The sequence below is a fragment of the Silene latifolia genome, chromosome 6 (assembly GCF_048544455.1).
Source record: "Silene latifolia isolate original U9 population chromosome 6, ASM4854445v1, whole genome shotgun sequence".
In the NCBI taxonomy this organism is placed as follows: Eukaryota; Viridiplantae; Streptophyta; class Magnoliopsida; order Caryophyllales; family Caryophyllaceae; genus Silene; species Silene latifolia.
In genome coordinates, this window is record NC_133531.1 from 29260123 (window position 1) to 29321070 (window position 60948).

Here is a 60948-nt window from a genome sequence, read left to right on the forward strand (position 1 = left end):
GATCGAGTGAGGCCGACTCGATCGGGTAGGTTTATGACGATTTTGAGTCCAGAATCGCGTTTTGGGGCACTCGATCGAGTAACAAGGGGTACTCGATCGAGTAGAAATCACTCGATCGAGTAGCCTAGATACTCGATCGAGTGGGTTAGAGATCGAAGGTCCGTTTGGTTCTGAGTTTGGGTACTCGACCGAGTACATGGGGGCACTCGATCGAGTAGCCCGTTACTCGATCGAGTGGGTTTGGGTACTCGATCGAGTAGGTTCTGGGCAGCGTGTTTTCGTGTTTTGAAGTTTAGTGCGTGTGTTCATGTCTACCCTTTTCTTATATATGTATAGTTTTAAGATGCCGCCAAAGAGAAATGCTTTGTACGCGAGAGCAGAGCTTATGACCACGGACGACATCGTCAAGATGTTAGAGCACCCGGGATGCTCTTACCGAGACCCCAAGAGAGTGAATGAGGACAAGGATAAGAGTAAGGAGAAGGAGGTTGACCATGCTAAAGTCAGCCTCTATATTGCGAGGTTTAACCCGAAGGAGTACAAGGGAGTTGAGGAGCCTAACCATCTTGATAGTTGGCTGAGGGAGATGGAGAACGTACTAGATTTAGTTCGCTATCCTGATGAGATGAGAGTGGATCAGGCTGCATTCTATCTGAAGGAGGCAGCTGGCAAATGGTGGGATTCAGTGAAACTGAGTGCCAAGGAGATATATACCAACCAGGGGTTACCTACTATACCTTGGGAGGAGTTTCGTAGGGCTGTGAGGAAGGAGTTCGTACCAGAACATGTGAGAAGTAAGTTGAGAGAGGAGTTCGATAAGTTTAAGATGACTGCAGAGATGTCTGTGGCTGAGTACTATAGACAGTTCAATGAGAAATCCAGATATGCTGAGGATATGGGTTTGAGTGAGGAGAATCTGGCTTTGAGGTTTGAGAGAGGGCTAACCACGAAAATTATGGATAAGTTACCCGTGGGAGTCCTTGCGATGTAAAGGAAGCGTATGAGAGGGTCGGGAGAGCCGAGAGACTAGTGGAGATGGCTCGGAGAGGTCGGGTGGAGAGAAGAGGAAGTCGAAGAGCGAGGGTGGTGGCCAATCTAATTTCAAGAAAGGCAACCACAATCAATCTAAGGGATTTTCTTAAGGGTCCGGGTTTAGTCTTTGGAACTTCCTTTGGGCGAGGCCGTGGGAGTGTGAGCAATAGCCGGGGAGTGACTCGCTTTGGTTGTGGTGGCGTAGGCCACAAGAGACATGAGTGCACAAGTGCACCGGATCCTTTCGAGACTCGCACAGCTTTGCGAGCAATGCACACCGGATCATGGCCAAACCGGGAGGTCGAGCTACCAGAGTGGAGGCAACCGCAACGGCGGTAATTCTTATCAGAAGACACCGATGAACAACAACAACAATCAAGGGTCGGTGCTAAGCCGCATCGCCTAGTATCTTGTCCGGGAGGTGGGCGGAAGACCGATGGCAAGTTGTTCATGATGGACAAGAAGGCAAAATGAGGAGGATGCGCGTTATCACCGTACATTCCTTGTTAATGGTATTCCTACGTTTGTTTTGTTTGATTCGGGGCTTCTCGATCGTTTGTGTCTTGAGTCATGTAAAGCGATTGGGTTTGAGAGTATATGAGTCTATTAGGGAGCAAGTTTTCATACCTTCGGGTGAGTCCGTATCGTGTGGGAGGTTGTTTAGAGATGTATCTTTGATAGTTGGGCAAGTCGATTTACCGGTAGACTTGCTAGAGTTTCCTTTTAATGGTTTTGAGATGATAGTTGGGATGGATTGGTTAGGAAAGTATAAGGCTAAGATAGACTGTCATCAAAAGAGAGTGTACCTTAGAGGTCCTAAGGGTGTAAGTGTGTCTTATCGTGGGTTTCTAGTCAAACCCAAAGTTAAGTTGATTGCATTTCACTTTGAAGTCGTATCTGAGGAAGGGATGTCCTCGGATTTTGTGCCATGTGAGAGATGACCGGATAGAGAGCCCTAGTGAGCTTGATGAGATACCAATGGTGGGGGAGTTTGCGATGTTTTTCCGGAGAGGAGATTCCGGGGTTGCCACCGAAGAGGGAGATAGATTTCACCGTTGAGTTGAAGCCGGGGACGGGGCCAATCTCTAAGGCACCGCACCGTATGGGTCCTAAGGAGATGGAGGAACTTAGGAAGCGGTTGGATGATTTGATAGAGAAGGGATACATTAGACCAAGTGTATCGCCTTGGGGAGCACCAGTTCTTTTCGTGAAGAAGAAGGATGGAACTTTAAGGTTATGCATAGATTACCGGGAGCTGAACCGTGTGACGATAAAGAACAAGTATCCTTTGCCAAGGATAGATGACCTGTTTGATCAGTTGAGTGGTGCAACAGTCTTTTCTAAGATCGATTTGAGGTCGGGGTACCATCAAGTGAAGATTAGAGATGTGGACATACCAAAGACAGCTTTCACGTCGAGGTATGGCCATTATGAGTATGTGGTGATGCCATTTGGGTTGTCTAATGCGCCAAGAGTGTTTATGGATTTGATGAATAGGATCTTGAGGCGCTTGGATCGGTTTGTAGTGGTGTTTATCGATGACATATTAGTCTACTCTAAGACTAAGGAGGAGCATGAGGAGCATCTGAGGATCGTGTTGCAGACTTTGAGAGATCATGAGTTGTATGCTAAGCTGTCCAAGTGTGAATTCTGGTTGGAGAAAGTTGCCTTTCTGGGGCATGTAATCTCTAAAGATGGGGTAGTCAGGATCCTGGCGAAGATTGAGGCAAAGGACAAAGTGGGAAGCACCAAAGAATGTTCTTTGAGGTGAGGAGTTTCTTGGGTTTAGCCGATACTACAAAGGCGTTCGTGAAAGACTTCTCCAAGATAGCTAGACCGATGACAGCGTTGATGAGGAAAGAGAACAAGTTTCGTTGGGATGAGAGTTGTGAGACGGCGTTCCAAACATTAAAGGAGCGTTTGACCACGCTCTCCCGTCCTCGCATTGCTCGAAGGGAGCGAGAATTTTGAGGTTTATACAGATGCCTCGAAGAATGGGTTGGGATGTGTGTTGATGCAGAATGGTAAAGTGATCGCCTATGCTTCTAGGCAGTTGAAGCCTTATGAGGAGAATTACCCTACTCATGACCTGGAGTTGGGTGCAGTGGTGTTTGCTCTCAAGATTTGGAGACACTACCTTTATGGAGCAATCTTTAAGGTATTTTCTGATCATAAGAGTCTCAAGTACATCTTCACGCAGAAGGAGTTGAACATGAGACAGAGGAGGTGGATGGAGTTGATTGGCGGTTATGACATGGAAATCATCTACCATGAAGGGAAAGCCAATGTTGTAGCTGATGCTTTGAGTAGGAAGAGTGTACATTCCTTGTGTATAGCTCTATCTTTGATGAGGCTGAGAGATGAGGTAGCGAGGTTCGGGATACATATGATGCAGAAAGGAGATGCCATGGGTGATATGACAAAGACACATGGAGTTTTATGATGATATTCGGGATAAGCGTGCTTTGGATCCTAAGATAGTGGAGTGGAGAGTCGGAGTAGAGAAAGGGACAAAGTGTCCCGGTTTTCCATTCATACAGATGGTAGCTTGAGGTTTGATGGTAGGTGGTGTGTTCCTAATGACGAGGAGTTGAAAAAGACGATCATGACAAGCGCATTGCACGCCATATTCATTCATCCGGTGGAGATAAGCTATACAAAGATTTGAAGAAAACGTTTTGGTGGCCTGGGATGAAGAAAGAGATAGCTGAGTTTGTGTCCCGTTGTTTGACATGCCAGAGAGTTAAAGGGGAACAGAGAAGACCACAAGGTAAGGTTCAGTCTTTGGAGGTGCCTGAGTGGAAGTGGGAATCCATTTCTATGGATTTCATTGTGGGTTTGCCTAAGAGTCAACAAGGTAACAATATGATTTGGGTGATAGTGGATCGTCTGACCAAGTCAGCTCACTTTGTTCCATTGAAAGATACATGGACTAAGGCACAACTGGCTATGGCCTATCGAAAGAACGTGCTTAAGTTACATGGAGTCCCTAAGGACATAGTGTCTGACAGAGATGCGAGGTTTATATCAAGGTTTTGGAAGGAGTTGCAGAATCGTTGGGAACACTTTGAAGATGAGTACAAAGATTTCATCCTGCGACAGACGGGCAGACGAGAGAACAATCAAGACTCTTGAGGATATGTTGCGAGCTTGTGTGATGGATTTTGGTGGTAGGCGGGAGGAGCGAGGTTGGACTTGATAGAGTTTTCTTACAACAACAAACATCGGTCCTATCACACCAGATATTGGTATGGCACCGTTTGAGGCTTTGTATGGGAGGAGATGTAGGAGTCCGATCTGTTGGGACGATAGTCTTTGAGGCAAAGTGGTTTTAGGACCAGAGATGGTACATGAGATGGTGGAACAGTTAAGATGATCGAAACGGATGAGAGCAAATCAGATCGATGAAGAGTTATGCGAGATCTACACCGTCGGGACATAGAGTTTCAAGTTGGGGACAAGGTTCTTCTGAAAGTGTCTCCTATGCGTGGGGTTATGAGGTTTGGGAAGAAAGGCAAGCTAAGTCAGAAGTTTATAGGGCCTTATGAGATCTTAGAGCGATTTGGGGAAGTGGCTTATCGTTTGGCTTTACCTCTACTGCGTTGGAGAGAGTGCATAATGTGTTTCATGTATCGCAATTGCGGAAGTATGTGAGTGACCCGTCACATGTGTTGGAGGCAGAGAGCTTAGAGCGGATGAGTCTTTATCGTACCTTAAGGTGCCTAAGCGGATCCTAGACCGAAAAGTTAGAAAGACCAGGAGTGGTGAGACATTCGCTTAAGATCCTTTGGTCTAACCATAAGTCCGAGGAAGCTACATGGGAGGCGGAGGATATCATGAAAGAGCGTTACCCTTTCCTTTTTGATCAGGTATGTATGGTTACGGGGACGTAACCTTGTTTCTTTTAGGGGGGTAGGAGATGATCGCGAGAGTTTTTAAGAGTTTTTACACCCCTTTTATATGTTGTGTCGGTATGTTTGTCGGGATAAGTTGGGTTAGTATCATGTTTTACGTTGTGTTTATTTTGACCTTCGAGTCGGGAAGCTTATGGGAGTACCTTTATTTAGTAGTGGTTTGAACTTCGGGGACGAAGTTCCTTTTAAGGAGGGAAGACTGTAATACTCGTATTTATAAGTCTTGGGGTACTCTATCGAGTAGCCCTTACTCTGTCAGTAAGGGTATGTTGCGAGAATAAAATAGTTTCGACTGTTGGGCACTCGATCGAGTAGTCAGGGGCACTCGATCGAGTAGGGGGTACTCGATCGAGTACCTTGGGTACTCGATCGAGTGTCCCGGTTTACTGGGAGTTTTTCGCGGGTTTTGTTAATTATGCGATTAGGGTATTTAAACTTAATCGTCGTTGTTTTAATTCACTTTTACCAAAACCTAAAACCCGTTTAAGAGAGAAAGCGATCGATCATCCTCCTAATCGCATCCTTAACAATTCTCGGAGTTCAGACGGTCAGTTCGTATCGTAGTTCGTGTAGTTGGATTCCTTGCGTCGAGGGTAAGCTTTTAATATAATTTATATAATGTTTTGCTAGGTTTGGTCAAACCCTAATTTAGGATTTGGGGGTTTTATGAATAGTAAGTAATTGGTAGCCTTTATGTGTTATATGTTAGGAGGAGAATTCGTAGAAGAGGCGTTTTGAGACAAATTTGTAGATACCGTCTCACGTGTTGTGCTTTCCGGTAGGATTTCCTACTCGCATTAGTCCCATAATGGGATATTGGTGATGTCTTTGTAGTTAGTTGTTTGATATGATGATTGTGATTGTGATTGTGATTGTGATTGGTTTCTATGGCTCTCGAGATGCGTTCTCGAGTGGGGGGTCACTTGCGGGAGTGATCTCACGCCCTAGTTTCGCCCTTCGTGGAACCCGCCACGAAAGGGGATGTGCACATTAATGGACAGGGTTATCGCTCTACGATGAGCGGGGCTTAGGTGGGAACGGCCGCGTCCCCCATCGCGGTAGTCCAAAGGGGCGGTCGATATTAAGATGATGGGAGTTGGTGGTGTGTGTGTGTGTGTGATTCAAATTGTCTGTTTGTCTTATTGTTGTTATTTATATTGATTGTGTGATTAGTACCCTTCCGGTGTTGTTTTTTGTAAAACTGCGGTGATCCATTCGGGGATGGTGAGCAGATATTGAACAGTATAGAGATGATCTTTGGGATAGCTGGGATGGCCACGACATGACGATAGAGTCTTCCGTAGTTTAGCATTTATTTACATTTCGATTGAGAACGTTAGTTTGGAATAATGTATTGTACTTTCAGTTTGGTTTCGAGGATTGTACTTATTCATTAAATTACTTATAATAAATGTTGTTTCTGTTTTGTCTATTTGATTATCATACCTCGGGCAACCGAGATGGTGATGTCTTCATACCTGAGTGGTCCTGGTAAGGCACTCGGAGTATGAGGGTGTTACATAAATAGTATATATGAAAAAGATAATGTATCAAATCCATAATCAAGTACTACAACTCAGGAACGCGTTTAATTCCCATGGAATTAACGTGCCCTACATGCTTATCATAATTCAACGGTTTAGTGAGAGGATCCGCGATGTTATCATCCGTCGCAATCTTGTCTATCACTATCTCCTCTTGCTCCACATAATCACGGATCAGGTGAGCTTTCCGATGTACATGTCTTGATTTGTTGCTAGACTTTGGCTCCTTAGCCTAGAAGATGGCACCTCTATTGTCACAATAGATGGTGATCGGGTCATTCGAACTAGGAACTACCGTAAGTCCTTGTAAGAATTGACGCATTCATATCGCTTCCTTTGCTGCCTCCGAAGCGGCATAGTACTCGGATTCAGTAGTAGAATCTGCTACAACACTGCTTGGAACTCTTCCACTGACCGCAAAGACCATTAAGAGTGAAGACGAACCCGGACCGAGATTTTGAATCATCTCGATCCGTTTGGAAGCTAGCATCTGCACAGAATCGATTGCGCATAGCTTAGAATCGCTTCCATAAGTCAATACCCAATCCTTAGTCCTCCGTAGGTACTTGAAGATGTTTTTAACAGCTATCCAGTGTGTTTCACCTGGAGTCTTTTGGTACCGACTCGTCATACTCAATGCATATGCCACGTCTGGATGTGTGCATATCATGGCATACATGATCGATCCTATTGCAGATGCATAAGGAACACGACTCATGCGCTCAATCCCTTCAGGCGTCGTGGGTGACTGAGACTTGCTCAACTGCATCCCAGTCGTCATTGGAAGGTTCCCCTTCTTGGAGTTGGTCATGCTGAACTTCTCAAGAATCTTATCCAAATAAGACTCCTGACTAAGTGATAACGTCCGTCGTGATCTATCTCGGTAGATACGGATTCCCAAAATGCGTTGTGCCTCACCCAGATCTTTCATCTGGAAATGGTTCTTCAACCATTCTTTAACCGAAGATAGGAGAGGAATGTCATTCCCAATCAAGAGTATGTCATCGACATACAATATCAAGAATACAATCTTGCTCCCACTCGACTTGATATATAAGCATGGTTCTTCGACCGATCGAGTGAAACCATACTCTTTTATCACCTGGTCAAAACGATGATTCCAACTCCGAGAAGCTTGCTTAAGTCCATAAATGGAACGCTTAAGCTTGCATACTTTCTTAGGATGTTCAGGATCTATGAAACCTTCGGGTTGCACCATGTACAACTCTTCCTCCAAATAACCGTTTAAGAAGGCGGTTTTCACATCCATTTGCCAAATCTCATAATCATGAAATGCGCCAATCGCTAAGATTATCCGAATGGAACGTAGCATGACTACAGGTGCAAAAATCTCATCATAATGTAATCCGTGCACTTGAGTGAAACCTTTTGCCACAAGTCGTGCCTTATAGGTATCTGGTTGCGTGTCTACAGAACGCTTTATTTTGTAAAGCCATTTGCACTGTAGAGGTTTTACCTTATTAGGTAAATCAACAAGATCCCATATGTCATTCTCATACATGGAGTCCATCTCGGATTGCATGGCTTCGAGCCATAGCTTTGAGTCGGAACAAGTCATAGCACCTTTATAGGTAACGGGTTCATTACTCTCTAGGAGTAAAACGTCATTCTCCTCGACCATACCAATGTATCTGTCCGGAGGATGAGAGACTCTACCCGACCTTCTAGGTTCCTCAGGAATGTTGACCGTATCATCGATTGGAGGAACAACTTCCTCCATCCTTCCTCGGTTGTTGGTTCTGGAATCTCCGACAGCTCGAAGGTTCTATTACTCGTCTTGTTCTCGAGAAATTCTTTCTCTAAGAACGTCGCACTAGCCGCAACAAAAACTCGATGTTCGGTAGGCAAATAGAAGTAATGACCAAATGTTCCTTTTGGATAACCTATAAAGTATGTCTTGACCGATTGCGGGCCGAGATTATCCTCGTGTCTCCACTTGACATAAGCCTCGCAGCCCCAAACCTGAATAAAGGACAAGTTAGGGACCGTTCCCTTCCACATTTCATATGGAGTCTTGTCGACAGCTTTAGACGGACTTCGGTTAAGTATAAGAGCAAACACAAAGAGCAAAACCCCATAATGAATCGGGCACTACCGTGTGACTCATCATGGATCGAACCATATCAAGTAAGGTTCAATTTCTCCGTCGGACACACCATTTAATTGAGGTGTTCCAGGGAGTTAATCGCGAACGATTCCACGCTCTTTCGGTGTTGATCAAACTCATTTGAAAGATATTCGCCACCCGATCTGAACGGAGTGCTTTAATCTTTCTACCCAGTTGGTTCTGTACCCTGTTCTGGTATTCCTTGAATTTCTCAAAGGACTCACTTTTGTGCTTCATTAAGTAGACATATCCGTATCTACTCAAATCGTCCGTGAAAGTGATGAAATATCTATAGCCATCTCTAGCGGTAATTGACATAGGTCCACAAACATCAGTATGTATGAGTCCTAATAGGTCACTAGCGCGCATTCCAACACCTTTGAAGGAAATTCGAGTCATCTTGCCAATGAGACATGATTCACACGTGCCATATGTAGAAAAATCGAATGCGGGAATGGTCCCATTATCGACGAGTTTCTTCACGCGTTTCTCATTTATGTGTCCCATTCGACAATGCCATAGATAGGTTTGATCTTTGTCACCAACCTTTATTTTCTTATTATTCACGTGTAATATTTCCGTGGTTTGGTCTAAGATATAAATTCCATTCATGGAAATTGCTTTGCCATAAATCATTTCATTGAAAGAGAAAATACAAATATTATCCTTTATTGAAAATGCAAAACCGTCTTTAGCAAGTACGGAAACAAAATAATGTTCTTAGACAAATGGGTACATAGTAACAGATTATTTAGAAATAACTCAAAACCACTAGGAGTTGGATTACATATGTTCGCTTTGAGACAAAGAAAGAACTCGTGCTCTATTCTCCGACTTCGCAGTCCACATCACCCTTTTCGAGAGGTATGATGTTCTTTAGGCCCCGCAAATGATTACACATGAGAGAACCACAACCAGTATCAAGTACCCAAGTTCTGAAACTTGCATGGTTAATCTCAATTATATGAATATAAGAAGACATACCAACAGGAACGACGCGGCCTACTTTGATGTCCTCATGGTAGACGGGACAATTCCTCCTCCAATGTCCAGTCTTGTGACAATGGTGGCACTCTATGTCACCGCCCTTGCTCTTTGCCTTGCCCTGTGAGCCACTAGTCTCACCAGGCGCACTCTTACCGTTTCCTGGCTTCTTGAACTTTGGCTTACCTACAGCTAGGTCGCCATGAGCCTTGCCCTTACCTTTACCCTTGTTGTGAATCGTGAGAACATCCTGCTCCATGCTCCCACTCATTTTCATATCCTTCTCGGTCTGTACGAGAAGGGAGTGTAGCTCATGAGGACTCTTTTTCAAGTCATTCATGTAGTAGTTCGCCCGAAAAGGGCAAAACCATCGTGAAGAGAATGAAGCATTCGGTCAATGACAATGCTCTCACTGATTTTACAATTCAGTGCCTCCAGCTTCTCGACATTCTCAATCATGTGAAGAATGTGTGGGCTAACCGGTTGGCTCTTCCGGAGTTTCGCATCAAAAAGCGACGGTATGCTCATATGTAACGATTCTCGGTGCTTTTGAGAACTCGTTAGTGAGCGTAGTGAAAATCTTGTTTGCACTTTGGGCAATGAAGCGTCTCTGCAAATTGGTTTCCATTGCAAAGATGAGTACGTTCTTTATCGCACTCGCTTCCATAACGAAATCACTATAAGCGAGTGTCTCGTTGACTCCTGCATTGGGGCCTGGTTGGCCGGTATTGGCTCGATTAAGTACTTGAGCTTACCGTCAAGCAATGGCGGATTCCGTAGTGTCGCCTCCCGATCCGCAGTTGGACCCATTATTTTTCGACGTGTGAACTGATTCATCTGGTCCATGAATACTTTCAGCCAGGATGCGCGATCAAGTGTGGCACTAGGCATTGGGATTGCGTTATTTCCAGCCATTTGGTTGTAACAGTATTATGAAAAAATAATCGTGTTCTACACTGCGAGAAGAAGAATAAAATAATAAGCATGTGCATCGTTTATATTTTTAAGTCTAATGAACTATTGTCATAACACGAAGACTCAAAACATTTATATAATTGACCTCCCTCAAGAATTATATAAATGATCCCAAGACTCAATTCTCTGTAAATTGATAAGCTAACCTTTTAGCTAATTCTACCGTTAGAATTCTTGGTCGATAAATTTCTGTAAATTCTATCTTTAGTCCATCATAATCACGAGAAACTCTTCGGTGATGTTGAGGTAAACTAAGTCAACACAACTACTTACCCAACGTAGAAGGGGTCATATTATGCCTACCAACGAAGAAGAGATTCATAGTTGTTTGCCCTTATAAAGACTAATCTCAATTTCCGTTTTAGAGGAACATCCCATCAAATTTATTTTAATTCATTTTAAGTGAACTAATATCTAGCATGCGAGAATGAATAAACTAAGGTGATGGCTTAAAGACTGTGACATCTGTATGTCCATGAAAACTAACATACAACCTATATGAGTCAATTTTCATGCATTTTATTAGTAGGTGGTTTGGTTTTAGGCGGAATATGATACATAAACTAACATGTGAATGAAAAGCAATAAGAATGAAAAACGTAAAAACAGTAAAAGTCCTAGTGTGGCCTATCCTATCAAAATGAACAATAAATACAAGTTTGGAATCCTCCTTGGACCCGAGAAGCTTGTCTTAATGTTCCATCTTGATCCATGTAGCGGGAGTGAGCTCCAATCTCCATCTTTAGTCTTCTTTTGAAAATTACAATAAATAAAATTTACATAATAAACCTATTTATTACATTCTAATTTCAAAACCCAAAAACTAAAGAAAAATAAAGGAGATTCGAGATCTCATAATTACATTAAAAATTATGGTTCCTTCATTACGAAAACATAATTTGACTAAGGCCACACTAAGTATTACAACTGATTGCAAAAATACGTAAATTAAATTCATTCAATCGATTCATTCAACAAAAATAAAATATAATGCATCAACTAAAAAAAATTAAACATACATGACACAATTCCTTAATTATGTTGATTAATTTATCCAAATCACCTATTTAAATCAAATTAAGTGACAATTCCTCAATTAATCACATTAATTTCAATCTTAATCCATATTAAACTTGTAATATGAATTCAATCCGTCAAAATTTTAAACTGCTTTAAAATAATTCGGTATCTTTTGATCGTGAACCGTTTCACAATAACTAATTGGCCAAAATCAAAACAAAAACAAAATCTTTTTTTTTATTTGGTCTCGGCATAAACAAAGAAAAACAAAACAAGCATGTTTCTTATTTTATACACGGTTTTATCTGTAAAAACCGAAACAAAAAATTTTTTTTTTTAAAATTTTGTCCCCTGTGAACAGTAGCACGTGAACAGTAACAACAAAAAAATTTTTTTTTTTTTCGGATGCTTTTCCAAAACGGCATAAACAAAACAACCGCAAAAAAAAACTTTAATCGGAAAAGAAAAACCGAGAGCAAAAAAAAACAGCAAATTTTTTTTTTTAATACTGTTCATCCGTGAACAGTACAGAAACAGCAAAAAAAAAATTCACGGTTTTTAAACTAGGACCCTAATGCCTTTTTAATTTCAACTTAATCTGCATTAAATCAAACATGACGATTCCATTTATGTTTTAACTTAATCTGCATCAAATCAAACATCTACCAATTCTTCATATGATAATTTTAACTGATTAAAACAACATTATGAAAAATAAAAATGGAAATCTCGCATCAAAAAGAACAAACACCGGCTGCAAATATTTTTTTTTTTTCAATCGGCATTAACAAAAAAAAAACAGCCGTGCCCTAATTTTTTTCGGAAAACCTAAAAGTTTAAATACAATTTTTATGAAAATCATCAAAATTAAAATTCGTGGCCTTTGCTCTGATACCACTTGTGGGAAATCATCTGTATACTTCCCTTAAAATTGAAGGATTATAACGAATTTAATTAAGACGATCACAAGTCATAAATAAAATACATAAACAAAATAAAGGATTCAGAAATAACCTTCTGTCCTAGCAAATATGGCCTAAGAACAATATCAAAGTAGATATTCGCCTATCAGTTGGACCCAAGATGATATGAGATATGCCCTTCTGATTATGCTAGAAATCGATCCAAATTTTTTTGTAAAATTTAGGTTTTTGTGTTTTTCTGATGAGAAGAGGCAAAAGCAATGAGTAGAAAAATTAGGTTAAAAAAATTTTATCCCTCATCACCCTATACAACCGAGTATATAGATGATTAGGGTAGATTTTCTTATTTTATTTTTCCGGCCCATATGCTAACCGAAATAAGAGAAGTCCATTTCTTTTTTTCGGTTTTACAAAAATGTATAAAATGTGTAAATTGTCATCTAGTGAGGCTCGAACCCATGACCTCTTGGGTTGTGTACCCTCACTATTACCACTATGACACATTCAACTTGTTGATATTAAATATAACTGATTACATTTAATTACGTATTAACAGATTAATTCGTCCAAGCTAACATTACATACATTTAATTAAATATAACTTATTATATTTAATTTACGAATTCACAGTTAATTCGTCTCAACTAATATTATTTAATCTTCATTAAATAATTGTCTCATCAACACATTGACTAACTGTTTAGTCATATTAGGCATCAATGTGATCATATTTCTATAACCACATCTCTCAAACACATCCTATAGGTGTGACCTTTAGGGACCAGTTGATCACCGCCATCTGTATGATAATAACGTCAAACTTTCTAGCAAGTCAACCGTTATTAGGTAAACGTTAATCAACTGATTAAATATACGAAGTATACCCTTGTGAACCTGTAAGAGATTTACAAATGTTATCACACTAATTTGTGGAGGACACAAGCTCCAACAATTTATTCCTCACAATTCAAAGCCACATTCACTATTATTGAACCCCGTCTAAACCTATCACTATCAATACCACAATTTCTCCTAATCTCTGTACCACTACGACCCCAACTCAAAATCAGAATCGCACAAAATCCTTCAGATTTGGGCCATGCTTAAATTTATAGCCTGTATTATTGATATTAGAATTTAGTACTCATCATAATCAAATCGTACAACATCATTTGCAACAACTTTTATTGATATTAGAACTGTGACACCTCCATACTCCAAGTGCCTTGCCAGGATCACTTAGGTATAGAAATGTCACCATCTCGGTTTCCCGAGGCAATGATAATCAAATGACAATAACGAAACATAATTTAAATAGTAATAAAGTTTAACGTGATTACAATTCCAAATCCAAAGTGATAAAAATACGGTACATTTTCTCAAAAACCAAATGTATCAAACTACTAAAATACGACAGCGGAAGACTGTAATCAGATCGTGAAGACACATCCCAGCTAGCCCAAATGTCTCTAATCAAACCTGTTCAACAACTGCTCACCATCCCCGAATGGATCACCACGCTTTACAAAACAAAGACGGGTCAAGATTAATTACACAATACAAATCACGATACAATAAGAATCAAACAGCTCAATCGTCACATCAAACCCAGTCTCCATAAACAATCTCCACATAACTAACTACACACTGAAGTGTGTAGCCCTGCCAGAGTACCCATCGCAACAAGTACTCCACACCGCTAGTGGGGGACCGCAGCCGTACCCACCAAATCCCCGCTCTTCTCCATCGAGCGATAAACTCAAGTCCATTAATGTGCACATCCCTTCTGTGGCGGGTTCCACAGAAGGCGAATCATGGTCGTAAAGCCACTCCCGCAAGTGACTCCACTCAGCCAGGGACGCACCCCGAAGATCACAGATAGATACAATCAACAACAATCAATAATGATAAAATCCAACAACCGTCACAATACCGACATTATACTTTTAACCACAATCATCACAAAATCACCAACCACATCATGTAATTAATACTGAGTAGGGAAACCCTACCTGGAATGCAAACACACACAGCAGACGATCTTAGCAGCTGTCTCAAAACCTCTCCTCTACGAATCCTCCTCATACCCACATAATCATACAATCACTACTAACACAACTAATCATAAAAACCCCCAATCCCAAAATAAGGGTTTAAACAAAGTCAACCAAAAGCTATAAAATTGGTATTTAGGACTTACCCTTGACGCAAGGATCACAAAGACACAAAGAACAACAAAATCCGACCTCTCTAGCTCCGGGATTTGCCAATAATGCGGATGAAGAGAACAACGTAGTTTGAATCTTCTTTTTTAGTGTATTAGGTTTATAAAAGTGTTTAGGAAAGATAACGACATATTATATATACTAATCCGCATTATTAACAAAACCCGTCAAAATGTAACCCGCTAACCGACTTACTCGATCGAGTAAGTAATGTACTCGATCAAGTGCCCCTTAGTCGATCGAGTGCCAAGGCTACTCGATCGAGTACCCTACAGGCATAATACTGTTTCGTAAATCAAAACACCCTTACTCGACAGAGTAAGCCCCACTCGATAGAGTACCCAGAGACTCATAAAACCGTAGTATTACAGTCTTCCCTCCTTAAAAAGAACTTCATCCCCGAAGTTCAAACCACAACAAAACAAAAATACACTAACCCTCTCCCGACACAACAACAAAACAAAACTCAACATAAAACTCCCAAAACATACGTACCAACCAAACTCAACCCGACTCAAACAACTACTAACTATATCAAAAGCAACACAAAAAGATGCAAAAACTCTTCGTGACCATCTCATACCCCCTAAAAGAAACAAGGTTACGTCCCCGTAACCATACATACCTGATAAAAAAGGAACGGATAACGCTCTCTCATGGCCTCCTCCGCCTCCCATATAGCTTCCTCGACCTCATGATTAGACCAAAGAATCTTAAGCAAGACCGTCTCACCATGTCTAGTCTTCCTAACTTTCCGGTCAAGAATCTGTTTAGGCACCTCAAGATAAGACAAGGACTCATCTAGCTCTATGTTCTCCACCTCTAACACATGTGACGGATCACTCACATACTTCCGCAGCTGAGTCACATGAAATACATTATGTACCCTATCCAAAGCAGACGGTAAAGCCAAACGATAAGCAACCTCTCCAACCCGGTCTAAGATCTCATATGGTCCTATGAACTTCTGACTCAGCTTGCCTTTCTTACCAAATATCATGACCCCACGCATAGGAGACACTTTCAGAAGAACCTTGTCCCCAACCTGAAACTCTATATCCCGGCGATGTAGATCTGCATAACTCTTTTGTCTATCTTGAGTCGCTCTCATCCTCTCCCTGATCAGCTTAATCTGCTCAACCATCTCATGTACCATCTCTGGTCCTAAAACCACTGCCTCAGCACTGTCGTCCCAACAAATCGGACTCCTACATCTCCTCCCATATAAAGCCTCAAATGGCGACATTCCAATACTGGTGTGATAGCTGTTGTTGTAAGAAAACTCAATCAAATCTAACCTCTGTTCTCAGCTACCATCAAAATCCATCACACAAGCTCGTAACATATCCTCCAGAGTCTTGATTGTCCTCTCTGTCTGACCATCTGTCGCAGGATGAAATGTTGTACTCATCTTCAATGTAGTTCCCAAAGACTCCTGCAACTCTTTCCAAAACCTTGAGATAAACCTCGAATCTCTGTCAGATATTATGTCTTTAGGCACCTCATGCAATCTCAGCACATTCTTCCGATAAGCCATAGCTAATTGTGCCTTAGTCCATGTATCTTTCATTGGCACAAAATGAGCTGACTTGGTCAGTCGGTCCACTATAACCCATATCATGTTGTTACCTTGCTGTCTCTTCGGTAAAACCACGATAAAATCTATAGATATGGACTCCTACTTCCACTCAGGTACCTCAAGAGACTGAATCTTACCTTGTGGTCGTCGCTGCTCCACTTTAACTCTCTGTCATGTCAAACAACGGGCCACGAACTCAGCTGTTTCTTTCTTCATCCCAGGCCACCAGAAAGTCTTCTTTAAATCCTTGTATACTTTGTCACCACCTGGATGTACCGAATATGGTGTACAATGTGCCTCTGTCATGATTGTCTTTTTCAGCTCTTCATCATTAGGGACACACCACCTCTCATCAAACCTCAAACTACCATCTATATGAATAGAGAATCTAGACACTGTCCCTTTCTCTACTCCAGCTCTCCACTCTACCATCTTAGGATCTAACACCTATTTACCACAAATATCATCATAAAGATCAGGCTGCACCGTCAAATCTCCCACGGCATCCCCTTTCTGGATCATATGTATCCCAAACCTCCCAACCTCATCTCTCAATCTCATCAACGATATAGCTGTGCACAAAGAATGTACACTCTTCCTGCTCAAAGTATGTGCAACTACATTGGCCTTCCCTTCATGATAGATAATGTTCATGTCATAATCGCCAATCAACTCCATCCACCTCCTCTGTCTCATGTTCAACTCCTTTTGAGTGAAGATGTACTTGAGACTCTTGTGATCTGAAAATACCTTAAAGGTCGCCCCATATAGGTAATGTCTCCAAATCTTGAGAGCAAACACAACTGCACCCAACTCCAGATCGTGTGTAGGATAATTCTCCTCATAAGGCTTCAATTGCCTAGAAGCATAGGCAATCACTGTACCATTTTGCATCAACACACATCCCAAACCATTCTTTGAAGCATTTGTATACACTTCAAAGTTCTCACTCCCTTCAGTGATGCCAAGATTGAGCCGTGGTCAAACGCTCCTTTAATGTTTGGAACGACGTCTCACAACTCTCATCCCAACGAAACCTGTTCTCTTTCCTCATCAAGGCTGTCATAGGTCCAACAATCTTGGAGAAATCTTTCACGAACCGTCGATAATATCCAGCTAAACCCAAGAAACTCCTGATCTCAGCTACATTCTTTGGTGATTCCCACTTGGTAACTGCCTCAATCTTTGCAGGATCCACAGCTACCTCTTCCTTTGAAATCCCATGCCCCAGAAAAGCAACTTTCTCCAACCAGAACTCATACTTGGACAACTTTGTATACAACTCATGCTCCCTCAAGGTCTGCAACACGATGCTGAGATGCTCCTCATGTTCCTCCTTAGTCTTAGAAAAGACTAAGATGTCATCTATGAAAACCACCACAAACTTGTCCAAAAACTGACTAAGACTCTGTTCATCAAGTCCATAAACATAACTGGTGCATTAGATAACCCAAACGACATCACTACACACTCATAATGGCCATACCTCGACGTGAAAGCTGCCTTTGGTATGTCCTCCTCTCTAATCTTCACTTGATGGTACCCCGACCTCAAATCAATCTTAGAAAAGACTGCTGCACCACTCAACTAATCAAACAGGTCATCTATCATTGGCAAAGGATACTTGTTCTTCACCGTCACTCTGTTCAGCTCCCTGTAATCTATGCACAACCTCAAGCTCACATCCTTCTTTTTCACAAACAAAACTGGTGCTCCCCACGATGATACACTAGGTCTAATGTATCCCCTCTCATTTAGATCATCTAACTGCTTCCTGAGATCCTCCAACTCCTTAGGACCCATCCGGTACTGTGCCTTAGAGATTGGCCCCGTCCCCGGTTTCAGCTCAACACTGAAATCTATCTCCCTCTTCGGTGGCAACCCCGGAATCTCCTCTGGAAAGACATCTGGAATCTCCCCCACAACTGGTATCTGCTCAACTTTCGGACTCTCCATCCTGTCATCTCTCACATGGCACAAGATCAATGGGCACCCCTTCCTCAGATAGGACTTCAAGGTCACAGCTGCAATCAACTTAACTTTGGGTTTGACAACAAACCCACGATAAGACACACTAATGCCCTTAGGACCTCTCAGAGAAACTTTCTTTTGATGACAATCTATCTTAGCTTTGTACTTTCCTAATCAATCCATCCCGACTATCATCTCAAAGCCCTCTAAAGGGAACTCTAGCAAGTCTATAGGTAAATCAACTTGCCCAACTATCATGGATACATCTATACAACCTCCCACACGATACAGACTCACCCGAAGGTATAAAAACTTCCTCTCTTACAGACTCATACTCTCTTAGACCCAACCTTTTTGCATGACTCGAAGATACAAATGACTGAGACGCCCCCGAATCAAACAAAACAAAGGTATAAATACCATTAACAAGAAAAGTACCAGTGATAACATGAGCGTCGTCCTCAGCTGCTTTCTTCTCCATCATAAACAGCTTTCCACTGGTGTTCTGCCCACCTCCCTGGACAGTACTAGCTGAGGTAGTCGGCTTGGCACCCGACCCCTGGTTGTTGTTGGTGTTCATAGCTGGCTTCTGATAAGAATTACCGCCATTACGGTTACCCCCACCGTTGTTGCTCTGGCCTCCCTTGTTGTTCCATGACCCAGCCGGTTTGTTGCTCGCATAACTCGTGCGGCCTCGTGAAAAGCTTCCCCGTCCCGGCCTGAAACCCCCACTCACCGCACCGTGCACTCATGTCTCTTGTGGCCTACACCGCCACAGTTGTAACAAGTCATTCCCCAGCTACTGCTACCACTCTCACGGCCACGTCCCAAGGAAGCCCCAGCACTAAACCCCAAACCAGATGAATATGTTCTTGCTTGAGTGTGGTTGCCCTTATTGTAGTTGGATTGGCCACCACCCTCACTCTCAGCCTTTCTTTTCTCAACACCTCTCTCTCAGGTCATCTCCACCAACCTCTCAGCCCTCCCAGCTCTCTCATAAGCTTCCTTAACATCTCTAAGGACTCCCACAGGTAGCTTCTCCATGATCTTGGGGGTCAACCCCTTCTCAAATCTCAAAGCTAGGTTCTCATCACTCAACCTCATATCCTCAGCATACCTAGCCTTCTCATTAAACTTACGGTAGTATTCATCCACCGTCATGTCAGATGCCATCTTAAACTCATCAAACTCCTCTCTCAGCTTGCTCCTCACATGTTCCCGGTACGAACTCTCGCCTCATGGCTCTCCTGAACTCATCCCAAGGTATAGCAGGTAGTCCTTGCTTCGCGTACATATCCCTAGCATTCACCTTTACCTTGTCCTACCACTCACCTGTCGCTTCCCTCAGGTAGAACGCATCTTGTTCTACCTTCAACTCATCCGAGCAATGCACCAACTCCAGGATATTCTCCATCTCTTTACGCCAATTATCTAGAAGAATTGGCTCCCCGGTCCCCTTATACTCTTTCGGGTTGAATCTCGCTATGTGGATGCTGATGTTTGAATGATCAACCTCCTTATCCTTTCCCACTCTTTTTAACGCTTCCGTAAGAGCATCTTGGTGCTCCAACATCTTTACTATATCATCGGTGGTCATGTTCTCAGCTCTAACATACAGGGCGTTCTCTTTGGCAGCATTTTGAAACTATATAAGAAAAGGTAGATATAAACACGCATACTATAACCCAAAACACGTATATAACCTGCACAGACCCCACTCGATCGAGTACCAGAACCCACTCGATCGAGTTGAGGCCACTCGATCGAGTGCCCAACCTACTCGATCGAGTACCTCGACTCCAGAACCTAATCAGACTTCTGCCCAAAAACGTACTCGATCGAGTACCCAAAAACATGGTTCTGACCAGAAAAACATCAAACTACCTACTCGAGTGAGTTACACCCACTCGATCGAGCACCTCACCTACTCGATCGAGTGCCCCTCACTCGATCGAGTCATGCAAACTCGTATACACTACCCGCATGTTCATCTCACTTTCCCAACATTATATACAGCTATTATACTTTCAATAAGATAGCAACAACTACGCATACATTTCTACGCAACTCTTTATGTAATCAACAAACGATCTATTCATATTATCAATATGCCACATTATAAACATCCAACATACTTTTCATTCAATTCAACATATAAAACACTTATCCTTCAACTTTTATCCCTACCTCCAATTCTCCACATCCAACATCCAACAATTCACAACACATGTCACTATGTACACATACAGACCAAAAGACAACACATACGACCCTGACACATACCCCATGTGACCGGTTCAAAATTGTAGGACGAGTTCGCGACTTTAGGACGTCTCCCAAGCCTTTGCATTAGCTCCTACAACTTCTACCCCGGGTTCATTTTAATTGACTCCCTATGTTCATTAGATTCATTGGTTACAAGTTTCAGGATCGTCGCTCTGATACCACTTTGTGACACCCCCATCCTCCAAGTGCCTTACCAGGACCACTTAGGTATAGAAATGTCACCATCTCGGTTTCCCGAGGCAATGATAATCAAATGACAATAACGAAACATACTTTAAATAGTAATAAAGTTTAACGTGATTACAATTCCAAATCCAAACTGATAAAAATACGGTACATGTTCTCAAAAACCAAATGTATCAAACTACTAAAATACGACAAATAAGACTCTAATCACTCGTGAAGACACATCCCACTAGCCCAAATGTCTCTAATCAAACCTGTTCAACAACCGCTCACCATCCCCGAATATATCACCACGCTTTTACAAAACAAAGACGGGGTCGACTAATTACACAATACAAATCATGATACAACAAGAATCAAACAAATCAATCGTCACATCAAACCCGGTCTCCATAAACAATCTCCACATAACTAACTACACACTCAAGTGTGTAGCCCCGTCGTAGTACCCATCGCAACAAGTACTCCACACCGCCAGTGGAGGACCGCAGCCGTACCCACCAAATCCCCGCTCATCTCCATCGAGCGATAAACTCAAGTCCATTAATGTGCACATCCCTTCTGTGGCGGGTTCCATAGAAGGCGAATCATGGGCGTGAAGCCACTCCCTCAAGTGACTCCACTCAGCCAGGGACGCACCCCGAAGATCACAGACAGATACAATCAACAACAATCAATAATGATAAAATCCAACAACCGTTACAATACCAACATTATACTTTAACCACAATCATCACAAAATCACCAACCACATCATGTAATTAATACCGAGTAGGAAACCCTACCTGGAATGCAAACACACGCAGAGACGATCTTAGCAAAATGCCTCAAAACCTCTCTTCTACGAATCCTCCTCCTACCCACATAATCATACAATCACTACTAACACAACTAATCATAAAAACCCCCAATCCCAAAATTAGAGTTTAAACAAAGTCAACCAAAAGCTATAAAATTGGTATGTAAGACTTACCCTTGACGCAAGGATCACAAAGACACAAAGAACAACGAAATTCGACCTCTCAAGCTCCGGGATTTGCCAATAATGCGGATGAAGAGAACAACGTAGTTTGAATCTCCTTTTTTAGTGTATTAGGTTTATAAAAGTATTTAGGAAAGATAACGACATATTATATATACTAATCCGCATTATTAACAAAACCCGTCAAAACGTAACCCGCTAACCGACTTACTCAATCGAGTAAGTAATGTACTCGATCGAGTGCCCCTCACTCGATTGAGTGCCAAGGCTACTCGATCGAGTACCCTACAGGCATAATATCAAGTTTCAGAATCAAAACACTCTTACTCGACAGAGTAAGCCCCACGCGATAGAGTACCCAGAGACTCATAAAACCGTAGTATTACAAGAACCAACAGAGATATCATAAATAATAATCCATTTATATAAAGTTTGTACTCATCATAATCAAATGAGATATCAACATGAAGCAATCTTTTTTATATCCAACAAACAATAAATTGATCAAAAATAAATATTGACATAAAGTAATTCGAAATAAATATTTAAATAAAAAAAAGACAAACCTTGGTAGCCCGAGTGAAATTGCGGGATAGGTTGGAGACGTCCGGTGTGGGGGCTTCGTCGGTCTACAATCACCAATCACTGGGGCTTTGCCGGCGACGATGGTCCGTGTGAAAGGGAAAGCGACGAAGGCCTGGTGTCTCGTGCTTAGGGTTTTCCGGAAAATCGTTCAAGGTCCGTGGAAGTCGAGGAAAGCGGCGATTTTGTCGGCGATCGTGAGGATGAGCGGCGATCGGTGATTTGGTGAAAGGCAAGGTCGTGACTGTGGAGGGTTTTGCTTAGGGTTTTGCGGGTAAATCGTCAAGGGGTTTTTGTGATTTGGGAAAAATGCAAATCAAGGGTCGTGGGTTTATTTTTGATTATTAGAGAAATAACCTACGTGATTGATAGGTGTGATTGTGTGAAAAATGCGAAATCGTTACATCGGCTCACAAATAAGTAACTAATCAATGTATTATTTATATCATCTTAATAGCTTAACATCGATTTTACTGAAATCGATGCAACTTGAACAAATTAACATCGTTTTATAATAACCGATGTTAACAACCGATGTAAATAAAAAATAAAAATAAAAAGAACATTGTTTTTGGTTTAAAGCCGATGTTAATGACAAAAGTTAGATCAATTACATTAGTTTTAGTAAGAACCGATGTTATAATGGCGATGTCAATAGGAATTTTTCTACTAGTGACGTTATCACCGGTACTTTTCTTGTTAATGGAGTTTTTACCTTTGTTTTGTTTGATTTGGGAGCATCGCAATCGTTTGTATCATCGAGTCATGCTAAGCTTTTGGGTTTGAGTGAGTATGAGTCCAGTAAAGAGGAAGTTTTTATACGATCGGGTGAGTCCGTATCTTGTGGGCGGTTGTATAGAGGTGTGTCTATGATAGTTGGACAAAGTTGACCTACCAAAGGGACTTGTTAGAGTTTCCTTTGGTGGGATTTGAGATGATTGTTGGTATGGACTGGTTGGGTAAGTACAAGGCTAAGATAGATTGTCATCAAAAGAGGGTTTCTTTGAGAGGTCCTAAGGGGATTAGTGTGTCTTATCGTGAGTTTGTTGTCAAACCCGAAGTTAAGTTGATTGCAGCAGTGACCTTTAAGTCTTATCTGAGGAAGGGATATCTGTTAATCTTATGCCATGTGAGAGACCATAGTATGGAGAGTCCGACAGTTGAGCAGATACCACTGGTGGGAGAGTTTCTAGATGTCTTTTCAGATGAGATACCGAGTTTGCCACCGAAGAGGGAGATAAATTTCAGTGTTGAGTTGAAACCGGGGACATGGCCAATCTCTAAGGCGTCGTACCGTATGGGTCCTAAGGAGTTGGAGGAGCTGAAGAAACAGTTGAATGATCTGATTGAGAAGGGATACATTAGACCTAGTGTATCACCGTGGAGAGAACCAGTCTTATTTGTGAAAAAGAAAGATGGGAGTTTGAGGTTATGGATCGATTACAGGTAGCTGAACAGAGTTACAGTGAAGAACAAGTATCCTTTGCCAAGGATAGATGATTTGTTTGATCAGTTGAACGGTGAAGCGGTCTTTTCTAAGATCAATTTAAGGTCGTTACCATCGGGTGAATATTTGGGAGGAGGACATACCAAAGACATATTTTACATCGAGGTATGGTCACTATGAGTATGTTGTGATGCCGTTTGGGTTGTCTAATGCACCTACAGTGTTTATGGATTTGATGAATCGGGTCTTCAGTCAGTTCTTGGATCAGTTTGTTGTGGTCTTTATTGATGATATCTTAGTCCTTTCTAAGACTAAGGTGGAGCATGAGAAGCATTTGAGGATAATGTTGTAGACTTTGCGAGACAATCACCACGTATGAAAAGTTGTCTAAGTGTGAGTTCTGGTTAGAAGAGGTTGCTTTTCTGGGACATGTCATTTCAAAGAAGGGTGTTGCTGTGGATCCTGCAAAGATAGAGGCAATTACTCGGTGGGAAGCACCGAAGAATGTGGCTGAGATCCGGAGTTTCTTGGGTTTGGCAAGGTACTATCAACGGTTCGTGAAAGACTTTTCCAAGATAGCCAGACCGATGACAGCTTTGATGAAAGTTATGAGACGGCGTTCCAAACATTAAAGGAGTGTTTGACCACAGCTCCAATCTTAGCATTACCTGAAGGGAGTGAGAACTTTGAAGTGTACACAGATGCTTCAAAGAACGGGTTGGGTTGTGTGTTGATGCAGAATGGGAAAATGATTGCCTATGCTTCTAGGCAATTGAAGCCTTATGAGGAGAACTATCTGACACATTATCTAGAGTTGGGTGCGACTCTTAAGATTTTGAGGCACTATCTTTATAGGGCGACCTTTAAGGTGTTTTCATATCACAAGAGTCTCAAGTACATCTTCACTCAAAAGGAGTTGAACATAAGACAGAGGAGGTGGATGAAGCTGATTGGGGATTATGACATGGATATTATATACCATGAAGGGAAAGATAATGTGGTTCCAGATGGCTTGAGCAGGAAGAGTGTGCATTCTCTTTGCACAGCTCTGTCTTTGGTGAGGTTGAGAGATGAGGTGGAGAAGATGGGGATACATATGATATAGAAAGGGGATGCTTTAGAGGGACTTGACAAAGGGAGCCGGACCTTTATGATGATATTCGCAGGAAGCAGGCGTTGGATCCTAAGATTGAGGAGTGGAGAGCCGGAGTAGAGCAAGGGACAGTGTGAGATTCTATGGGAGATGGTGTGTTCCTAGTGATGAGGAGTTGAAAAAGATGATCATGACAGAGGCTCATTGCACACCATACTCGGTACATCCAGGTGGTGATAAGTTATATAAAGATTTGAAGAATACTTTCGTGGCCTGGATGAAGAAGGAAACAAAGAGTTCGTGGCTCGTTGTTTAAAATGTCAGAGAGTTAAAGGGAAGCAGCGACGACCACAAGGTAAGATTCAGTCTCTTGAGGTACCTGAGTGGAAATGGGAGTCCATTTCTATGGATTTTATAGTGGGTTTGCCGAGGAGTCAACAGGGTAATAACATGATATGGGTTATAGTTGATCGTCTGATAAAGTCAGCTCACTTTGTGCCGATGAAAGATAATTGGACCAAGATACAGTTAACTTTGGATTATAGGAAGCATGTGGTTCATTTACATGGGGTGCCTAAGGATATAGTGTTAGATAGGGATGCGAGGTTCATATCACGGTTTTGGAAAGAGTTGCAGGAGTTGATGGGAACTACTTTGAAGATGAGTACTGCATTTCATCCTGCGACAGATGGCCAGACAGAGAGGACCATCAAGACCTTAGAGGATATGTTGCGAGCTTGTGTTATGGATTTTGGTGGTAGCTGGGATTAGGGTTTGGACCTAATTGAGTTTTCTTATAACAACAGCTATCACATGAGTACTAGTATAGGCATGGCACCGTTTGAGGCTTTGTATGAGAGGAGATATAGGAGTCTGATCTGCTGGGTTGATAGAGCTGAGGCGGTGGTTTTAGGGCCAGAGATGGTATAGGAGATGGTTAAATAGGTTAAGCTGATCAGACAGAAGATGAAAGCGGCCCAGGATCGACAAAAGAGTTATGCAGATTTACATCGTCGTGACATAGAGTTTGAGGTTGGGGACAAGGTTCTTTTGAAAGTGTCTAGCTCCTATGCGTGGGGTTATGAGATTTGGTAAGAAAGGGAAGCTGAGCCAGAAGTTTATAGGACCATATGAGATTTTGGATCGTGTAGGTGAGGTTGCTTACCGGTTAGCTTTACCACCGCTTTGGATAGAGTGCATAATGTGTTCCATATGTCTCACGGTGGGAAGTATGTGAGTGATCCTTCACATGTGTTAGATGTAGAGAACATCGAGCTGGATGAGTCCTTGTCTTACCTTGAGGCGCTGAAACAGATTCTTGATCGCAAGTTTAGAAAAACTAGACATGGGCAAACAATGTTGCTTAAGGTTCTTTGGTCTAACTATGAGGTTGAGGAGACTACTTGGGAGGCGGAGGAGGCTATGAGGGAGCGGTATCCGTCTCTTTTTGATCAGGTATGTGTGGTTACGGGGACGTAACCATGTTTCTTTTAGGTGGGGGGGGTAGGAGATGGTCGCATAGAGTTATTGTATGTTTTATGTTGGTTTTAGTACAGTTAGTAGTCGTCTTGAGTCGAGTTAAGTGTTGTTTTGGGAGGTGGTTTTGAGTTTTGTTTTGAGTTTTGGTCATGTTGTTGTGTCGTGAGGAAGTTAGTATGTTTTGTTTTTGTTTATGGGTTGAACTTCGGGGACGAAGTTCTTTTTAAAAGGGGAAGACTGTAATACTACGATTTTCTATGTTTATGGGTACTCTATCGAGTGGGGCTTACTATGTCGAATAGGTAGTTTTTGACGCAAAAACAAGAGATCTGCTGTAGGGTACTCGATTGAGTGAGTTGGGGACTCGATCGAGTAAGGGTCACTCGATCGAGTAAGTCACTTACTCGATCGAGTAAGTGTATTTTACGGGTTGAGTTTGACGGGTTTTGTTAATAATGCGAGATTAATATAAAAGGGTTCGTCATTATTTCTTAAACATCTTTTCAACATCCTAAACATTTTAAGAGACGATTAGAGGTTACGTGCTTTGCTTCTCTCACATTATTGGCAAATCCATAAGCTAAGTTCGTCGGATCATCTTGTTCTTTATACCGTTGTGATCATCGTGTCGGGGGTAAGTTCCTTGTATAATTTATGTTGTGTAACACCCCCATTTATTCAGGAGCCTTTAGCTAGACATTCCCAAATAAATAGGATCATTATTATCATCTCGGTTTCCCGAGGTAGTGAATAACAAAGTCCAACTCACCAAAGTACTTTAAATTAAAACTTAGCGACTACATGTTCATTACAACTTAACCAACTAAAACTTAATATAAAATAATTACAACTCACAAATGGAAATAAATAAAGTGATTAAATATTCTATGTGGTCTAGACTTCTAGATAGATTGGCCAAGTCCTCACGCATTCCCATAAGCTCCCAAGTCACTAATCTTTAGTACTGTCAAAAATCTGCTCCCATTAAGGTTCACCAGGTGTTCACGAATACATCGTCAAACACGAGGTTGAGTAGGAATAGCCAAACAACCACAATAAATGGATACAAGAACAATATTAAATGCAAATGCAATGTATGCTCATGATCAATCCTCCGACGCTCCCGTTCATCCCGCCAATCCCGGCGGGTAGTCTCATCATCCCAACCGAAGTTGAGGTAGTCTTATCATCCCAACGTCCCGTCTGAAAACCGGTTAAAGGTATCCAATGCAAGTGCTCATGATATGAAAATGCAAACAATTGAGCAACACAATTTCTTACCATCTCAGACACAAAGTCGAGGAATCCAATAATCAATATAATCATCTCACCACGAAATGAGGTAGTCAATAATTAAATCATCTCGATCCACGAGTGAGGTAATCAATAATTAAATCATCAATATAACCAACCAACAATCATATATCATCCCATCACAATTTCAAATAATTCAACCAATACAATCAGATAATATCATTCAAGTAAACATTAAAGTGATTGAGTAGCTAGATAGAAAATTTCCAACTGAGCAGCTCAACAAGAATCCGAATAATTAAAGCAATCCGAACAACCCGATTGAAATTTATTCACAAATCGTCACCTATCATAAATATTATACTTTAATTATTCAATTATATTTTAATTATAATATTAATTATTTATTATTATTATTAAAGGATTACGGTATCAAAACCCGATTATAATAAACCCAAACAACCCAAAGAAAACCCGTCTTAAAAATTAAAGAAGTCAACCCACAATTCCCATGTAAACCCACGATGAACTCCCCCCCTTTAACCCGTGTAAAATCCCTCACAGACACAACCACACACACCTCGTTGCAACCCCGACAAACCCACGGCAACACCACCACCTCAGCCCTACCGTGAGCACCAACTCCACCACAACTGACCAACGCCACCTTGCCTGACCAACACCCGCAAAATCACCACCCTTGGCAGCCAAACACTAGCCCTAGCATCCACAACCACAAACATATTACCGAAAACCCGACATATAAAAACTCCATGATCAAGCTATTACCTACGACAACCACCACCACACTACAGACCAACACCATACCCAAGCACCACTAGTACACCTCCCTCACAGCCACAAACACCTGCACTCGACACAACAACAACAGCAAACATCAACCAACCCGACAACAATACTCCCCTATTTTACGGTTTTTCGAGCTACCACTGCCATTAAACTCCATCACCGGCCACCACGACACACCTTAGGAGCAGCCTAGGTACGGCCCAACCACCAGAAATCACCACCACCCTACTGCCAGCAACTCACGACATAATCAACAATAACAACCACCAAAACATCCCCTGTTTTCGCGAAATACCGTCAACCACCACACAAGCAACCACCTATAACCACCCATGACCACCCATGGTGGTTGACTAAACACTAGGTACCATTCTAACCCAACCCAGGTCCATCACGATTGCATATGGGTTCAATACAATATATAAAACGTGGAAGACAACACCCACAACCACCACGTAAAAACCCCCTGAAATCACTCTTCTCCCGTCGGTCAATGGTGGTCAACGGAGGGTACGATTAGTCCCTGATGGTCCATGGTCACATTCACGGTCAAAGCAAGTCCTATGGTGGTCTAAATAACAAGTTATAACAAAGCGAAGTGTATACATGAGACGGTCTTAAAGTATTACCTTGAGGCGATAATAAAATTAATTCCTTTGTTTTTCTCTTCCTTAATTCTTCTCTACTTTCTTTTAGATCTCTTCCTTCTTCTTTTATGAATTACTTTTAGATTTATTATGGTATTTACAGTCTATATTTAGAGAGAAAGCGAGGTCAATTAGGAAACTATTATAGTTTACCTTATTCTAATTAGTATGGGAATTATTATTATAATTGTCATTATATTATTATTATTATTACATGTATTAATCTTACCGTAACTAAAATTTCCTCATATTATCTTTACCAATTTATTATTGCCATAACTTTATTATTATTATTAATATAATTATTATTACCTTTATATATTATTATTTCCATATTATATTATTATTAATTCCCGATACAAATCCCGATAACACTCATACTAGATGAACCATAAAATTCGGCCCAACTAACAATAGCACACGGCCCATATTATATTAGCTAAACCGGATTCCCGACTTGCATTATTAATTTATTATTTAATTAACGTCTGACTTGTATTTATTATTAGAAATGTCTTTAATCAATTATTAATTTACGTAAATTATTCTCATAAATTGCTATCAAAATACGGGGTATTACATGTTGTATTTCGTTGAGTTTCTTTAAAACCCTAATTGGATATTGTTGGGGGTTTTTGGGTGATTTATATGGTTGTGGTGGTAATTGTATGTATGCATGTTATAGAAGGAGGATTCATAGAGGAGACTTTCTGATTAGCTACTAGATCGTCTGTGGTCATTGCTATTTCAGGTAGGAGGAGGATTCATAGAGGAGACTTTCTGATTAGCTACTAGATCGTCTGTGGTCATTGCTATTTCAGGTAGGATTTCCCTACTCAGTATTGGTTACATAACATTGTTGGTGATTGTTGTTGTTGTTGTTGTTGATTCTCTATCGTATTGGCATTAGTTTTGGTAACTGGTGTTTGTATAAGATGATTATTGTATAACTGTCTGTGATCTTCGGGGTGCGTCCCTGGCTGAGTGGAGTCACTTGCGGGAGTGGCTTCACGCCCTTGATTTGCCTTTTGTGGAATTCGTCACAGAAGGGATGTGCACATTAATGAACATGGGTTTATCGCTCGGAGGAGATGAGCGGGGCTTAGGTGGGAACGGCTGCGGTCCTCCACTAGCGGTGTGGAATAGCTATTGCGATGGGTATTCTGGCAAGGCTACAGACTTTAGTGTGTAGTCAGGTGTGTGGTGATGTGACGGAGTTTGGGGATTGTTTGATTGTATTATCGTTTTGTTGCAGTTGTGTATTTTATATAATCAGTATTGAGTCCGTTTAAATGTTTTAAAAACTGTGGTGATCCATTCGGGGATGGTGAGCAGTTATTGAGCAGGTATGAGACGATGTGTATGGGTTAGCTGGGATGAGTCACCACGTTGCTGTTTTAGAAGTTTTCCGCCGTGTCGAACACTCTTTTGTTGTTTAGTAGTTTGATAGTTTGAGAACCTTTGTATTTCTTTTATCAGTTTTGGATTTGGGTTGTATCACTTAAACTTTATTACTATTTAAGTACGTTTCATTATTGTCCATTTGATTATCATTACCTCGGGTAACCGAGATGGTAGCATTCTTATACCTTAAGTGGTCCTGGTAAGGCACTTGGAGTATGTGGGTGTTACATATAATCATATCAACTAAACAAGCCTTAATTTTCCAATTCATACCATTTGCAGACGCCTATGTTTATTGAGGTGAAGCACATGGTAAGTAGTTTAGTTGGTATTGCTCTATTTGGTAAACATCGAATTAATTTCAACATAAGTGGATTGCAAAAGTAGATTTTAAATGAAGATTTTATCAGAAGGTTTGACTAACATATTATAACTAGCATAATTAATTTGATTTTAAATGGTTAACAGATTCATTATTTGCAATCTACTAAAATGAATATGTTGGGTGAAACAACATTTCGGAAAACAGTAGATTGGAGTTCAATATACCGTTTCAATATGTCATTTACCACACCTAAATTAGTAGATTGGTGAGTCAAACATGCTAAAAACCTTGAATATGCTGAAAATTTATCAATCCGCTGTTTATCAAATATCCCCATTGTAAAACAACATATTGACCTCAAATATGCAGTTTCAATATAGTTTTTACCAAACACTAAAATTAGCATATTGATTGGTTAAACACTTAAACATGCTATTACTCTTAAAGGGGTGCTTGTTTCAACTCATAAAGGTATGATGTATGAGTTTGGAATGAGCCAAACTCATACTAGGTGTTTTATTTGGCAAAAATAGGGGTTTCATACCCATACACGCCCATACCTCAAACCCATGAGTTATGACCGTATGAGTTTCTCATACCCAAGGGGAAGTGAGTATGAGATAGATACCCAATGGGTATCAAATAATAAAACCAAAATCCATGAAAAAAACTTAATATGAAACATTTTAAATGAGATTTTTTTTACATTTATTTGATCAAATCTTCATTTTCATGATTTTTCAATATTAAAAATATTTATTTTTAATGTTGTATTTTAATTTTTTTTTAACTTTGACGAAGTTTAACCTCATTCCATCCAAAATTGAAACAAACACAGGATATGAGGAATCAAGTTCCAAACTCATACCATCAAGTTATAATTCCTAATTCCAAACCCATAACCACGCGCAAAAAACCAAACGCATATCTTTAAAAATTGGTCAATATGTCATTTTTCTTTTTCAAACATTGCTATAATGACGAGAGGTGGTATTGAGAAGTTATAAAATGGATTCCCTTCCCGAAAAATCATCGGCATTAAAATAGCCCTTGTGACTCCCGCCTTTTATCGAGTTGAACCAGTGAGACGGTGACCGTCCTCACTTTGTTAAGCCCCGAACCTTGATTATTTCTCCACAGTGACCTTTTGTTCTTAACCCCAAAAAGATGAGGAATTCTAAGGACGATTCCGGTGGCGCCGCTGCTACCGCCATCGACATTTCGCCACCGCCACCGCCACCGAGTGTTTATGAAGAAGGAGAAGCTGTCATTGCTAATCACAAAGGCTATTTCTACTTAGCCAAAGTACTTTCTCTACTCTCTTCTCTTGTTGCTTTTAATCTCGTTATTTAATTTAATGTATGCTTTGTTATTAATTAATATAATTGCGATATTCATGTTCCCCAACCTTATTATTAGTGAATTATCGGTGCGGTCTGTGGATATGCTTTGTAGAATTGTAGCGGAGAGTACTGATCCAATGTGGTAATATGTTTAGCATTACAAATGTTTCGGAATGCCGGATACAAGTTCGTCTTTGTGAAAGCTGACAGCTTCTTTTTTTGGATATGTTCATTTCAGTAAACCGTTGATATGTGGACTTGAGAAATTATTGAGAGAAAGAGGTGAAGAGTATCGTTATTGCTGTTTGTGTGATAATCTTTCTAGAGGTGATCGTTTCGTTTGTTAAATTAGGGGAGAGTGATAAATTAGGGCGGATATGGTTTGTAGGGGAGAGTGATCGAGAATACGAATTTGATGTAGCCACATTTGGAATCGATTATGGTAATATGTCCATGGAGTGAATTTTAAGGACGAAGCGAAAGTTCCTCTTTGTGAAAGCTGACAACTTATTTTTTAGTGGTGATTAGGTTGATTTTCTTCAATAAAATCTTAAAATGATCCTCTTAAAATATCTTGTGGAGTGATGGCTAATGAAATTGTGAGAAATGGATGAAGAGTATCCGTGTGAATATTGAATGCCAGTAGCTTTTAATAAGTCACTAATGAATTTGGATCTTGTGAGTTCTTCAAATTCCCTTCTAAGAGTGTGTTAAGAAAGCCTTTCTAGCAATTTGATTAACTCGGAGACAATTACAACATCCTTACCTTAGTGTCTCAAGGGCACCCGGTAATGGCGCGATAGAAGAGTCATATGTACGACGAAAGGTTGTTTTCATAGAAAAGTAGGCCTTTTTATCCATAACCTAACATTAATTAAAGAACATTAAACTGGGGGATTTTTTTTCTACCAGGATCAGGTTTATTACACACTCTTATCTGTTCGAGAAATACTTCTTCAACTTGTAAACTCGAATCAATTTTGTATCAATCTTTCTAAATACTTTGGCCAAAGAATTTATTGGCAGCCCTTTTAATTCAATGAATGGGGTAAGTAGTAGGCTTGCATTTTTGTTGATTCTCCTTCCCCTATAATTGTCGTCATGCTTTCCTCAAACTTCTTCCTTATGGAGCAGCTGTATTCAGATGCTTCCCGCGCATTTATGGCTCTGAAGTATAGTGTCCCCCTCCCTCCGTTTTTAGCAATGCTATCTCGTTAAGCAGCTGAGGTAGCTACCTTCATATTTAGCTTTCTTATTCTGCTTTGCTAGGTCGAAAAAATAAAATTTAACAAGGACTGGAAGTATCTAATTCATTACATTGTAAGTATCTTCTGTACTGACTCATTTTTTTAGTTAATTTTGGTCTGATTTCTTTTCAAGATGTTTTAACTTGCTGTAAGAGCCTTAATTCTTATCGTGGTCTGTTTGTCGTTCTGTAGGGATGGAACAAAAGGCAAGTATACAACACTTCAATCTTTTAAAGTTGCAACAATTTCAGTGTTCTTACCTTTTCAGACCATCTCAGATGCTCGTCGAATTTGGAGTCCCCTATTGACCAACAATTTAATAAGTACTTTATTTATCTCTTTCAAATTTAGATGGATATTGATTGATGCAATAGAGCACAAGTGGAAATTCAGTCATTGATAATTTGGGTAACATGAAATATTTTTGTACGACATTTATTTATGATTGAACAACAACATTTACTTTTTGCTTATTTGGATGTGATCTGGTAGGAAGTGGAAAAGTGAGATAAGAGGTAAGAGCATTTAGTCTTTGAAAGAACGGCTTTTGTATCTATATGGGCTATTCTCAGATTTCCTGTAATGTCTTAGTTACAGATTAATTGGATGAATGATGAGGGAAAGTCCTACTTCTCTTGTTTGGAGATCAATTTGATATAAAGTGATGGAAGGAAATGAGTTGGGGATAGGATCAAATTTTCCTTCCGCCTTAGCAAACCCTGTACTTTAGTACTATACTACTATATTGTCCTGCCTTGTTACCTTTTTTTTTTTTATCTTCCTTTCTTATTCCCTGTCTCTTAGGTTTTATGCTTTGTCGCCTCACAGTTTCTCGCTTTTCCAATCCATTAAAGAATTTATCTACTCCCTTTGTCTCCTTCCTCTTCTCTTCCTCCTTCTCTCCTTCAGACTCCATCCCAAATTGTGGTCCAAAGTTCCAGACACGGTGCTAGTTCCTTTTCTAAACTCTGCTTTTTTGTGCTTAATGTTCTGTAGTGAACAATCAGGATGCTTGTGGTAGACTCCACAAGACCACAACCTAGGTTTCCATCATACAGGTAGCATGAAATATTAAATTCTTCGTTAGTCATCTGCCAATAAAAAAGGGCTTTGCAGGAAAACATCAGATAAAATGGCTTCTCAAACTTTTCTTTGTGGTAGAAGATTCATGATAGGTAGTTCAAATGTGGCAATACGCCTATTATATCGAATATCAATCTCCTTCCAGGTAGTGCCTGCTGTCCACCTGTTACTTTTATTGAGATCTTGGTGCGGTTTTAATAAATTTAAATTTTGATGTTCATAAAGATATAGTATGCCTTGTAAATGCCATCCCTGATCCCTCATAAACCTACCATAACTCGCTTCTGTTATGGTGTTTGGGACTGACATTGAATGTCATTACAACTACTTGTGAGCTAAAAGAATATCTGGGAATGTCTGATTGTATCATGAAATTGTTCCTTGTATCTGTTACTTTGGATAGTATCCGATGCTTTTTAATTAACATGGAGAGCACCTCTGACTATTGGTGTTGTGCTGGTACATCGGTACCTCATGTTTCTGTTACTAGGGAATAGGGATACATGATATTAAAAATATATGCTTACAATTGGTTGGAATATGGATTCAACATTTGTATGTCTGATACTTTCTTTTTTGAACAAAAAAAAAGTTATCTGACATCAGATACTTGTCTTTCTTCAAATATGGGACATTAACCATACGTGATTTTTTTTTTTGTCATAACTCGTATCTTTAGTAATTGATGCTGGATTAACTGATTTGTTGACATTAGCCACAAAAGATAGTAAGTCGGAAATCTCAGGATTCAGGATTCTGTCCATTTCTACCAGTGCTGTTTCTAGCTGTTACTCTTTTATTTTATTTTTTCCAATATTGTTCCCCATGGAAAACGTAAATCTCTTATTTAGTTATTGCAACCTCTGTTCAGAAAATAAGAATCTTACTAGCATGTTGTGAGAAAACCTAAAAGTTCTAAACGCTTGGAAGAGTTATGTAGTAACTGATGCTTTTTCTATATTAGTTTTCTACTTTTCTTTCAGTAACTGTCTTCATTAGTGATGTCAAATGTGGTGTGAGATTGCATTCAATGGATGTGGCTGATTCATTGGTCTTGTTTAATAAAAAAACAGCTGGGATGAATGGTTGGGAATTGATCATTTGCTGAAACAAACAACAGAGAATCTGAAGAAAGTGTCGGATGACACGAAGAAAACAACTGATAAGTACGCGAAGACTGGCCATATATCACAAAACAAATTGGATGCTTCATCTGGTGAGCAATGTCTTTTATTGTAGACTGATGGTTCTTTAGTTCATTAATACGGTATTACTTTTTGTGGATATATCATTTTGGAAACTGATGATTCTTCTTGTGAACTATTTTTATTATTACTTTTGGTGGCTATATTGTTTTTGATTCCTGTTTAACTGTGTCATTTGTTAACATGCACCATCTGACTTTTTTTAAGCGGAAAAGAGCCCATAGTACATTTTCTTATAAGAGTGGCAGATTCTCTAGCATCTGGACACATGCTATGTGTGTTTCCTAATGTAACTGATTTTTATGTTGCATAACTACAGCCTCGTTTTTGCTCAACAAAGAGTTACTTGATGTGGTGTTCCCTATTTTGCCCATACTTCTGTAACAACAACAACATCAAAGCCTTAAGCCCTAAATGATTTGGGATCGGCTGACATGAATCATCCTTTAGAACCGTTCATAGGTGAACGCACACCTCAAAAATGTGAAAAAGTGAAAAGAAAAAGTGAAAAACAAAAGGGGAGTGAAACATAATACAAAAGCTAAGTAAACTTATAGGTTTTAAAATTGAAGTCCGGATTTGTTTTATAAAAACTTAGAATTTAACGAGAATAAAGATTAAAACGATTTTGAAAACCGAAGTAAAACTTAAGGGTCCGGAATACCTTAAAAGTGACCAAGTATTAATATTAATATATAATAAAGTTGTTGGTAAAAAGGTGTAATAAATCCGTAAAGAACAAATACATTTTAAAAATTAAATAAAAACATTAAATATATCAAATACTAAAAATCCACATGTATCATTGCCCTCTCCGTCAGGGGCGAACCCAAAAGTTTTTGTATGGTGTAGCAAATTAATACACTGTTTTTTCCGACATTCCACATGCAAATACATATATGTATGTATATATAGGTCGGTAAAAATAACACCGCTTGTAAAAATTACAAACTATAAAAAATATGATTTAAAACATTCATACTTGTGTTTGCGTTAGTTTTTACCCCACTTATTTACAAAGTTATTTTTATAGGAAATTATTTTCAATGTTTTAGAAGTTATCATGATAATTTATCCCAAATTCATCAATTTTTTTTACTAAATAATGTGAATACTTATTCATCAATTTATCCCAAAGTTTTATACTTTTGGAATTCAAAAGAGATAGGTTTTTGCCATGAGAAAAAAATACTAACGAGAAATAATACTCTCTTAGTCCCGGTCATTTGGTGTCCTTTAATTTTGGCACAAAAAACAAGGAAAAGGGATGGGACCAATTATAAGATGACAAGTAGACCAAATTGAGTGTGAAGGAACAAATTACTCATCAAATGCTATCCTAAAATAAAAAGGACAACAATTGACTATGACACCCAAAAATAGAAAAGAACAACAAATGATCGGGATGGAGGGGGTAAGTCTTAATACTCCCGGTTACTTTTTTTTTTATCTTACTTTTAAGAATTAAAGACTCTTCCTTAACTTCATTTTAATTCATTAAATGGTGCAACTTGGGAATTAAAAAAGGAAATGAAAAGAAATGCCTCATTTAATACAAAATAAAAAAAGTGCATCGTATGTTGTGTTGCCATTGGAAGATAGGAAAGAAGTTTGTATTAATGACACAATTAACAATTAATGGTGTAGCAGTTAAAGCTTTTCTCAAGGAGTTTTTCACTTTTGGTGTAGCAACTGCTACACCTCAGTTGTATGTGGGTCCGCCCCTGCTCTCCGTCACCATTCCCTCATCAAGCCCGAGAAATCTCATATTTCGCTCGGTGCCCAACGAATCGCGAATTGTTAAAAGCGAATTCTATTATGTTGCTTACTGAAAATACATATAACACACATTCTATAAGAGCGAATCGCGAATTGGTAAGGACGTATTCATAGCAAATTCGGTAAGCCATGTCTGTTTTGGTCTCCCTATACCCCTAGCAACCAGGAATAAGCAAGGCCGAGCTGGAGATACGGTTTCCTAAACCGTGTGGAATAGCTTAGTTTCCTAGGTCGAGCCTAATATTAGTTTCCTAAATCAAGTCAGATTGTTAGTTGTTTTTCTAATAATAATGAGTTTAGGAAAACTAGTTTTTTAACTCTAGCTAGAATAGTTATTGTTATTTCCTAGTTAGTTTAGGAAAGATTGTTAGCTTGCTATTCAAGCAAGATTAGGATATAGAATTAGTATAAACCTTATTTTTCAGTTTTGAGAGATTAATAAAAATCGTTCCCTCTGTGAGAACAATTGAGTTCAAGGCTTGCGAGTTTTGGCTTCCCCGTCTTCCTTGCGAGGATTGACCCGAGAGTGTAATCAAGTTCGTACCTTGCGAGGCGGAGAGCGAGATTCACTTTACTATCCTATTACTTTCCCGTTCCATTGTTCCAACTTTACAAACCCATCCCGTGTTTCAGTCCTAATTCACGAAGTTCATCCAATAATTACAACAAATTCCGCTGCCAAATTTATTCATCTTAAGTCGTTTAATCAAATCGACTATATTTTACATCAAACCTTTTCTGTTTTCCAAGTCTCCAGCCTCCTAACTCGTGCGTCCATAGGTCTCCTTCTCACATGGCCAAACCATCTTAGTCGGTTTTCCATCATCTTGTCCTCTATTGGCGTCACTTTTACCTTTTTCCTAATCACCGCATTCCTTCATCGATTTTTCCTTGTATGGCCGCACAAGAATTAAGGTTAAGGAAAATCGAACCCCGGTTGTTCAAGCAAAACACCCAGACAAATACCGCTAGGCTACATCATGTTTGATAAAAGTTATTAATGAGGCTTAACCCATGACCTCTTGGTTTGGATGGTTTTGCTGTTACCACTATGACACATCCATCTTGTTGCCCATACTTCTGTAACATTTCATAAATTTAGTGGGCAAGGCGCAAAGATTTTATGGTGCAAATGACTTTGTTTAATTCCTAAATTTAAGGATGTTTTTATCTAGCGTTGGGTCCTACGCTCGAAACAGAGAGTACTTTCTTAGCACTTTGAATTGATGCAATGGTTAGATCACAAAAGTGCAACTTATGTGAGAAAAATTATTACCTTGAAATTGGGAGTTTTGGGTATTTGGTGAACCCTCCCTTGGACGCGGCATGGGTGTTGGTGGGTTAAAAATTTGTCGGTAGTAAGCATCTTCAAGCTGGGCGATCCTTCCAGAGACTAGCAGTAGTTCTCTCGATTTGTTGAAACATGGCAAGCATGGAGGTGGCGCTAAACATGAACGTGCCGACCGAGGCGTCATTTCCCAAAGCATTGATTTCGCCTTCAATAGGTAAGATAAGGTGTGAGCAATCATCATCTGAAATGGCGTGTATCCCCAAGGGGTTGGTTTTGTGTTTGGCTTTGATGGTGGAGGTAGGGGTAGCTCTCCCTTATCAATCATGTCTTGGATAGCGTGCTTCAATTTGAAGCAAGTTTTGGTATCATGGCCCTTGCCTTGGTGATATTGGCAATAGGCGTTTGGGTTCCAAAAAACGAGTTTTCTTTGCTTTAGGCGGGTCCGGAGTGGGTCCAATTGGTTGCATTTTTCCTTGTTCCATGAGCCTCTTCAGGGCGCTCGCATGTCGACCCTAAATTGGTGAATGTCCTTTGGGGATGTTAGGCTTTCTTTGAAGTTGGTTCTCGTCGATCTTGTTGGTTTGACCATAGGGACGGGACATAGACCCTTGATAGCCTCTACCCGTGGTTTTGGCCAAGACGCCATTGCGTAGGTCATCCTCAATCCTGGAAGGTTTTGATGTTTTGGTACCTTAGAAGGTTGGCATATACTAGACGGAGATTGTTGACGAATTTCTCCACCAGGGTTGACTCGCTCGGTTTGCTTACCAATTCGGCGCTCACCCTTCTCCAACGAGTTAGGAATTTGGTGAATCCTTCCTTGTCATTTTGGGTTAGAACCTTAAAGGTGCGGGTGTTGGGTTAGGACCTTAAGGGTGCGGGTGTTGGCCTGGATTTCGACATTATCGGCGTATTGCTTAGCAAACTCAACGGCAACTTCGTCCCAAGTGGTGCTGCTCTTTGGGTCAAGAGAATAGTACCATTGACGGGGAATCGGTTCCAGAGATGCGGGAATATCCGGATAGTCTCCTTCATTTGAAGGGTAGAAGTGTTGTTCCCTATTTTGCCCATACTGTGTTACATTTCATAAATTTAGTGGGTAAACCGCAAAGATTTTATGGTGCAAATGACTTTGTTTAATTCCTAAATTTAAGGATGTTTCTATCTCAGCGTTGGTTCATTACACGTCAAACGACCCACATATTATGAAACAGAGAGTACTTTCTTAGCACTTTGAATTGTTGCAATGGTTAGATCTCAAAAATGCAACTTATCTAAGAAAAATTATTACCCCTTCAACTTCTTTCATGCTTGAGCTGGCTGAAAAAGGAGAATGGATAAAGATGAGGCTGTCAAAATCAAAGTAGGCAGATGAAATGGAAAGTGTTACCTGATTAATGTCTAATCTTTGTACGCTTCTCAGTTACAAGAACAATCCCGTACCACCCCCCATAAAAAGTAAAAGGATAGTTTTACTGGATAACAAGTAGGCACAAGTTGTTGATGATGGGCGGTTTAAAAATGTCCTATATTAAAGATATCATGGTGAAATGGTGATGATGCATTTGCTAGGTTGGATTTGTGGGTATACTTGGTGGTCATTTGGTACACTGCAGGAACTTGAAATTTCTCGGAGGTCACATTTCCAAAGATCATACATTTCATGTGAATTTGCAAAAGTTGTTTGGTACTTTCGTTGTATATAGGAATTGGAGTTCTACATAAATTTCTACTCAGCTAGTGGGGTTAGGTAAACAACTTCCTCTATTTCGAAGGAATTGGAATTTTAGTAAGTACCATTTTTAGTAAATTTCTATTTTGAAGGAATTGGAATTATTAGCAATTCATGTGGATTGTGTCAACTAAACAACTCACCATTTTTTTTAGTACCATGAACTATAGTTCTTGTGTTTTTTTATGGGGATTCAGACAATCGCTCGGAAGGGTTTGCTTTTGGAGTGAGCAGAATAGGAAGGTGGGAGTCGCTTTTGTTGGCGATAAAGTGCAGGAGAGTCCATTGTATTAGTTTGGACATGTTCAAAGAAAGGCAAGTGATGCATGAGGTTGGAGATTTGATGGATGGAAAGTGGACCAGTTGTAATGAAAGAGGAAGACCAAGGTTGCCTAATACAATTTGATAGCTTGCTTTTAGATATGCAATACGTTCTTAATAAAGTAATATATATGGATACTTAAGCAAGCACCATGATATAGAATATGCTCAAACTAATTCACAATTTGCTCGGGTTTAGAGAATCCAATAACCCAGTGGAAGACAATTAGGTGGTCATTGAGAGAGACATAGCCCTACTTAAGTTTGTTGAGAATATTATCTCGGGTACAACCAAGTGGAGGGAATACACTTGGATGAATTAAATTAAATTTCTAGATTATTTAGCTAAATCTCAGTTTAACTTGTGCATTCGAAAGGCTGCGTACATCCGACGCCACCTTACCCCACAATTTTCAGGAGCCATTGATGGGTAATGTTGTTCAGTTTTCCTTGTGTACACAGTTAACTTTCTTTCTTCCTAACCTTTGCTTACATTTTTTTAAGTAGTTTTAAGCCTTTTTATCATCTACTAAGGGAATAGAAATACAGAAGACTCTTACAAAGAATATCTCTACAAAATGTAACAAGATTCTGGGTGAGTTGGGACAGTTTATAATATTATCACTGTCACGACCCTTAAGACAAGCTACCAGATGTATGCTGACAACAAGCTTAATCGGATGCATTCAACTGACAAATTGATTCGCATCCTTAATGGCGTGCAAATTCGTTCATATTATATGAAGTAAATCACTAGCTACCTAAGGATATGATTCCAGACCTGATTTGAAAAATCACACAGGAATTAATAAAACTGATGCATTCCTGGGTAGTCAAGCGTAGATTGACAAGCAAGAGACCCGTAATTCTGTACTCCACTACAGGTTAACATCAATTGCATTAGATATACTGCCAGCATTCTTTAAGATAAGGTTTCTGACCTGAATCAACCCTCTCAGTATTCAAGTCTTCTGTTAGTCACAGTCCAAAATTCCATATATCTGAGGCAATAAGCTTTAAACCAGCTTAGCATAATGCCACTTCTGCGAAATGAAATTTGCCACACCCACTCTGAGAGTCTGAGATGAGAGCTTTATTCCAAGTTATAGACCTTTCATAGTACATCCTATTTCCCTCCAAGGACAATAAGAGCCATCCCAACTGTTAAAAGTTCATTTTCCTACCACCACAAAGTCCTCTGCTTACCCTTTGTTTTCTCTCTCTTTATCTTTTTGTCATTCTTTTATTTTCCGCTTTATCTTTTGCTAAGATTTCCTATCACTGTTAATCTCAGCAAATCCCTAATTCTTTTGAGGCTCGTGCTTTGTTAATGTTGTCGGTGTCTTGTTGCTATTTTAGAAGTCAAATGTAGACCTTTTGGACATCAAGATATGGAAGTTGCTATGAAAATGCGTAAGGCTTGCAGTTGTGAAGTGCATTTATCTTGAACGTAGTTCACTACTATTTTCAGTACAACTACATTTTTCTGTCTATCTTTTTTAGAGAGAGTAATTTTTCTTACTCTGTTTTGGGAAGGGCCTCAGATGACTTTAGCGGGACTCCTCTTCAAAGGAATTGGACCCTTTGCAATTGTCTTCTGGAAAACCATAAGGACTATTCCTCACTTCTGTATCTCTATTAGCAACATTTTCTTCTATCAGCTTAAAAGGAGAATAGGCAGCCAACGAAGTAGTTTTGGACTTATTATGTTACCCTCATTGATTTTTTTTTTTTTTTTTTTTTTTTTTTTTTTGAGGGAACTCATTCAAGTTTTATTGCTCAGTGTTGGCTGATGTTTTGTGGAATAAAAAAATACGGAGTACCTTTTTTGTGGAGGTTGTTAATGTAGGAAGCTAGCTTCTTGGGATTTTCTTTATATCCCTATCTTAGTCTAAAAGGTGCACCTAGGCCGCTAGGTGCAGTGAGCTAGTAAGGCACTAGCCAAAGTTTCTCATGGTGCCTTAAATTCCTTGTTCATATTATTCAACTAGCAAGACAAAATACTTCGCAGTTTCCAAATTTTTCTTCTTCTAGTTCTTTTTACGCCCTGCCCTCTTCCCCACAATCTCTAGCTTTTACTTTACTGAGCATGCTATCCCTCTTTAAAATACAAAAAATGGCATTGTTGCTCAAAACTAAACTTTAAAATTCTCTGTTTGCAATAAAAGCATGCTTCATGTGCAGGGGATCCTTTTTTTTAATGCATTTTTGAGGGTTTTCATGTTTATGCTACTAGAATTTCGATTGAATGTGACAGCCTTTTGTCCCTTCTAAAATTTGCACAGTTTCTAACTCAGTTTCCTATGTATGAAGGTCCCAGTGGGAAAAAGCTGAAGACTAGTTCCACCGTCACAGGCCGTAAGAGAAAAAGAGAACACAATGGAAAAAAGGTACGGAGTGGTGACAGAAAAGCTAATAAAATGGGAAGGATGAGTGATGAGGGGACAATAAAATTGGGATGGATGGAGTAATTATTTGCTTCTGATGAAAATATTTTCACTCACTGGCTATCAAAATTTTATGCATATAATATGGGGAATGAGTATATTCTTTCTGTAATCTAATAGATACTTGCTCGCAATTTGTTTTTATCAAATTACCTTCAACTGATTAGCATGTAAATCAACAAGAATATGTGAGGCAAGCAGAAGAAAGAAGAAGACAAAGAGGGCCGGATCTGATGAAAAAACATAAGCAATCAAAGTGACTATGATGGATAGGCATAATAAATACATTAATAATTGTGTTGAATTTGGTTTTGGTGTAGAAGCATAAACATAATAGCCTCCATTGGTCCTCCATGGTTTTAAAATACCTGCAGCTAGTAAATATGTTTAGGATAGAAAAAGGAAATTTTAAGGAGAGAAACAAAGATTCAAAAATAGGATAGATTAAGCATTTACATGCAAATTCAAGTAATGAGATCTGCAAGTAATGAGAACGAAGCCCAAATTCTTTATTACACACAGTTTAAATATCATCCTTATTAAGCTCTAGTAGAATATTTGACACGTGCTTATCTCATGCCTGTGAACCGAAAAATGACCGTGAAGGATTGAAATTTTAGCTGCATTGATCGAGTCTTTATGGAGAATGGTTAAAGGGATCTAACTAAAGCAAATTCGTTGTGTCGAAAAAGTCTTGTCGCAACCAAAGATGTTTCAAGTGATTTTTAGAAGAAAATTATTATGGCATATATGATAATTGGTAAGAGGTAGCAAATCCAGGGTATGGTAATGAAGTCTGTGTTTGAATTATATTTTGTCCTATCTTATGGAAATGAAGGCAATAGGTTGGCTGGAGCTTCAATTTTCTTCAAACATTTTCATGACCACTCATCATTCACTACGTCTGTACAAGTTCGCTTGAGAAACATAAAGAAAAATGACAACTCAATACCACTTTCCAACCTTGTTTATAGGATCCTCTTTCCCATATATAAACATAGTAGATATGAAATAACACATAATTGATAGGTATACTAATTGCTTTTATCCTTTCCCCCCAATTAACAATAAACAGAAACCCTAGTATTGTCATGTCTCATGACGTAACATAGCAACACAAGCAAATAGTTTGAAGTTATTCATGCTTTTTCCTCGTCGTGTTTGAAATTATTTGAAATTTGAGAATCCCATTACTTGTTGAAGTAGCTCTTTTCATCTATTAGTTTGTTTGGGGATTATGTAGTTTGACATTCAATTTTCGGGCATTGTCACGAGTCATGACGTAATGGTTTGAATGTTCAAGCTCTAACATCTGATCTCATCTCTTTGCCCTGTTGTTAGATTGTCAAAAGGCGTTTTTATGTTTTCCTCTTAGTTCATAGATGCAAAAGTTTTTACTTGCCTACATAATCATGCTATCGTAAACTCTTATGGTTTTGTCTTTTGGCTCGTAGAGTTGACCGTTTATGGCAAGACTTTTACTTGCGATATATTTTTGTCCACTACAGGGAAAAGACTCTGATCTAGCGGAGAAGCTTGTTAGCATATACATTCCTCTTACACTAAAGAAGCAATTGATTGATGATTTTGAATCCATCAACCAGATGGATAAGGTACTTATAACATGTAGTCCTTATCTTTAGTAGCGATCCTTTGTAGAAATTATGGCGCTTTCGTTTGCTTGCTGGAACTAGTCCAACATGCACTGAGTCTGTTTATTTCGATGTATTGCACACTTTTAAAATGAAGATATCAAATAATTATCATGTCTTCACAGCTTTTATGCTTTAAACACATTTGGTGATTATATGCATGTAGCCATGTAGAACTGGCTAAATCTAATCTTATGTGGGTGTCAGTGACCCAGTGTGTCACTCTCTGTTATCATTCAAATGTCCAATATGGTATGCTATAACATCTTTGCGCTGATACTCCTAGAGTCCTAGTCTTCTTTACACTAAACTTTCTCTAATAGTTTCTCAAATGTTAAGAGAATTGTCGAAACTAGTTTGGCATGGGAGATGAAGTCCAAGCTCACCGGTGACTCGGTGAGGAAGCTTGAAGGGTAAACTGATGTGATTAAGGGTGATAGGAAACCTGAGAAAACTCGGATACAATGCTTGTGACAATGTGCCAACTTGAGTTTGAGAAAAATACGGGATTGAATAGGTTATAGTAGAGGGAGAGGATCTATGCAAAAGATGTTCATCGTACGTTATAGTTTCTCCTTGTATTTTTCTCTCTTAATTTTGTTTTGTTTTGTTTTTCTTTTATGTTTGCCCTATCGTGCTTTGTACATGACGCCTATTTTAGTCTGTATAAATGAAGGTGGGTCCAACCAATAAAATTTTACAAGTTACAATAGTTTCAAAATATCTCAAAAACGCAAACCATATTCTTTAGTAAGATAATGATGTGTTTAATTTTCCATTTTTGAGGGTTTCAGTCATTCCATTTTCATGCATTGGTGTAAGAGAGGATAACGTAGCAATTTGGAAAATAAATTATGTACATGTTTCCTAACATAAATGGCAGTTATATTTTCTCTTGTTGGCTCTTACGGTTCGGTACTCCGGTTTTTAGCAAGAGGTGGACAAGAAGCTTGCTGATGTAGAATTCTTCCATTGAATATACCTGTTTCAGTGTTCACAAGAATTCTGATTTCATTCTAATTTGAATTCATCTGCAGCTTGTTAGGCTTCCACGAACTCCAAATGTTGATGCAGTAATCGAGAAATATCTTGATTACAGAGGAAAGAAGGAGGGAGTGTAAGTCCTCTAGCCAACATTTCATGTTAATGTTACAAGTGATGCTCATAGTTGTTTTATTTTTTTTATGCATAATCCTTGTTTTTTAAACAAATTTTGCAGCCAGTACTTGCACATTTCTCTATCCCTTCACCCGGAGTGTAATAATTTATTGGCTGCTTGCAAGTGGCATTTACTGCGGACATCCTTATATTGAGTAATATTTTGACTGTTAGGTGTTCAAAAGGAATGCTAGATTACTAGGTTTCTCTACCTTGTCCGAGTTGAATAAGTCCTCAATTTGCTTTCTGCAAAGCGCAAGATGACGTTCCTGGCTTCTTGCATAGATAGTTCTCTGTCTATCGATACATATCTGAGTAGGTTTCATTACAGTGGGTAGAGACAAAAGCAGTTAAGGTTTATTATACACTGACAACGTAGCTGGGATCTGTCTTTGCATTATGCTCGCTCCCCTATTAAATCACTCAGTCATTGGTCTTATTCTGCTAGATTATATATTCTTTGCTCATAAGTTCGAAGAATAGACGATGAAGATATTTCATGAATTGCTTTTTTTCCCATACTAAATCAATTCCGGAATAGCTATAGAAATTCACCTTTTTCTTTGTTCTCTTTATTGTTGTTCGAGGCGAAAGGGTCCGGGTTCTTCTACCTCATTTTGGTTACCCTGATTTGAATGGATGCTCTTTCCCTGAAATTTCGTGACATCTGAGTGGCTATGACAATCGGAAAATATCTGAGAGATTTTAGTTGTGCTTGGAAATTTTCGCGTAATCATTCTCTCAATTTTCTGAAATCAGGATATCTAACTCAGTTGAAGAAGTCTTGAGTGGGTTATGTGTTTACTTTAACAAAGCTCTACCTGTACTGCTTCTTTATAACAAAGAACGTCAACAATATCAAGAAGTAATTATGGAGGATTCTTCTTGTCTTCTTCCATCAGCAGTATATGGCGCTGAGCATCTTCTTCGCTTGTTTGGTATGATCCCATCCAGCACTTGATTAGTGAATAATATGCTTTCATAGTTTCATTTACATCTATTTCATTTACTCAATGTCAGTAAGTAATCACCTACTACCTCCATCTCACAATGTTCTTCCCATATCCCTTTTATTGAACAACTTCACGATGTTCTTCCTGTTTGTTTTTCCTTGTTGGATAAAAGTTTTGGTTGTTAATGTTCCAAAATATGCTACTCATTGCAACAGATTTGCAACACATGCCCTTGGTAAAACTCAATTTTTTTGACACATGCCTGAGTGCCTGACCCAGTGACCCACTACATAGTTTAAGGTAAGACAACCAACCCCTGCTCTCTTTACTCGACCAACTAACACCACCACACTACAAAGAGGGGGAGGAGGGGGGGGGGGGGGGGGGGCGCGAGCCAACCCAGCCCGGTACATCAATGTTAGTATGTAAGCAAACCAAATAATGGTCAAAAACTAAAATTATTGGTAAAAAGTTGCAAGTAACTTGATAAAAAAATTGTCAATAATTGAACACGAAAATGACCCAACCCGACCCGGTACATCAATTGACCCGAAATGATCTGGCCAGATAACAACCTCATAATGACCTGACCTGAATCCAAAAGGGTATGTTGACCCAATTTGACCTGAACCCGGTTTGATCTGACGCAAAGTCGCAAACCCAACCTGACTGATTGCCACCTCTAGCTACATGGCTGCACCACATCCCTTCTCTCCCATCCATCCCCATCTATCCTCAGCTCCCACCTGTCCTATGACTCCTACCAAGTACCAACCCCACAAGCGCCAAGTTCCGACCAACCTTGGACAGCTGCTCCAGTGACCAGCTGGTAAAGTCCCAATCAAGATCTGCCCCAACCGTCAACCACATTTCTCATACTGAACAGCACTGACTGGGTCAGAATGGTGCCAACCAGCCTCTGCATCAATCTTCTCCGCCAAGGCAACTTGTGAAAATTTCTGAATATTTTTTTCATATCTGCAACTCATTAAAAAAATCGGGAAAAAAAGAAATGCTTGACAAATTTCTAATGGGAAGATCTCGCTTATGTAGCATTGGCGGTGGTGGCGTGTTTGGTGGTGGTAGGGTATGGGATTGGCTGATTGGGAAGGCTGGTGCTAGTTTGTGGTTGAATTGTCAAGTGAATTTGTTTTGTTCTTGAACTCACCGCACTTGTTTTTCTTGTATATTGCACTCCGTATCGTCTCTCCTAAGTATTGTGCAAATGAATATGGGAAGAACATCTAAACTAGAACATATAAACATTGAGTACCTTTTAAATTTGAGCGCCATGAATGGTATCATAATTTTTATTTTTTATTTTTTGGTAAAAAAAGATTCCCTTGTTACTACAGTGAAATTGCCAGCATTACTGTATGAGCTTGACATGGAGGAGAAGACACGAAGGGAGTTGCAGACTATTTTACAAGACTTTCTCAAGTATGGATATAATCGTTATTCCTTCGTATTTCCGGAAAAAAAAAATCCTGGTTTTCAAGTTTGTTATGCATGCTAAGGCTTAACTGGCATGTGTTATTTTAGTAGTTCTTACTTTTTTTGTTGTCTGCATTTGTATTTTTTTATGCATTATTCAATGAGTAAGCACTTTAAATACTAGATTATGACTTTGATTCTCTTTATTGGCTGAAATAATCATGTCCAATACTCGTGCCCAACCACTGAAGTGTTGTAGTAGAAGCTTCAGCTTGACCTCTTGGCTAGCAAGAACCAAGCCTACAACAGCATGAAGCTTACTCTCTAGAAAAGATCATGCAAACTTGTTAATCACCCATTGACCCATAAATTGACGCTCCCCTATCAGACCTCCTTACAATTCCATTTTCATATTATGGGTAGTTCAATTAAAGTAATGACATTGATTGTTATGAAAGTAATAGAACTAGCTCAGATGGGAAGAATGAGGTGATGGTGGTGGTGGTGGAAGGAGTGAAGGGAGGAGAGTAGGGAGTAATTAACTTTTGAAAGAGGGAAGTAGTTTCCCCACCATAGGGTGTACAGGGAGGAGAGTGAGTAGTAATGTAAAGGTTGTAATTAACAAGATTTATAAGATTCCACCGCCAATGGGAGTAATAATTTTCCCGTCATCTCCTGCCTCCCTTTAGCACGTCTCACCTTATTCCTTTTGTTTTAGCCTGTATAACCCCACAAATAGTATCCTCATTCCAAGCGAGTTTGAAGTAGTGACAACCTGTCTTTCTCCTTCATCTATAAGTGGTACTTGAGGGACCTTCAAAAACAGATGCTAAAACCCTACCATTCTCCTGAAACCTCCTATGTCACGTAGGTTATGTGGTACTGATGGGATCTATATCTCAAAGGTAATTGTAGATTAGTCAGAAGAAACGAATACTGTACGACAAGGTGCGGATGCCTGTTCATCTACAAAACCTCGTTTCACATTAATCTCATTGGTTCCAAACTTAACCAAGTTAATCTTCGTTCCTGGAGGCAATTTAGAGTCTTGTTATGTCGAAAACAAAAACATGGTGCTGTCAGCCATGCTTTTTTTTTTTGTGTCAGTGTGTGTGTGTGTATGTGTGTGTTTTTGTTTTTTTTCAGATGTTGAGAAGTTCTTTGTGCATTTTAAACCCACTCTAGCTCCTATAGTCCTATCTGACTATCTATATTGCCATATCCAACAGCTTTCTAGATCACTAACTAGAATAAGAACAGATACATTGCCGCTCTCTGCCTTAAGTTAAACTTCTTTTTGCAGTCTCATTAATTAGAGCAAAGAAATGTTGCCGGATTTAGGCTGAAAGTAATGCACCGATTCAGTCTTTAAGAGGCCTTTGAAGTCTTACTTGGTTACTGGATTCCTTCGAATCCCAGTGAATCGTGACTGATTCCAAGTATCTCATATACTTATTAAGACGTATTATGATTTTTGTTTAAAATATCGGTATTATAATGTAAAGGTGTCTATCGTGTATATTAAGTATTTGTACTGGAGCGTACTACAAATTAGGCAACCATGGACTTTGAGTGTGTAGAGTGTAGACCATTGGCAGACCAGGTGAACTGCCGATTATATTCAATTGAAGATCTCAAATCTCAAAATTAATAGAAATACGATACTTGCGAGCATAACTGTTTCGGCTGCAGAGCAACGCTTTCTCAACGTTGACTTTTGGGTTGTGATTTTTTCTTTCCCTTGTAACTCCTTTAGGGGGTTTGCCAGTTGTTCACCGTGCATTTTTAACAAAACAAAAGATTTTAGTTGGCAGCTTTCTTCATCCTCTGTATTTCTGATTTGTGTCCTCTTTGTATATATTGGGCATCTGATAACATTTTTTTTTTTTCAAGTACAGTGATATAGGTCTCAAATATTACACTTCATCTTGAAAAGTTTTTTTTTTTTTTTTTTTTTTTTTTTTTTTTTTGTGTGTGTGTGTCTAATAGAACAGAAATTAGAGTGATTTTTCTTTCTGTGCTATGCTAATTTCTGATTGCAGTGATCCGCTATTATTCTAACGTTTCACTAATATATTGCTTTATCAGGTTCTTGCAGAGGAATCAAAGTGTGTTTTTCCTTTCTAGTTATCATCTACAAGAAGATTGACAGAGAAGTGTTACTGAGAACCATGACTGATGTGGGTACGCGGCTGGTGAGTATCCATTGCATGACGTTCTTGTATTTGATCATCTGACAACGCGCGCTAGATTTAGTATGTATAGTATCTTTGAGGCTCGAAAGGTGTTGATGCACAGTGTCAACTAGAACATTTTCGCGAATGCTTGGCATCTTGTAAATCTTGTTATTAGTAATGTTATGTTAAACTGTGTAATGTTATGCTCAACTGCTTTTTTATTGTGTTTATTCCAATCGTTGTACATTATCTAGCATGTGTAAACTGCCATCTTATTGTGTACTACAATTCTACAACTGCACAAATAAGAGAAACACAACGATCACGTACTGGAAAAGACAAAAACGATCGAGTGGCCTGGTCAGATTACGTGCTAGCTAGCTTCAACTATGGTCTCTAACGCAGGTCTCCATGATTTGTGACTCGACATGCTATAGCATGTTTCCGCGCCTATTATCTGGGCTTGTCTGTCGGATTCTACCCTTTTCGTCTCCGAGGGAAACAAGCAAGAATCACCAAATACTGGAAAAATCTTCCCCAAGTTGTGAAAACCGCCGTTCTTTGATATCTTGTATGCCCTGTAATTAAGATGGCTAACCTCCTCTTGTGTAAGTATAGAGTAGAGCATTCCCATCGGAAGAAGGAAATAGAGCTGCCGACACTCTAACTCGTCATCAGCTAACAGGCCTGAGATACGATGGCCCACCTGGAGGGCATTAGAATGGCACAGAAATTTACCCGGATTGTCGAGCATTAACTCGACTGCTTTCACCGGTGTTGAGTGGATTTCTAAATTTCCTTCCCAGGTTAGCACCTTGGTAGCCCAGTTACTACCACTCAGCACCGGAGTGCAAAATGCTGCATTTCCCATTGTTTTTTTTTTTTTTTTTTTTGCTGTGAATTACGGAGATGATCGGAACTGTCGAGTTCTAGTAAAGCTTGAAGTGCTCGTTTGAGTTATATCACAGACTGTATTTATATATTTATTTTGCATGAGATGGTAGTTGGTGTTTCTTTATCAACTAACCTATTTGTTCTTTGTGAATTTGAGTATGTGATTATATTATTTAGCTTTTACATTATTACAGTTGTTAAGTGGCAATTAGATGCTGGAAAATTGGGGCTTAAAGAGAATAAGGAAGATTATTTATGAATATTTCCTGCAACTGATTTGGTTGGTAACATTGAATTTTGGGCGGCTGACTTTAGTTACTAAATCATTGAGATGTTTTTTTTGATTTTGCTCAACTAATTAGGCACAAGACAATATTCCTTGAGGTTTGTCCTTTTAGAAGAAGATTAAGAACCACAGTCCACTGAACTAATACGACTACTATTTACCTGGATGTCAATTTTAATCAACCATTTCAATTTTTTAATCAGTAATTTCTGCAAACTATACATGATATTATATGATAACGGTATGTCTTATAGACTTAAGTGTAAATTTTATCGCACAACAATTAAACCTGCACTGTTATACAGCTTTGAGTGTTGGACCGTGAAACATTGTCACGTTTAGAGGATTAATGTGGTGGAGAATGGAGATGCATATGTTGAGTTGGATGTGCTTGTCATACAAGGAATATGATCGACTAAGAAATGAGGTGATTAGGGAGAAGTTGAAAGTGGCGCCAATAGAGGATAAAATTATGGAGAATTGGTAAGATGGTTCGGCCATGTGAGGGAGACCTATGGATGCACTAGGTAGGGGGCTCGAAACTTAAGGAATAAAAAAGGTTGTTATGAGGCTTGAAACTTTGGGAACAGATCAAAGAAGGAGACCAAAAAATCTTGGTTGATAGTGATTGAACAGAACATGAGATTCCTCGGGATTGAAGCATTTATGGTGTGGGAGAGAGCACCATAAAGGGAAATGATTATGTGGATTTTTAGTTTATGTTCGTATTTTCACTATTAATTGTTTTTATTCATCGCTAGCATCAATAACAAAACATTTAAGCTTTATTTTTAACGTTTTTTGTTTATTTCGGAGAACTTTTAATCGTTTTACCTAAAAAATTTTATATAACCATACATTGGAGAAAAAGGATTGTACATCAAATGTACTATCTCACACTTAATGAGTTTTGAGTTTTTGTATATTTTTTTTTTAGTTCTATAGAGTTTATAAATTACATTTTAGTTTTATGACGTCAATTATCAAATTTTTCTAAGTTTATATGTAATTTTTTTTTGAGTTATAATGTAACCTTTTGAGATTAATGTTTAAGTAAATGAACTCAAAAACTTTATAATAAAACTCAAAATTTTTAAATTAAATCTCAAAAACTTTATCTTAATGCTCAAAAACTATACCATCTGATATAATTCACTTACTGCATACTTTGTTTACTTTTAAGATTTCCTAAACATTAACTTTACTTTTATTTTCAAAACTATTATTAATTTTTATTTTAGATCAAAATTCAAAGTTGTTATAAAAGAAATTGAGTTTTTGATTTTCAAACTTGGTTTAGATTGACTTTTGTATTATGTTTCACTTCTCATTTGATTCACTTTTCACTTTTATCATTTCTCGTATTTGAGGTGTGATCCCTCCGGGATGATTCTAAAAGATAATTTATGTCAACAGACTCGACCCAAAGATTCTGAGTAGGTTTTCTGAGGAACGGTCTCTCAATAGAGAAAAATTTCAAATTGATAGAAAAATTGTACAAAAAGCAATAAAATGAGTACGACTACTATAAAAATATATAATAAAATAGGTTACGATAATCATGAAAACATGTACCAAATAAAAGTGGCATTTTGAACCATGATCAATGATATATAAAAAAAGGGTACGAAAATGACATAAATGAGTACGAGAAAAGTGGTTTCTCAATAATTTAGCGAGAAACTGTCTCTCCAAAGTGAAGGATTCTGATGTTATAGTTGTTATTCAAGATATAATATCAAAACTAAAAATGATCTTCCACGTTTCGGGGTAAAGGTATTGCAAGGCGTGATCACTTGATCGCGGTTTGTAGGTTACTTTGCCATTCTTGCAGCCACTAAGAATTGCCTAAAATACCTGGGCTTGTGATTTCAACTTTGGTGAACACACTCGGCTCATCGGTTTAGGGTATTGGATCGGATTACTCAGGTCAGATCCGTTTTGGCATATACGGGATTACGGGGGCACAACACAACTACTCCGCAAGGAGATGCTAGGATCAAAACGTTAGACGACTATTAGAATTATACTCCGAAGAACGGTATGACGATGATAAACAATGAGAAAGAGGAAGTTGTCGAAAAGGGTGACGAAAACCTACACGATGTTATCAATTCTATTGAGAAGACGCTGAGGCTTCTTCATCAGCTCTACGTCACCGTCTCATCCTTCAACATCGCGTCTCAGTTCCCACTCCTCCAACGCATAAATGCATTGGTAGCGGAATTAGATAACATGATGAAATTGTCAGACAACTACAACATCCAGGTTCCCTTGGAGATCCTCAATTTAATCGACGATGGTAAGAACCCAGATACCTTTACCAAGGATGTTCTCAACTCCTGCATCTCCAAAAATCAAATCACCAAAGGCAAAACCAATTCCTTCAAGAGTTTACGTAAGCATCTCCTGCAGGAACTTGAGCTGGCATTTCCCAATGAAGTCGATGCTTACAGAGAGATACGCGCTTCTTCTGCTGCTGAAATGAAATGAGTGGCACAAACTCGGGATGTTTTGCCAAACGGAGACATAAAGGTTAAGAATGAATTGTAAGTCTAGACGATGTCAGCGATCAATTTATTTGCCGATTAGGTTATAATCGAAGTGACAGGCGATTCTAACATAAAGTTTCCATGATTTTCCCATCAGCTTGAACTTTCATTATGTTTTCAACTTGTACATATGCATGAATGTTTTACCTATCTGTCAGACTATGGTAGAGAAGTGGAAGAGGTTTATTGTATACTGTACAATTCTTATATAAGAATTGTGTGAGCGGTAAGAGTGAGAACGAGTCTCTAGAATTGAGCATGTTCTGATGTTCTAATTACAGGCGGCATATGGGGCGTTCGAGTAGCTTGTTGAAACTCCATTAAACGAATGTTTAAGAAAAAATACTTGGCATGTTCTGATGTTCTAATTGCAGAATATGAAGCCGAAGCATAGAGACATTTAGGCACTTAGCTTATCAACAACTCCAAAGATAACCTCCTTTGATAACATAATTTAGTCCGAGTTGCTTAGGCAAATATTTGACCCTCTAAAACATGTCCGCCAAATAATATTGATTTTTACTTGGTATGTTGCACAAAGGTCGGAATTCTGTATGAAATCGCTTAACGTATGAAACTATGAACTATACTAAATTATGTTTCCAAGAGTAATTTGAGGTAGCTAAAATGCGGTTGGTTGTATCTAGGATGTAATTTAATATACCTAATACTCCTAATTAACTCTAGTTTTAATGTATCGATGTATAGTACATTTTGTTGTATCGAGAATGAAGGGGTTATGCGGCGTAATAAAATGAAGAGAAGCAATATACTGGGGAAGGGTGGTAATGGTTATCGAGGACTGGCTGGTATACCTCATAAGCTTTTCTAGAAGTTTGTTTAAATTGGTGTAGACCTTTCATACTTTAGCCACTGTATGCGTATGTGTATGTGGTGGTCATGATTTGTGTGCTTTGTATGTTGGCAATCTATTATCTTTCGATTAGAGGATTTGGAGCTTGTATATACTTCTAGTTTGGGGTTTCGGGCATTATCAAGTACCATCTTGATCGGGATGAATGTTTTAAAGTCCCTCTGGAGCTCATCTCGGTTGGGATATGACTGACTAATCCCAACGGGATAACCCTTCCTCAACTTCATTCCTTCGACTAATAACCAGCCATATCTCCCTTATTTCTTGTCCGTTTTTACTTCGTATAATACAAAGGAAACCTTTTTAAAGTTCTTACCACAATTATTTGAAATTTTTTTTTCAACACTATTCTACTCTACGGAAGTAAGGAGCACAAATTCTCATTTCAGACGACCTATTCCATCTAAAGTGAAACCTACTCTCTATAGAGTAGTTCAATAAAACCGTAAGTAAACTTTTTGTTGGCTGGTTTCAACTTTCATTACCTAACACAGTAACACTCGTGCGGCGTCGTCTGTATGTCTTTCTTTTTGTGTCGCATTTATTTCCTAAAACAGGAGTAACACTCTCTGTACTTTATGCTTAACTGATTCTATTTCTTTTCATTTTTTTTGACATTGCCTGACAGCAAAGCCTCTTCTGGATTCCTCTTCTAACTGTACACTACCAAAATTATCTTTTTTTTTTTTTACTTAAAAAACTAACAACAATTAAAAACAATTAAATGAAACAAAACAAAACCGATAAAAAACCGACAGAAAAACAAACACAGTTTTTCCTTTTCTTCGCCTCACCTACTCCTCTTCCGCCCCGTCCTCACTCGAACCCAACTCGACCTGACCCATCACCCGATTTCAACATTTACTAGCCAATAATTCCATATACGGGTTTTATAAAATCAACATCGTTACTCGAACCCGTACCTACTCCACCCTACTAATCCCCATCCTTTTAACCATAGCACTAGTAATCGCCGCTTCACTTGGATAACAAAACCCGCTATCCCTATCCTGCTGACGTGGCTGCACATCCGCCATGTAATTCCTCACCTCTTCTCTTATCATATCCTGCATCACACCCAATAACTCCCTACTAAACGGCTCAAACACATGACCCGACCCGGAACCCGAGCCCTCAATCGGAGCGGATTCCACCGCGCCCGATCCGGGCAAGGATAAACTCAGCGACGTAGGCGGGTCATCAACATCCGACCTTGTTGGGCTACCAACCCGGATCCTCGACCCGGGTGGCACGCTAGCGGATCTTTTCAACGGTGGTCCACTCGATTGAACCGATACATCCGGTTCAAACTCAAAACCAAACCCATTAAAATCCGCACCGCTCATCGAAGCGCACTTACGCTTCAACGTAGAATTCCAGTGGTTTTTAATCGCGTTATCGGTCCGACCGTTTAATAAACGGGCTATGGTAGCCCATTTATTACCGAACCGAGCATGGGCCCGGATAATAGCCTGGTCTTCCTCAGCCGAAAACGGTCGGTGCTCCACCTGTGGGCTTAACTGGTTACACCACCTCAACCGGCACGATTTCCCGGACCGACCCGGAATGGATTTGCTTATCAAAGACCAGTTTCTTGGACCGTGTTTTTGGACCAGCCGGGTTAATGACTCGTCCTCTTCTGGACTCCATGGGCCTTTGATCCGGTCCATATCCTTCCTACATGATGATGAGGCCATTTTTTAGGGGTTTTGTAAATCGGGTAAATATCGACAACGGTGATTAATCCCTTGTCCCTCTTTTGACGAGAAAGAGGTTGGGTTTTATAAGAGGGAGTTGGGGGAAGTGAGGTTCCAGGTAAGGGGACGTTACTTAGCAGGATACAGCTGGCTATGGACACGTGTTGGAATTCTATTATTCCATGTGACAATTTAATCACACACCTCTATATCTAGGATCTCAATTTTTTATTCTTTGATGGTTATGTTTCATGTTAATTAATTAGTCAGTTAATTTAAAGCGGGTTAAATAATTCTTATGAAAGATAGAAAAACGAAAATTTTAAAATGAGTAGCTAATAGACATTATGTTTTTCACAAATTTATGCTTTCAGACGGTTTGAAGTTATAACGTATTCATAACCGATTCAAATGATGTTAAAATAAAAAAAAAGGAACGTGAAAGACATTAACTAAAGAACGTCTTAAGCAAGACTTAATATTTGTTTTTATTAGACTTATTTCATTTATTCACTCGATTTTAAATTTAAAACGAATATATATTAAGAGTAGTATTAGCTACCCTCTTCATTCTATTCTACACTACCTATCACAATACAGGTTATATTTTGATCTGAAATAATAAGACGAAGTTTTATAATTATTTAATAGCAAATGTGATAATTTTTGAAAAACAAGTTATCATAACTTGTAATACTGATTGGACCATTGTGGTCTCAAACAAAAAATTGTGTTTTGGTAAAGGGTAATGTTATTTTTGGTTTGTTATGGGGATATGTTTGGTTTGGATTGGGTGGTTGGAGGTAGTGGAGATAATAATCTAGTTAAAGAAGTGCCAGTTTGGAGTTGGATGGATAACTATCAGTTAAATATCGTTTTATCTTTGACTTACCTTGTCATTTGTTTGGACGGAGACAGGTAGTGTGTTTGATTGGATTTGGATGAATCGTTTATACTTTATATAGGAGTTGTACCACTTAATCGACCAACAATCAAGGTCATGGAGTTATAGATAGCACCTTTAGTTGGTTAAAAATTAGAGCTTTGTTCAAGAGGAGATCAAGATGGTGCAAGAGGAGGCTGTCTTTCAGGTTGATAAGAAGACTCGTCTCACTTCAGCTTCTTTCTGTGTTAGTAAGGCCTCGTTAGTCCAGTTTAACTTCACCGCATTTAGGGATCATAGGGAGCATTTGCATGGTTCGAGAGGGGACAAAGCTAGAATGGGTCGACCCACAACTTGTTCGAAAAAACGTTCATCCGTTCCTATTCGTGTTTCACTTTCGCGTTGCAAGTACACTCGTTCTATCACTACAGTTACGGGGACAAAGAGAAAGGAGATCCAGTCTTTTGTGTTTGATGCTCATTATCACCGCCCTTTTAAGAAGTATCGTATATTATCTTCGACTGCGTTTATTGTTTCTTCTGTTTTTCAAGTTTCTAATAGTTTTGGGGGGTTCTTTTCTCCCTCGGTTTGTACCATAATGCACTTTCTGTAGCTTTTTCTTTATTTATGGCAGTTTACTATTGTCGAAAAAAAATTAGAGAAGTTTTAAAAGTATTGAAAATGATAAGTTGGTCATATAAACTAAGAAGCTATAAATCAGAATTTATATACGTTTAATTTAAATCAATTAGTCTCCCTGAAGACTTGTAGTATCCGTCTTCACCTTGTGACAGGTCGGTTACGTATTAAATCAAGTGAAAACGGGTAAAGTGACCCATTTTGGTTTCCACCTATAAATTGTATTAATATAAAAAATAAATTGTATTAATATAAAAAAATTAGTTTTAAGCCCGTGCAACATATTTTATCTAAATTGTGATTTTATTTATTTTTTTAACGAAAATATTACTTCTCTGCATATATTAAGGTCTAATGATTCATCACGTAAAAGAGTCAAGTACGATAGTAACAGTTTATCAATCGCTCTTACTCTTCGTTTGAAAATTTTGGTCAATATTTTTATGTAAGATTTTATTTTATATAATAAATTACTCCTTACTAATTAAGAGAGATAGGTCTCATATAAAAATATTAAATTCTGGTACGTGTCTCGTTCATCCTCCACTATCATGTTATGCAGAATAATACAAGCTGTCAAATCTTACCCATTAAGTTTGCATCCCAAATAAGACAAGGTTGTTTGCTGAAAGCAAATCGAGCTTGTAGGACTCCAAATGCACGTTCTACGTCTTTTCTAACACTTTCTTGATAAGTAGCAAATAATTTATGCTTACGAATTTGTGGTGCACTAATAGATTTCACAAATGTAGCCCATTGAGGATATATACCATCAGTAAGATAATATCCAATATTATACTAATGACCATTTACTACAAAATTTACTTGTGGTGCTCGACCTTCGAAAATGTCATCAAAAACAGGAGATCTCTGAAGAACATTAATATCATGGCAAGAACCTGGTGTTCCAAAGAAAGCATGCTAAATCCGTAAATCATATTAAGCAACGACTTCAAGTATGATTGTTGTTTTCTTATTTCTGCCTGCAAATTGTCCATCCCAAGCAGTTGGACAATTCTTCCACCCCTAGTGCATGCAATTGATGTTTCCCATCATACCGGGAATCCGCGTTTCTCCCCCATACGAAGTAACCTTTCTTAATCTTGCTCGTTAGGCCTGTGTAGGTACTCTGTCCCGAAGTTATATATCACACCATCAACAAAATGTTCAAGAGATTGTCTAACGAGAGCCCTACTAATGCGAAGGTACTCATCAACAGCATTTGCCGCTATTCCGTAGGCTAGAACCCTTATCGCAGCTGTGAATTTTTGTAATCGACTTTTAATCTACCACTTACATCATAACCATCTTCAAAGAAGTTATCACCATACTTGATGGTTTCAACTAAACGAAGAAACACATGTTTTTGCATGCGAAATCGTCGAAGGAAAATATTAGGAGGGTACACCGGATCAGTAGCAATGTAATCATTGAACACACGTCCATGACCTTGCTCACGGTTTCTTTCAATGTATCTTCTATGGACTCTACAATTTGAATCTGGTTGTAAAAATTGATTTGCGTAAAAAATTATAGCTTCTTCTAAAACATCATCTTCAAGCGTGTTTTGTTCATGCCATTGAGTAAAATCGGCTAATCTCGTGCTAAATGTAATAGGATTGTTATAATCAAATGAGTCTGAACTATTATTTGAAGACATTTTTTTGTGAGTCAGTAAGAGGAATTGTGAGTGAGAAAGAAGAATTCAAGTAGTTTGAAAATAAAGTTCAGTCAACTACAAACTATTTAAAGATGAAATATGGAGATTTTGAATGGATGCAGATGCATTTACGTTGTTTTATATCTTTGTGTGGATAAAAATCATTTTCCACTTATGATGAGACAATTGCAACTGCATTCAAGTTTGCAGTATAGACTAAGACAAGTGCATGTACCATTTTGGACAAAGACAATAATTCATTTTAATGAAAATGACACTTAATAGAAACTATAACATACTAGTACAACAACAACAACAACAACAACATCAGAGCCTTAATCCCAAAATGATTTGGGGTATAACATACTAGTACATATAAGAAAAACTTAATAGCATTAAACTATTGCATAAAAATAAAAACTATTATTACATTAAACCATTAAATCTTAATATCATTAAACTATTACATAGAATAAAACCTTAATACCAATAAGCTAATTAGGCCACAATTTATTCATAAGTCTAATTTTTAAGTCTTCCTCGTAAGGGGTTAAGTTTGGTTTCAATAGCAAGTTGTTGAACGTACTCGTATCTCTTTTTAATCTTCAAGTTCTATCCTAGCGTGATCCATTTCACGCTCATACTGATAACTTCAATACTTTCTTGTCTTGAAATTTGTGATAGGCTTTGTCGCACACCTAATCAAAAATAAATACCCTAGACACAAATGAATATAGTAATAGGGGTCGAACACAAGGAGACGGGAGTTGTTAATTAGTTATTATGGGGTGAATTCTATCAAGATCGGTAAACATATGATTGATTGGTTGGGTAATGGAAGAAAACAATAA

The 60948-nt window shown here is 39.0% G+C and overlaps 4 protein-coding genes and 1 pseudogene across 7 annotated transcripts; 2 read left to right on the plus strand and 3 right to left on the minus strand.

The window, feature by feature from the left end:
• Window positions 1-31769: 31769 nt before the first annotated feature.
• Window positions 31770-50838, plus strand: LOC141586628 (protein MRG1-like). Of its 4 annotated transcripts, none has more exons than XM_074407921.1 (11): window positions 31770-32095; window positions 33403-33453; window positions 33573-33586; window positions 33659-33703; window positions 35537-35679; window positions 43105-43181; window positions 44747-44851; window positions 45928-46007; window positions 46808-46986; window positions 48339-48441; window positions 50524-50838. In XM_074407921.1, exons 1-11 carry the CDS (start codon window positions 31958-31960, stop codon window positions 50582-50584), a joined length of 996 nt encoding a protein of 331 aa, XP_074264022.1. In that variant the 5' UTR covers window positions 31770-31957; the 3' UTR covers window positions 50585-50838. The 4 variants fall into 4 exon arrangements, with proteins under 4 accessions (XP_074264022.1, XP_074264023.1, XP_074264025.1 ...); XM_074407922.1 differs by having other exon boundaries at window positions 48357-48441; XM_074407924.1 differs by lacking the exon at window positions 33659-33703.
• Window positions 50839-50917: 79 nt separating this feature from the next.
• Window positions 50918-51493, minus strand: LOC141586629 (uncharacterized). The gene has a single exon (XM_074407925.1). The coding sequence runs from the start codon at window positions 51481-51483 to the stop codon at window positions 50986-50988; it is 498 nt and encodes a 165-aa protein (XP_074264026.1). The 5' UTR covers window positions 51484-51493; the 3' UTR covers window positions 50918-50985.
• A 2275-nt stretch (window positions 51494-53768) lies between these two features.
• On the plus strand, window positions 53769-54492 carry LOC141586630 (mediator of RNA polymerase II transcription subunit 10b-like; annotated as a pseudogene).
• A 1383-nt stretch (window positions 54493-55875) lies between these two features.
• Window positions 55876-57003, minus strand: LOC141586631 (transcription factor MYB73-like). Its single transcript, XM_074407926.1, has one exon. It carries the CDS (start codon window positions 56913-56915, stop codon window positions 56142-56144), a length of 774 nt encoding a protein of 257 aa, XP_074264027.1. The 5' UTR covers window positions 56916-57003; the 3' UTR covers window positions 55876-56141.
• A 2232-nt stretch (window positions 57004-59235) lies between these two features.
• On the minus strand, window positions 59236-60097 carry LOC141587927 (uncharacterized). Its single transcript, XM_074409391.1, has 2 exons — window positions 59735-60097; window positions 59236-59358 (listed from the first exon to the last, which is right to left on the minus strand). Exons 1-2 carry the CDS (start codon window positions 60095-60097, stop codon window positions 59236-59238), a joined length of 486 nt encoding a protein of 161 aa, XP_074265492.1.
• Window positions 60098-60948: the final 851 nt, after the last annotated feature.

What these genes read in the sequence shown, in the direction of transcription:
- LOC141586628 (XM_074407921.1), top strand. Translation starts at nt 31,958, where the DNA reads ATGAGGAATTCTAAGGACGATTCCGGTGGCGCCGCTGCTACCGCCATC. An exon ending in CCATCAACCAGATGGATAAG is followed by an intron (nt 44,852 to 45,927) that starts GTACTTATAACA and finishes ATTCATCTGCAG; the next exon opens with CTTGTTAGGCTTCCACGAAC. An exon ending in GCATCTTCTTCGCTTGTTTG is followed by an intron (nt 46,987 to 48,338) that starts GTATGATCCCAT and finishes TGGTAAAAAAAG; the next exon opens with ATTCCCTTGTTACTACAGTG.
- LOC141586629 (XM_074407925.1), bottom strand. Translation starts at nt 51,483, where the DNA reads ATGGGAAATGCAGCATTTTGCACTCCGGTGCTGAGTGGTAGTAACTGG.
- LOC141586631 (XM_074407926.1), bottom strand. Translation starts at nt 56,915, where the DNA reads ATGGCCTCATCATCATGTAGGAAGGATATGGACCGGATCAAAGGCCCA.
- LOC141587927 (XM_074409391.1), bottom strand. Translation starts at nt 60,097, where the DNA reads ATGTCTTCAAATAATAGTTCAGACTCATTTGATTATAACAATCCTATT. An exon ending in TCTTTGAAGATGGTTATGAT is followed by an intron (nt 59,359 to 59,734) that starts GTAAGTGGTAGA and finishes TTACGGATTTAG; the next exon opens with CATGCTTTCTTTGGAACACC.